The 72089-nt window shown below is 40.0% G+C and overlaps 1 protein-coding gene across 1 annotated transcript; it reads right to left on the reverse strand.

Moving 5' to 3' along the window:
- Positions 1–964: 964 nt before the first annotated feature.
- Positions 965–44632, reverse strand: sall4 (spalt like transcription factor 4). Its single transcript, XM_033041552.1, has 4 exons — positions 44464–44632; positions 16327–18948; positions 5030–5343; positions 965–3639 (listed from the first exon to the last, which is right to left on the reverse strand). The coding sequence occupies exons 1-4, from the start codon at positions 44528–44530 to the stop codon at positions 3214–3216; spliced, it is 3429 nt and encodes a 1142-aa protein (XP_032897443.1). The 5' UTR covers positions 44531–44632; the 3' UTR covers positions 965–3213.
- Positions 44633–72089: the final 27457 nt, after the last annotated feature.

The raw sequence follows: 72089 nt of genomic DNA on the forward strand, positions 1-72089 counted from the left end.
AAAACGTTAAAATTAAAATGTCCTTAGTAGCAAACATATTTACATAAAGTGAATTACATTTACTCCATACCTGCATATGTTCTATTACAATACATATGTTATTTAAAACTGTATTACTGACTTGAAGAGTAAAGGATAATATACAACATGGAAGCTAAACATTTCTGTAAATGATACAGAATTATACAGAAATGATTTGTATATATGCAATAAGGACATCTCAACCACATGTGCAGAATCCACACTTCAACCCAATAATTAATTTTACTACAAAATAGTTACGCCAACGAGATTTGGATTCTGCAAAGAGTGGCTGCAAGAAAACGTTTCTGTGCTCATGAAGATGAAGTCTGACAAAATGTATAGTTCTGATGTAATAACATATATTCAATATAATAAAATTAACAAAACCTTCAGTGATCACAATGAAAGAAACACGAAGGCTAACATGTTTCTATAAGTAGTAGTAGGTCTTATTGAATCAGAACCTACAGCTGATCTATACTCTCGACTTACACAAAAATGCTGGAGAAACTCAGCGGGTGCAGCAGCATCTATGGAGCGAAGGAAATAGGCAAGGTTTCGGGCTGAAACCCTTCTTCATGCTCTCGATTTTATGAGTGGAACATTTATCTGCATGATAACTATAAGAGACCGTGAGACCAGGCGAGCTTTTACCGTTGCCTTATGTACAGAGCTTATTAGAATGTGCAGTGTTTGTGATGAAATACAATCCTTGCTGATGATCTCCCTCTCTTATTCCACTCCTTTCAAACACACACACATACACACGCACTGGAGTGTTCCCAAAACTATTAAAAGAGATCGGCTAATATGAAGGAACAACCCTGGCATGTAGTGCTTAGAAAGTTACAATTATTTCTCAGTGGAGAATATTGATCGCAGTTTTGAATATTATAGTTGAGCTTGAAGTTATTACGAACAAAGATTCCAACACCTGTGATTGTGACAATGCTATCCTGCATTTATTCCCATATGCCAGAAAGAATCAAGTTTACATTCAGATGTACTAAAGAAAGTTGCTAAAACATTCATGAAAAGACAGCATATTCAAGACAACATAATGTAACAAAAATCCATTTTTCATGTAAACCATTTAGATTCTGTAGATTCACAGTTACCCTATGTCAGTCCTCTGCATATGAAAGCACCATGAAACTGAAATCAAAATAGGCCAAAGTGAAGCAGTCATTTCAAATCTTCCAAAGAAAACACTGCACTGAAATGGTGGCTTTACTCTTCCACGTAGGCAATTAAATTTTTCTCATTCTTCCAAGTCCCAAACTATTCCATCTGCAAGCCAAAAGGCAGTCGGTGTCCATTTTGTTCAGCACTCCAGTTGTACATTCAGTGTTAAACTATAGCACGCAGAAAAGGTCAAGAGAATTTTATTTTATTTTTTTTAAATGTTTCCAACCTGTCAACAAAAGAAAACTTGGTCCATTTACTGATGTCCAACTGCACAAGGCATCTACTTCAAGCCAGTTCATACATTACAAAAATTGGTCATATTCTACAAAAAGTAACCAATATGACCAAAACAAAACAAAACATAAAAACAAGTAAATTAGAAAGTGAGGTAGTTAACAAAATTACTTCAAGTTCTGGGGCCCACCCTCCCCACTTCCCTCGTATGCTACAAGTGGGTCTCCTTTGGCTAAAGCACAAATGGTGTACCATCCACAAATTAAACAAGTTACCTGGCTTAAACCAGGATATGTTTAAATTGATCAAGAATGCACTCTTGTTTTATCAGTATTAAACAGAAGGAAAAGGTAAGTTCAAATTTAATTGTGTTGGACATTCTTAAATTTAATTGTCACCTGTATTTTTTTTTACGTAAAAGGTCAAACACTACCCTTATTAACATGGGTAGTTGCCAAGTTCTTCAAGATCTCACAAGCCAATTGTATGAATTTCATATCAAAATGACTGGGTTTCTAAAGAGTTTCACCTCATGACATTTTCCTCACACCCATCCACTCTTCGAAACCAAATGACATGCCGATTATTAATTTATCTAAGAGCATGCATCATTTTCATAAGATTGCAGAAATAATATTAATTAGTTTTAAGTTGTGTCATGGAAAGTAAAGGATGTGTTTTTCCATAAATATTTGTTTTGCCGGCATTTAAAAAAAAATGTCTTCCCCTGATGCAACGACTCATGCCACACCTTAATTCTGTAGATGCCTGCAGACCGTAATGTGTCCCTTTGGCATTCTACACTTGTTATTATGGGTAAGATCATTTTCTGGAGGGCATCACAGCCAAGCCTCACACTTCCTCCCCAAATCACTAGGTACAAAGTTACTGAAAAAATACCAGTGGTCTGATCAAGACTATTGTGCCTCCCCAGATTAGATGCAGTGAGATGAATTATATTGCTGCACCTATGTTTTCCTTGGGGGAGAGGGGGAAAACATCTCATTTATTCCTACATTCCCATCACTGCTAACCCTACTTATATTGCCAGCTGAGCATCAGAGGAAGTAGCTAATATAATCTTGGATTGTTAATCTCAAACAATATAAACAAGGAAAAAATATTTATTGAGTACATCGTCCTATAAAGGCATCTCGTTTTCTTGAATTTTATTTAAAACAAGAGTTCATTCAAGATTTTTTTTTTTTGATGGATCAGTCCTCATCAAATTCTAGACAAATGGCACCAATTGACATTCTAGAACAGTTACCCGCATAAATGGTTAATGTATAAACAGCAAAATACAAATTACACACATTCGCAAAGACATATCTATAGTAGTTTATGGAAATGATTCATTTCAATTTCTACTAATTTCAAAACTATCACTAGTTACAGAATTTATTTCAATCTTTGGATTCATAAGGAATTTGCAGTAAAATTCATGAGAAAGGCTGTACACTTCAAATATTGTAAACTCAAGTCAATATTGTAAACGCTTCACTTTGCAAGACCCGCTTTATTTTTTTTAGATAAATCCCAGAGAGTTTTATACACTAAATTTGCAAAGCAATGATTGTACTCATAACATAAATTCAGGGAGATACCCAGCAGTTTTGTTAGAGACAGCTACAGTAAAAAAAATCTATTTTACATATTTTGGGATTATATGAAAATAGTAGCCATATTGAGGTCTGTGGTTGTTTCTTTCATAAAACCTAAGTCTAAAACCTACTCTACTCTGCACATTTGCTACAGAATGTCTTATTAATTAACAGCTATTTTGCTTTCTTCCACAAAATGGGGGAAGTGAGGTGTTGAAACATTTTCAGAGCTAGGTTTTTCCGCATTAGTAATTGCTGGGTTGATGGCAGACTGGGATGCATCCAGTTTGGAAACTGCAGTGCTGGTGCATACAACAGATCCACTTCCCACACTAACTGTGATGGGAGGGATACCACCATTCTGAATCACGGAGATCTCGTTGGTTTTCAAAGCCAATCCATTGGTAAGCACGGTGGCGTACTGGCTCCAGACACTTGGTTCAATATTCATTGATGGAACCATTAGATCCCTCTGGAACATCTCGGAAAACTTCTTTGGGTCATTGCCAATCAGTATCATTGGGCTATCTAGTGAAAGTCTTCTGCCACGTCTAGCAGAATTATTCCACATGTGAGTTCCAACGTGGACCTGCAAAACAAAAGCAAAACGCATTTTAGATACAATGGTTCAGTTATGCAACGCATGTGCAGAGTTCCAGCACTCCCCGATTAGAAACAACCAACATAAAATATCGTCTACGAGTTAACTCTGCAAAAATATACTTTTCCCTCCCTCCTAATAAGCAGGCACTCAAGATGTTTCTGTCATAATTAAATTCCATTAGTTTCAAATAGCAGTTCTCACCAATGATGCACACTTTCTCAATTCTCTGCAAAGGCTCACTACATGTTAAGTGAGGGAGGGAGGGAGGGAGGGAAGGGGTCATAACATATTTGAGCCATAACTCTTCACCCAACATTCACACATGTTCTGTGGCCAGTGCTGGAGAGCGTCAATCAACACCAAAACCTGCACTACTTCCCCCTCTCCCCAAGCACAGGAGCAATGAAGCATATTGAGTCTTCTCCTACAACTACATTGAGATCAGTTAATTCGGCACAAACCAGAGATCAAACCTGTGACTTCCATCTATATTGCCCAGCACATTAGGTAGCACATATTGAAATATTGTTAGAAATTTGACCAAAATCTTTATTAAAAATACTTGAGTACCAGATTAGCTTTGCCTGAATTTATCTGGACTTTGAGGAAATGCTGGGGCCAAGTCAAAAATCTGTCAGCAACTTCTACAATATCCACATGCACAGTTTAAAAAAAACAAAAAAAAACACAGGGATCCAGAGTTACCGCTAGAAATAACCTGCTTCTTTACAGGACAGTAACAGTCTGTGCTGAGAAGCTCAACACCGCAATTCATTGTAATGATCGAGATCACGTTGAAATCATTACAATGATATGAACCTGGGTACTTGCTCTCAAGTCGCCCACTAAATATGCACAAAAAACTGCCAATAGTCCACTCAGAAGCAAGTGAATTTTTAAAGAGCACAACTGCCAAAAGATAAAGTGGGATAATGATATTTTAAAGAGTGGACTCTCAATCCTTCAGCAGTTAATTCATTCAAGTTAAAATGTACATTTTTAAATGATGTTCAGTCTAAGCTCATGTAATTTTTACTTCCTTTACATGGTGTATAATTAACTTGTTTCCTAATTATACATCCTGGTTTAGACTCCATGCATTTCAAGTAAAAAATACTACAATCTGATTAGTCAAAGAGCTTGCTGTCTCTTACCTTGTTCAGATGGCAAAGGTTATTTTCAGAGGCTTCTGGACTGGATGTCAGATTAGCACAGATCAGCCCCAGAAACTAGAGAAATCTTTGTGGGCATCTGTCAGCCAGGTGAACGGCTAGCACCATTTCTTTGCTACTAACCATTAAAATCCAGGCCAAATACTTAGACTTTTAACATGCACTGAAGCATTTTTTTTTCTCTTTCAATCTGAACAAGTTACCTTGAGGTTTCCTTTCGTTGTAAAAGCTCTTCCACAGATGGTGCATGCAAATGGCTTTTCACCAGTGTGCGTGCGTTCGTGAATCTGGAGAGCACTTGCTGAGGAGAAGCTCTTTCCACAAGTAGGACAGTTGTGTTGTTTAGGTGTGCGACGGGGTGGAGGTGCCAAAATAGGTGGCATGACTGAAGCCATAGTTGATGGGGTAAGAAACTGTGCAGTGGTTGCTGCTGGTCGTTCTCCATGGTCGCTTACTTCCACTTTAATCAGACAAGGAGGTGCCCTGATAAAGGAACCTGCAGGAACTTGAACAGCACCTAAAAACATACAACAGTTTTTCACTGTTTAGTCTATTATGGGTTGTAAATTATACATGGTGGATCCCTTACTGTAGCCAATCCTCAGTTATCATTCTAGAATTTTCTATCTCAGGCCAGAACACTAACGCTTCAGGAAAAGCTAGGCAAAATGAAAAAAAAAACCCGGCCAATTCAAGTCAACTAAATGATATAAGAAACACACATGCAGCAACTCAAAATGTTAACTCTCATTTTTTCTCCGCTGATACTGTCAGACCAGCTGAGTGTTGATAGTCATTTTCTTTTTCATTCTAGATTTCCAGCGTCTGCATTTTTGGGGCACAAACTTCCCAACTTGTTTGGGAAACAATGTCGCTATGACAAAGATATAGACAAGTAACACCAATATACAAATTTAAGATTCAGCTCTGTTGTACAATTCAAACTGCATTATTTCCTGTTTTCACTAATACATGGGCTACTTTACAATTGCAACACATGTAGACGGAGTGGTAAAGGTGGCGTATGGTGTGCTCGTCCTCATCAGTCATCAAGTACAATGCCAGGAAGTCATGTTGCAGTTTTACAGGACTTTATGAGCGTATTTGGAGTTCTGGTCACCCCATTAATGGAAGGATGTGAAGGCTTTGGAGATGGTGCAGAAGAGGTTTACCAGAATGCTGTCTGGATTAGAGGGTATTACCTACAAGGAGAGGTTCGATAAACTTGGATTGTTTTCTCTGCAAAGTCAGAGGTTTTGGCAAGACCTTAAAGAATTATGAGAGGCATAGACACGACAGTCAGAATCTTTTTCCCCACTGCGGAAATGTCAAAGACTAAAAGAACATAGCGTTAAGGTGAGAGGTATGATAGTTGTTCTTCTGAAGTTGGTAGATAGACACATGAATATGAATAGAATGGAGAGATATGGATTATATTATTTTTAACCTGGCATCATGTTCAACATGGGTATTATGGACCGATGGGCCTGTTCCTGTACTGTTCCATGCATGTGAACCAATAAATTAGCAAGAACCCATCAAACAAACTAATTGTTCTAAGGCACTCAAACATATCCAAGTTTATTTTCATCCATCTTCCAGATAGCATCGAAAATGAGAGAAAACGGGCAATTTTTAAACTCAACCATTTTTTTCTATACTTGTTTACCACGATGAAGGAATTGCAGGCTTTAGATTTTTGTTTTATTAAAAAAATGGATCTTTTCTTTTGGGAGCCAGGTTGGATACTACTTAGGTCGCAATGTGACGGGTGGCTCACCCAGCCACAGTGTCATATACTCCTCCTCTAATGAGTCATCACTATTCTGAAAGTGCGGGTGGAGTTCCAAATAGGTGTCGGTCATCCCTGAGCTATCACAAGGCAGATGGCTGTCACCTAGTGGCACCTGGCTGAAATAGTCAGCTGTAGTACTATTTAATGGAGACTGCCCTAAACTGCAAATGGCTTAAAAAATAAGATTTTTTTTTTTTAAACATTATGCCCACAAGATATTTTAAAAAATGATTCTTATTAATGGAGATAGGTACATTGTGCCAGGAGAACTATAGTCCAGAAGCTTTGTTACCCAAAACCCTTCTTTGTCACAACAAATCTTGGTATCCTTAATAGTCAGTGAAGTTACATTGTAAATCATCGTACATTCAGTATTTTTGGACTCACAACTATGGAAAAAAAAATGGAAACACAAGAGGCTGCAGATGCTGGTATCTTGAGCCCAAAAAAAATAAAAACAAAATGTTAGAAGAACTCAGCATGCCTGGCAGCATCTGTAGAGGGAAATAAACAGAGTGTTTCTGATCAGGACTCTACATCAGGTACTTGAAGTATGAAGAAGGGTTCTGACCAGAAACATCGTCTGTCCATTTCCCTCCGCAGATGATGGAAGAATTTTGGGTTGCACTAATGCCATTCACTTTAGAATACCTTTTTTTAGAAAATTCCCATGATAAGACAATCAACTAGCCAACCAAGGTAGACATCAGATTACTTGCTTCATGTGTCATATCAATTTTAGGATTAAGGGGTTTAATTAACAATACTATTTGTTTATTGTATCCAGTAGAAGAATATAATTGCGGCATAAAAAGGGAAAGGTTGTTCAAGATGACAGTGAGTGGAGGCTTATGAGGATGATGTTTCTTTTTTTTTTTTTTTTTTTAAACACTTTCTGGATTAAAATTGAGTTCAGCAGGAGACTGATCAGTAGGAAATAAGGAACACCATGCTTAAATAACACAATTTTACTTATAATTGAATTTATAATTGAGTTTAATCATCAGGATCAATGGGTTTAAAAAAAAATTAAAGACTGTTTTCTGTTCAGTGATGCAAGTTGTGAGAAATAAATCAGTTTCTTACTTTACATAGAATAGTGCAGCTCAGCAACGGGCCCTTCAGCCCACAATACCTTGCTGAACATGCTGCCAAGTAAACTAATCTCCTCTGCTTGCACCGGACTATATATCCCTCCTTCTCCATGTGCCAATCTAAAATCCTCTTACATGCCAATATCATATGTGCCTCTACCACCACCCCATGGCAGCACAATCCAGGCACCCAACATTTAAAAATGTCCCTCACAATTCCATTAAACTTTGCCCCTTCCACCTTAACGCTGTGGCCTCTATTCTTTGACTATGCCCTCTAGTCATCAGTTTCAGAAGCTTAAGCAAATTCAAATGGCGGCATGTGCAATGTCACATAAGAGACACGACAAGAGTCACGCCGCTACCAAAGCAGTTAAACAAATGCTCTAGATTGCAATTTACTTGCAGGAATAGCTAGTGATGCAAATATCCAGCAATACCCAGACTAACATCTGGTGTAATATTTGCAAGATCTAAATGATAGCAGGTTGACTGGCACCTCAAACGATATTTAAAATTAGCGATGGTTCAATTTTTGACGTGGTTAAACTGAGCAGAATCAGCAAAAACTTGGCGATAGATTCATGAGAAGTTTTGGCAAGCAGGGAAAGAAGAGTCAGGAAGGCAGACAAGGAATGACAATGAGATTTAAAAGATGAATAATGACACTGGCCAATTTTGTGGTTAAGGTTTGAATTTTTACACTCAGTGAGAAGCAGAGGAACAATCTATTTTTTTTAAAGAATGCTCAATTTTGAAAGATGAGTTCTCTATCAAAGAAATGCAACGTGTTGTTTAAACTAACATTTATGTCAGGTTACTGGAACAGCAGTTATAAAAATATTAAAATGGCACGTGAATTACATGCACAAATCCTATGCCTTTTTCTGCCTGATTCTGCATCAGTCTATGGGCAAACCGTAGGATGTGGGTTGATAAGACATTTAATAATAATATTACATAGGACAATTCCGCATGTTAATTTAGTTACGAAAGTTATAATTAGGTTGGAATTCAGCTATAGAGCATACAAGTACAAATATTTTAGATCAATTCTGCACGTCAGCCCCTGAACAGGAAGGTAAAAACCGAGCAATTTCTACTCAGCTCAAATTAAACAATGGCTACAAGATGGTGGCCTGTCAGAATTCATTATATGAGCAGCATTAACATAACACTTTCCAAATTCACACCATGGTGGACTCAGAAGGGTGCAGGCAGAATCTGGACAAGAGGACAAAATTAAAAACTGCAAGACCACCTTTAGTGGACCGTCTATGGAACAGGTTCTCAACTTACGTAGGAAAGAACTGCAGATAGACACAAAATGCTGGAGTAACTCAGCGGGACAGACAGCATCTCTGGAGAGAAGGAATAGGTAACGTTTCGGTATGGTCTCGACCCGAAACTACACCCATTCCTTCTCTCCAGAGATGCTGCCGATCTCGCTGGGTTACTCCAGCATTTTGTGTCTAGGTTCTCAACATAACTAGTTGTATTCTTTGAGGGAATTGAGAAATATCTGGATTAAAAGGGAAAACAGTTTGTTTAAAACCCAAATTTCACAAAGATGCGTGGCACATTTTGGGTTGTTGACAAAATTAAGGCATGCAGTATTACAATACCATGGGTTAAAGCTATAGCCTAAACACTTCAGTGAAAACACTACCCTGCTAAAGACCACATCTTTTAGGTGAGACACTAAATTGGCGCTTCAGCTTCCCTCTCAGGGAAGGCAGTGGTACAAAAGATTCCATGCTACATTCTTATTTTTTTTTAAATAGATCTCAGTATCTTGTCCAATATTTACAAAGATATAACTAACTCAAACAATTTGGTTAATGGCTTGAGATCCTCGCAAATTGTATTACTGATGTGTAGGAAGGAACTGCAAATGCTAGTTTACACCGAAGATAAACACAAAAGGCTGGAGTAATTAAGTAGGTCAAGCAACATCTCTGGAGAAAAGGAAAAGGCAACGTATGGGTCTCAACCAGAAATTCCTTTTCTCCAGGCATGCTACCTGACCCGCCGAGCTGCTCCAGCATTAAGTGATTGTCTTAGATGTGTTAACAACATGGGTATGGATGAGTGGGTCAAGCAATATGTGCATGTTTTGCTGGCACGCTTCAATGGCAGTGTGAGCTTTGATAAGGATATAGAGAAATCGAGGGATATATTCAGACTAAACAAATGGCCATCACAACAATGCAAGGTCATCCATTGGAACATTGAAAAATAGTGGTATTCCTGAGGGATTGGTGTGTATTTATAGATGAACCACTGAAAGTTAGAATGCGCACACACACACAGCAAGCAATTAAGGCAGAAGGGTAGCTTGTTGTACGATGATCTGAATAGTCCCATACCCAGCCTAGCCGACCCAATGTTCTGACTTAATACACCTTTGTCATCCAATCAGTAGATTTTGCACCAGGCTCCAGTCACCAATAACACATCTCTCTCCCTCCCTCCATGCTCATTTCATTAATATCCTTATCCTTGAGATTGCATCATACATACTAAGTGAGGTACCAATGTACAAGAGTAGTGGCATCTATCTCCAAGTATTCAGAGATCTGACGTGATCACTTCTGGGGTATAATGTGTAGGTCGGGCCTCCCTACCTATTAATACTATTGAGGAAGTGAACCAAATGCTCACTAGATTAATTCCTAGATTCAGAACACAAAATGGTACTATCATATGCTGAGAGAATGGAGCGGCTGGGCTTGTATACTCTGGAATTTAGAAGGATGAGTGTGGATCTTATTGGGAACATAAGATTATTAATGGTTTGGACACACTAGAGGCAGGAAACATGTTCCCAATGTTGGGGGTGTCCAGAATCAGGGGCCAGAGTTTAAGAATAAGGGGCAAGCCATTAGACCGGAGATGAGGAAACACTTTTTCCACAGAGTTGTGAGTCTGGAATTCTCTGCCTCAGAAGGCAGTGGAGGCTGGTTCTCTGGATACTTTCAAGAGAGCTAGATAGGGCTCTTAAAGATAGCAGTCAGGGGATATGGGGAGAAGGCAGGAACGGGGTACTGATTGTGGATGATCAGCCATGATCACATTGAATGGTGGTGCTGGCTCGAAGGGCTGAATGGTCTACCCCTGCACCTATTGTCTATAATGCGCTAGCATATTTCAGCTGATTCTCTACAGGACATGGATAGATGACGTTTCAGGTTGGGTCTCTTCAAATTCCTAGGTGAGCAGGCTTGTTATACAAGGTGGCAGGTTAAGTCTACACGCTTGGTAGTTTATAAGTCTGAGGGGCAATCTCATCAAAATGAGCAAAACTCTTAGCGGTGACAGAGAAGGTGCAGAGTTAATGTTTCTCCATTTGGATTGCTTGGAACCAGAGCAACAAAATAAATAATTAGCCATTCAAAACAAAGATAGGGAGAAAAAATTTTCTCCCGGAAGGTGCAGAATACTCAAGTTCACTATCCAAGGAGGCTGTGAAGACTCAATGGCTTGTATAATATCAGGAAAGTGGTGGTGAGCTAAAAAGGCAGTCATGCTCTTATTGAATGGCACAGTGGGCACACCGGGTGGAATGACTCACCCCTACATCTAATGTTCTTATGCACAAATTAGCTGCGACTTGTCATACAATAACTACAGATTGAAACTATTTTGCTGTAAAGCTCTGGCACACCCCTGATATTGAGGGATCCCTCCAAAATGTCTTTAATAGATGGTGACAAGATGTTTAGAGTTTGAGTACACATGGAAAGCAAACGGTGATAAAGGAGAGATTTTTTAAATTGTCATGGTGGAGGATTGCCATTGCCTTCAGGAACAATTAGTTGATGGAACTTAAAAGAAATAAGAGATCACATTAACAGGGAAAGATATAGCTCTGAAATTACATGCATCCATTCCAAAGTTTAAATTATTATTTTTCAGGGAAATGGTTGGCTAAGTGAAATTTATTTTTAAAAAAGGTTGGGTGATTTTCATAGACAGACACAAACAGCTGGTGTAACTCAGCGGGTCTGGTATCATCTCTGGATAAAAGGAATAGGTGACGTTTTTGCTATTGAGGGAGTGCAGCGTAGGTTCACGAGGTTAATTCCCGGGATGGCGGAACTGTCATGTGTTGATAAAATGGAGCGGCTGGACTTGTATACTATGGAATTTAGAAGGATGAAAGGGATTTTTATTGAAACATATAAGATTATCAAAGGTTTGGACACGCTAGAGGAACATGTTCCTGATGTTGGGGGAGTCCAGAACCAGGGACCACAGTTTAAGAATAAGAAGTAAGCCATTTAGAACGGAGATGAAGAAAAACTTCTTCACAGACGGTTGTGAATCTGTGGAATTCACTGCCTCAGAAGGTAATGGAGGCCAATTCTCTGGATGCTTTCAAGAGAGAGTTAGACAGAGCTCTTAAAGATAGCAGAGTTAGGGGATATGGGGAGAAGGCAGGAACGGGGTACGGATTGTGGATGTTCGGCCATGATAGTGAATGGCGGTGCTGGCTCAAAGGACCGAATGGCCTACTCCTGCACCTATTGTCTATTGTTGAGACCCTTCTTCAGATAGGTGGCATTCATTATAGACTTATTCCTGTGCATCATGTTCGAATGAGCAGAAAGCAGCACACAATTTGCTGTAGTGGAAAGTAAACTTGGCGAAAGGAAGGCATGTACTCAAAGAATCAATGGTTAGATTATTGCTCCACGAGTAACTGTATACTTGATGTTATTCAAACAGGAAGGATCCCAAGGTTCCAAAATACAAATGCTTGATGCTTAAAACTAGGGATAGTAATTAAAATAGCATTTAGTATGTACCTTTCAAGAACATGGGATATCTAACCTGTTTAATAGATATTGAAATTTTTTTTGTTGCGATGATAAATATGTAGAAATTTTAGTTAAGCTACATAATTTTTTTACCCTTTTAGGAATTTTACTTAAGTGTAGGGTCAAGGGCTGGGTGGAGGTGTGGAAAAGTTCAGATACCAACCTTTAGTTATGGAAACAATAGAAAAACAAACAGTGCCACCTGTTGAAAAATGACCTCATGGAGAAGTTTAAGGTACAATTAAGTGTTTTATTCAAGACAGAATGAAAGCAGGAAGAAGAGTTGCCAGTCCCATTTCTATGCTGTCTGTGCCATTCAATGATTTTTAGATTTCAAGAACTGATTCGTGAAAGATTGGAGGAGTTAGTTGTAAGCGGCTTTCAATTGGAAGCATCAGTCTTTAATAGAGCTTTATTTCCTACTCGTCAAACATTATCAATATTTATCAGCTAAGGTGAAGCATATGGCTTAAAAAGGGACATCGATAGCAAGGATAGAAGTTAGCTAAGTTACAGAGGGTCATAATGAATAATTTTTCACCTCAAATGAGGTGGACCCCAGGGATCAGCATTAGGAATTCTTTTTTTAAATGATCTGCATTAATGACCGAGACTTGTAGATGGAAGCCACAATTTCCAAACTGGTGGATGACAAACAAAAAACTGCAGACAGAATAAATTGCAACAGATAATACACTGCAGCAGGTGATGTGGACAAACGCAGGCAGATGAAGTTTAATGTGGGGAAATGTGAGATGCGGAATTTCAGAAAGGTGAAGGGGCAATATGAAAGGGTAGTATTCTGGAAGAACATAGAATAGAGCACAGAATAAACCCATGGGCCAATGATATCAATGCCGACCACAATGCCAATTTAAACTGCACAACTGCCTGCACTTAGTCAGTTCCCCTACATTTCCAGCCTGCTCACATCTGCCCAAAGGCATCAAACATTGCTGACGTATTAGTTTCCACCACTTCCACTGATAGCACATTCCAGGAATCTACCACTTTAAAAACTTGTAAATCTCCGTTAAATATTCCCCCACTCACCTCAAAGCTATGCTCTCTACTTAAAAGGGAACCGAGCAGCAGGATACAGGTTCACAAGTCTTTGAATATAGGACACATTGAGAAAGCAATTTTTTTAAAAAGCACACACACAATTCTGCATTTTATCAATAGAATCATTGAAAAATATAAGCCTGGCTGCTCTGCACAATCGGTGAAGTGGTAGTTTGGCTTCAAATTCAGTACTCTGTTTAATTCTGGTCACATAGAAAGATGTGAAGCCACAGAAAGAGTGAGAAAAAGATGTAAGAGAATGGGGTGAGGGATTACATCCTGGGATGAGGGACTACAATGTTAAGAATAGATTGGGGAGGCTGCAATTATTTTACTACAAGATGGCTGACTGGGGATTGAGCAGAACTACATAAAATGAGATGGTTCAAGGTTTTTTATTGTTACGTATACCCATTGACGGACAGTGATATTCGATTTACCATACAGCCATACTAAAAACAAAATCAACAAGACACACAACTATATAAAAGCTAACATAAACATCCACCACAGCGGATTCTCCACATTCCTCACTGTGATGGAAGGCAATAAAGTCCAATCTTCTCTCTTTATTCTGTGCTTGGATGGTGTGGATACTGGGTGACCATTTTAATTGATGCAGGGATTGAGGACAAGAAATCATTGGTATAAAAGTCAATTAATAGTGACCCAAGTAACGTTTTAAAACAACGATTGGAATCTAGGATGCATTACTTGCAGATGAGATATTACCACTTAAGAGAGAGATGGATAAGAATGTGGCAAGGAAAATTTTGCAAGGCTATGGGTAGAGGGTGGGGTCATGGTGGAACCAGTGAATTGCCCTAGTATCGGGCAGATATGTGCTGAATGTTGCAACCATTCTATGAGTTTTGCACAAGCAGTACATTGTCCAAGATACGAATGTTGTTATACTATACTCCCTAAGCCATCTTTGATGTGTAGAACTGCCAAATACTACTGCACCAAATGAAAAGACAGTGCTGTGTAGAACTAGCTGGACACGAGTGAATTTAGATTGAGGACAGTGTTGTTTATAAGGCGAATATTGGAGACACCAAAAATCAGCCTTGGAGATCTGCAAAAACAAGCAACAAGCTTCGAAGCATGATGTCTTAAAACCAACTCAGATTATGTTGTCAAAATTCAAAATAAATTCCCTTCAGCAAAATTCACAAGATATTCAGGTTGGATTACCAATCAATGTCTTCTAAAGAAGGGACGCAGAGACAATTGTAAAACACTTGCATCTAATGAGTGAAGAACAACTGGACAAACGTATCTATTGTTCAATTACTGTTGCTTTTCAATGCACCTTTCTGGTTCCCAAAACGTCCTGTTATTTTAATTGTTTTTACTAATATTCCAACAGTAATTACATTCCAAGTTCTGCTACAGGAGCTCAGGGTACCATAACATACAACCATAAATCAACAATTAACAACCCAACTAAAAGCTACATATTGTATTGGGTCCTTCCATTGTATCAATAAGTGAATGTGGCAATGTTCTTTACTAACTACAGGCCACAGCACTCAAATATGACAGTTTCAACTAGTTTTAGATCATAAATTAGAATAAAGCAAGATCAATTATTAAACTCATTGGGAATAGAGGCTTAAATAATGAACACATGTAGTTCTCCTTAATGATGGAACAAAACAAATTAAAGATTTTTAAAAAAATGTTAATTTGGACAGAGTACTTAATTGATATCCTATTTTTGAAACTTTTACCACCCCAAGTGGAGATGATGGGCAATTTCCAACAATCAAACCCAAAGGCCATATTGTTGTGGACCTTATTTGTTTTATGCCTCGATCAGAAATTTGCTATAATCTTTCATTCACTGAACCTACCTACGATAATGATGCTGGTTTTACTAGGTAGTCTTTTACTGGTGTTTCTGTTACAAGTCCTGTTTCACCATACCACCACCACACCCCTACCCAGTTTCTCAATATGTTTTTTCAGGTTGCTTGCAGTACAATAGATTGAGAGCGCATTCATATGCCTCACGCTATCTCGCTGACAAAGTGATGTTAATAGGCATTTGATTTTGAAAATTTCTCAGGTTCAATCTCTGGTCCAAAGTCCACTGATCTGAGCCTGACCAGTGGTAAAGAGAGTTTTAGATTGCTCCAAAGCCCCTAGATATTTGTAGTTATTGGAGAATTAAAATAAATCCGTTTCATCCTCATCAATATTGCAGAGGTACAGAAAAAAATCCAGGACTAGTTTAGGACACTTACGTCACACGTACTGACATTAATTAGTTACCGAACAACAATTAATGCCCACATTCTAGCAAGAAACAGATAGCTGCCAGAGGAAGTAGAACAATAGATTTCTCTTTCCTCTTTATTCCCAATCACGGTTTGTCTTACACCACTTTACTCATCTGTTCATATCTCAACATAAAGTCTCAGAATACTTTAAAAATACAGAGATCTGCTTACACAAGTTTGATTTCTTTTTATAAAAGGTCCTTACTTCAATTACATGGGTACGAGCACCTAATCATAGATTATAACTTTCATAATTAATGGAGCAGAGTCCGATATAAGAGACTGGAACCTATTAAATTATTAAAGCTTAATAGACAACAGACAATAGGTGCAGGAGTCGGCCTTTCGGCCCTTTGAGCCAGTAATGCCATTCACTGTGATCATGACTAAGATGATAGCAAAGATTAAACTACATATATTTCTTTCTATACTTACTGCAGTCTCCGTTAGTAAATGGAACACTAGTCACTTCTTCCTTAACTTTTCGATGAACATTGGCTGATGTTAAATCTAACGCAGCATCATTTGTCAGTTCAGATGTCTCGACAGGCTCAATTTTTGTTGCTGGATTTTCACTCGTAAATCCTGGCGACTTGGACTTGTGACTACCATTAAAGCTGTTAGCAGGAGATGAAGCTCGAAACAATGCTGATTCTGCAGCACCTGGGCTTCGATTGTTCTGGTATTCTTGATCCCCTGTCGCTGATAAAGAATCATTAGCCATACCTTCACTTTCAGGGGAGCCGTTCTCACTGGATTTTAAACTGCTCTGTCGTTGCAAGTTCACATTAGAATTAGAGTTAACCATTTTCATCTGACTTTCCAAAGCAGCTATATTGGAGAATACCAGCAGGGGAGAGTTGGCCGGTAAGTCACTGTAAGGCAAAACTGGTTTTGAATACTCAGTTGTTGTAGGCAGCTTTGTACCTTTCTCCCCTTCCAACTCGGATTCATCCATATTTTCATCTGTAAAACTGCTGTCTAGCTCAGCATTTTCATCAGCTAGTGCTGGCTCTGGATCAGAACTATCGTAATAGCCTTCAGGCAGAGGGGTGTTTGAGATCTGACCTCCCATATGCATTCTGATGTGCTGCTGAAGGACAACAGCGTTAGTGAATCTCTTGTGGCAAATTGGGCATGAATGCTGTACTCGCAAAGGAGGCTTTGCCCTATGGACCCCATAGTGAGTCTTGAGGTTGCCTTTTGTGGAAAAAGCCCTGCCACACACTTTACATTTGAATGGCCTTTCACCAGTGTGGGTACGATAATGCATTTTTAGTGAACTTTGGCAACTTAGTATACGATGGCACACAGCACATTCGTTTGGGTCAGTCAATGTTTTGTCTATATTTTCTACTAACTGTTGAAGCTTGGATGTCTCAGATGCTTGGCTGTTATCAAGTATGTTACCAAAAGGTAGCTTAGGCTTGGAGGTGTCAGACATGATGGAAGTAGCCAGAATAGGTGCATTGCCATTCTCATTTGTACACTTAACTTCTATGTTCGATTCGTAGCTGCTGATATTTGATGACAAAGACGCAGTTTCACTTACTGCGGGAGATCGTCTTTGCAGAAAATCACTCGCAGGTACTTTATCCGAAGTATCATCAAAAGTATTTGATAGATTCATCCCAACCGAGTTGGACAACGTTTGCAAGACAGGCTTGGTGTCTGACCAATTTGCAGAAGTATCAACAGGTATAGACATGCCGTACGGAATCCCACTGCTGGTTGGAACATTGTCCAAATGTTCAGGAACTGGATATGGATTCATCCTGATGTGCGGGTACTTCTCCTTATGTCGCTGAAAATGGACCTTCAGGTTGCCCTTGGTTGTAAATCGATTACCGCAAATGTTACATTTGTATGGTCGTTCACCAGTGTGGGAACGGATATGAATCTGCAGGGCACTGTCATTTCCAAATACTTTCCCGCAAAATTTGCACTTGTGTTTGAAGAAGGACTCCTCCGAACTGGACTTTGTTTCAAACACCGCAACGTTTGGGGGCTTGCCTTTCTGATTTCGCGCAGCTGAAGCAGCAGATAGTCCGATCAGTGGGCTGTGGATGGCCACTGTATTTGGGGAGCGTGGTAGCAAGGGATTTGGAAATCTTGCAGCCGAGCTGGTGAGGCTCCCATGTTTAAGCCTGGCTGAGTTTTCGGAGCATAAAATGGAATCGGATTTGGAGGATAGCGAAGTTAGAGTACCAGCGGTTTGTAGAGATGCAGAGTCAGAGTGGTGCAAGCCTTTGTTGAAATGAGTTGAACCAACAGAAGAATGAGGTATCTGTATTGGTTTAAAACCTTCTATGGAGTAGCTCTGGCTACCCACTTTCTGCCCGATTAAAGCAGCAGCAGCAGAAAGCTGCTGAGAAAGGTGTGCCCCCAGAGCTTTGAGGGGGTCTGCAGCTGCAACAATGGATGGGTGCAGAGAATGAGGAGCCATCATTGCCACCTGGATGCGGATTTGCTCAGTTAACTGAATCTGTTGAAGTTGTTGCTGTTGCAAGCAGACCAACTGCTCGAGCAAGATTGGAATAACATTAATGTTTGCAGTTGCATTGGAGTTGCTGGCAGGCACATTGTCAGGAACGTGCTGAGTCACAGCGACCTTAGTGTTGTGAATCATCTCCAATGTGACATTAGTGTTTGGTATTTTAGACTGGGTTACATAGCTCACACCAGAGGCTGGATGTAAACTTGGAGCAGCTTTAGAGGCACATGGTTTATGAGATTCTACATTATCAACATTCATTTCAGCAGTATCATTCTCTTCATCTTTTTCTTCAGAGCTATTATTGTTGTTAGATTGATTGTTCATTTGGCCATTTGTGACGTTATCCGGACAAGGTTCTGGGCAGTCTTTTGGAGGCATTTCCCTCTCACCTTCATTCATAATCAAAACTGGTGGGTTTTTAGTGCAATTTTTCCTGTGTTCAAGGAACTTGGAAAGATCAAAGAACTCGGCACAGCATTTCTTACAGATGTTGGTTTCTTCGGTCCTACATTTCTTTGCGCTTATTTCCCCAACTCCATCATTTTGGCATACTTGAGAACCTGCAAGGCAATAACAAAAGCACAAGACTGCTTAGTACAAACCAACACACATCATAATTCAAAATGATGGTAATAGACTATCAATCTTTACAATACATACTTTTAGTAAACAATTTCCCCCCCTTAAGAAATAGTGAACCCACTAGACGCAAACAACCATTAAAATTAATCTTTAAGAAAGAACTGCAGGTGCTGGAAAAATCGAAGATAGACAAAAATGCTGGAGAAATTCGGCAGGTGAGGCAGCATCTACGGAGAAAAGGAATAGGTGACGTTTCGGGTTGAGACCCTTCTTCAGCCTTAAAATCAATCTAATAAATGTATTCATACACTATTTCCACCACTGCCCCTTTGACAAAAGAAAACAATTAGAGAATTCAGTTTCCTCGCTATTGTTGAAGTTGATAGAAAATGTGCAACAATCAAAACACAAAACATAATGAGTTGGTATTTCTTTCAATCTCTAGGTTTCCTTCCAGTCCTGATAATAAACCATTCACACATTTACAAGAATAGTAAAGTCAATTAGTCAACATACACACCCCCCCCCCCCCCCCCCCCCCCACGAACAACAATCCCCCACTGCCCAGCCAGATCACAATGTGCTTATTGTCATATTTCCACAAAATGTTCAACAAATTGGAAGCACTGATCAGAGTTCTTAGAATACAGTCTCAGCCAATAGGACAAGTAGGGTCAGGCAAATTCTGTTCACAAATGACAATTTTGGCAGCAAAATCATTGGGAGAAATGCTGAAGTTCACATTTCATCAACCAGAATGGGCGGTGGGAGGGGATGGTGGAATCTATGGGTAGTTCCAATTTCCAACAGTAATTTCTTTAAATCTACTGCAAACCAACATTCCTTCAATGTCCTTCTATTCCTCTCATCACAATAGATAAAATAGTCAAATGTATCCAAGCTAAAACAATTGACTATTTGGAACCCATATTTCGTTTAAAACTATTTTTTAAATTCATGTTGTTGCTCAGGAATTCGCTTCACCAGGAATCTCATGTAGAAGTCCTTTTTAGCCCCAACAAGGCAAGCAAGTCCAAACTCAAGAGTACAGCTAAAGATAGGCAGCGCTGGAGTAACTCCGCAGGTCAGGCAGCATCTCTGGAGATAAGATCTTGGGTCAGGACCCTTCATCAGACAGCAACCCAATTAAATGATCGGTAATGTCCATCTGGATTTCCTATTATGTTTCACAAACTATGCTCTAAACTGCCTTCTTAAAGCAGAATCAAAACGTTAAACTCTGGAATTGCATTGAAACATTTAGAGAGAAGCTGTTTATGGAAAAATTAAGAAACATGACCCGATGTAACTCATACACTGCAATTCCAATCTTTTCACTCCTCTAGTATACACTCTTCCACACTTCAAACTGTTCAACATTACACACCCTCTCAATTCACCCAAGGCATTAGGAGTGTGGCAAGAGAGGTCTGATCCCAGCGAGAAAGGGCCCCACCAAGACAAAAAAAAAACACAAACAAAAACAAAAACAAAAAAAATTGTAAAAGTTCCAAAGATCCCTCAAAATTATCACAACTGTGCACATCTACATAGGATGTGTTACATGTGTTGGAGAAAAATAGTTTCGACCACCATTGTACTCCAAGAGTACAAATGCATTGATGGTTTGCGCTTTTAAAATCTAGCTTGCAAAATGCTTTTTTAAAAATAGATAACTAGTACTATATACAACATTTAACCACTTGCCTGGAATTTCATCCCAGAGAAAACATGACTTTAAAAGGAATAAACTAAAAATTAAACGACAAACAGATCAGTTTAATTACTACCAGTTAAGTCCATTAGGAAATGCCTGAAGGGATTGTCAGCAACACTAAATCACCATGCTAAATAATCACTAAACATCTGTGCATTTGAGATTAGGGACAGGATAATCAAAATGCCTATAGCTTTGTGCTTCTTCTCACCTTCCATCCCCCTCTAAGCATAAAAGTAACCCCTTTATTTTAAAATCTGTTTGACAATGTTACCTTAACATAAGAATGAATAGCTAGTCACAGAACTAACATGTACAGTCCTTCATCTGATAAATATGCAAAATACCTTTTAAAAAATTGTTAATTCACTATTTTGCATTTAAGAAAGACCAATTGTCAGAATTAATCTTTGGTCAAATCTCATGAATAAAAAAAAAACATAAGGAAAGCAGAGTGGTTGATAGAGAAGAAAACATAATTAGACACAAATTAGAATGAATATGAGAGTTTGGTGGCAATGAAAGAACTGGACACACAACAAAAAAGTAGAAAACGTAACCCAACCCAGGGTGAAGAAACTTTAAACCATAATGCCATTTCCTCATTTTATACAGCATGGCGGTGCAGCAGGCGAGTTGTTGCATGACAGCGCGAGAAACATGGATTCGACCCTGACTATGGGTGTTGTCTGTATGGAGTTTGAATGTTCTCCCGCGCAAGTGGCCGCGCGAGTTTTCCCCGGGTGTTCCGGTTTCCTCCCACCCTCCAACTAGGTTAATTGGCTTTGGTTAAAAAATTTAAAAAAAGTATTGTGTGTAGGATGGCGCTAATGTACGGGGATCGCTGGTCGTGAGGACTCGGTGGGCTAAAGGGCCTGTCTCCACACTGTATCATCCAAATGCATTCTAATGATAAATTGGTGCACGTATGTTTCATTACTTATTTTAACTCTAGAGGGAGCTACAATACATTGTAGGTCATTCCTAAAATGCTTCCATGACAACATGGCAAAATCAATTAATAGGTTGAACAAAAAGGGGACATTCTTGAATGTAATTTCGCATCAGTGTTAACTGATAAGAACTGTAATCCTGCAGCAGCACCAACACCCAAAAATAAAGAAAATTAACAGCAAAAGAAAGCCACATTCCTGATTTTAAGAAAACTATGAGTAGTTAGAACATTTTTTAGAGGGGAGGGGGAGGAGGATGAGGATGATTAAAGATACCTATTGTTTGTAGCTATTTAAGAGTTTGTCTCGGGTTACTAACAAATATGTACAATTACTCCAACATTCCACACTATCAAAACATCAATGCAAGCAAACACCCTTTGACACCCATATTCTAATTTCCACCAATTATCAGTTCACCAACACCCCATATTAACTGGTCTGCACTGCCTACAGGTGCTGCCATGCCACAAATTTAAAATCTTAATTCTCAATAATACCCTGATTCTCATTTTCCTTGGCCACTTCCAGTCTTAATAACCTGTCAGCCTGACAACACACTATGATCTCCGCACGACTCCTGTTCTTGTTGGCTGCACAACATAATCATACTTTATTAGCCAAGTATGTTTGCCGCATACAAGGAATTTGATTTGCCATACAATAAAATGCAACAAAACACACAAAATGCATTTTAACATAAACATCCACCACAGTGACTCTTCCGCATTCCTTATTGTGATGGAAGGTGAAAAAAAAGTTCAATCTCTTCCCTTCTTTGTTCTCCCGCAGTCGAGGGCCTCGAGCCTTCCGTTGACGGGACGACCTTGGCTCGCATAACTGGCGGTCGAGCCTTCTGTGTCGGGGCGATCAGTTCCCGCATGGGGGGGGGGGGGGGGGGGGGAGAAAGAATCTCAGCTCCCCGCTCCGGATGATCAGACTTCGTGTCAGGCTGGTCGAATCTCTTGCGACTTGAGCGTCCTGACATCAATCTCTAACCGAGACTGGGAGCTCCTTGATGTTGAAAACGGCAGGCCGCAGTTGGAACGTCGATCCCAGGCGCCGATGGCAAGTCCATGGCCCTGCGGTGGGGCTCAAAGTCAGTCTCGAGCAAGGCCTCCAGCTCCATGATGTTAGGCTGCAGAGCGTCTCCACGGTCCCTTCACTGAATGAACAGGCCCTCAAGTTATGCAATTAATTCCCCAAACCTGCACACTGGTGGTCTTCCTTTAAAATGTGCTCCTTAAAACACTCTTCCACCAAGTTTTAAAACAAAACTATCTGTACCAAGTATTACATTTTATTTGATAATAAACCTGAAGGATGTTTCAAGTGTTATCATATGTAATAAGGTACAGTGTAAGCTTTGTTTGGCATGTTATGCAATTAGATCAAATAATACTAATCATAACTAGAGTACAATAGACAGCAAAAATATACAGAATACAGTTCAGTATTATAGAGCATAATTTTACTGTATTAAAATGCACCATAAATGTTAAACTTACTCATTAAATAAAGTAACAGAATCCCTCACCCCACCACCCTCATCCTAATCCCAACCCAACCCATATTTAAGTGCAAATCTGCTCGAGGTAGGCTGATTGAAAGGAAAGGGATCCAAAGGGTTAGCCAAATCAGATCACCACCAACTAGAAACAAGCAGACACAATCAAATCTTTGCCAACACCCCATTTAGAGCCGTACAAAGACTACATCTTATTGAAGTGCATCCCTGACACAATGTAACTACAACTCTGGAATGAGAACAAAGTGAGCGAAGAGGTGAAAAAAGTATTTGAAATAAAATGCCTTTTCACATATCACAAGAGGAATAAAACAATACAAAAGTATTTAAATAAATAAGGAAAACTAAACACGTTTATCATCTCAAATGTATTTTATCATTATTTGTTTTTAACATCAAAGAACACCCAAAGATAGACCTCATGACAACAAATGTTAATTGCCAATGCTTTATTGTACCAATGGTTTTGTACAATGAACATATTGGTATGAATCAGAGTGCATGGTCATCAGATTCCAAAATTATCAGTGATGCAAAATTGATATAAAAGCCCTTTTCTAAATCCATACAGAGGGTGTAGAATGCTATCATATTACAGCTTCAATATTCTGGAATTCTACAGGGCAATCTAAATCAATCAATGCATGCCTAAACCTAATTAGCTTTCATCAAAATGTAATCAAAATTTAAGTAGGAATAAACATGGGTGAATTAGTATTTGCATAAATGAATCAGAATAGAAGAGTTCAATGTTTCTCAATGGAGAAATTATCAAAAAAAAGCTTTTACTGTTTTTATTTAAATAAAAGTGCTACATGCTTTCAGGGCTGCTGCTTAGTCCTTTACTCGACACTCTTTATACCCATAACTGTGTGGATAAGCTCCATCTACAAATTTGCCAATGCTGCCGCTGCTGTTGGCCAAAGCATGGGTGTTAATGAGTTAAGTGTACATGAGCAATAGAAACACCTGGTTGAGTGCTTGAAGTTGCTCAAAGTCAATAAAAACAAAAAAATAATTGTTGAATTCAGAAAGAAGAATTCTGGAGCAAGTTTTCAGTGGTGGGACAGCAGTGGAGAGATAGCAGCTTCAAATTCCAGGGTGTTAAAATATTGAGTGAGCTGCTCCAAATCCAGCACATAGATGTAATCACTTCAAACCAACGTCTCTAATTTCTTAGAAGTAGAAAGAGAATACTCTACCAAACCTCTATTGGACCAATATGACAATTTGGATGCAGAGAATATGATTTGGCTACAAAGAATGAGAGATTCAGTCTGATCCATCATGGGCACAGCTCTCCCCATTATTAATAGCATCCACACGAGGTGCCTCCTTAAGGTGGCAGCATCAATCATCCCCCACAAACTGGGCAATGTCCTTTTCTCACGGCTTGCATCAGCTAGAGGCCTAAAGTCCCACACCACCAGATTAGGAAACAGCTACTTATCTCCTACGTTGTGTCCTTGGGCAAGACACTTCACCCACCTTTGCCTGTGTGTGAATGTGTGTGAATGTGTGTGAGTGATTGGTGGTGGTCGGAGGGGCCGTAGGTGCAGATTGGCAGCCACGCTTCCGTCAGTCTGCCCCAGGGCAGCTGTGGCTATAGAAGTAGCTTACCACCACCGAGTGTCACTGAGGAGTGAATGAATAATGCGATGTAAAGCACCTTGAGTATTAGAAAGGCGCTATATAAATCCCATCCATTATTATTATTATTATTACCCATCAGATTCTTGAATGAACTGCACAACTCTAATTCTTCTCCAGCGATGGAATACTGTCAACTCCTCTTGCATCACTACAGACTAGTTTTCTACATGTTTTGCACCATTTTTTTTTTTGCATTGTTTTGCATAATTTATCTATAACTTACGTATGTTTCTGTGCGGTGTTGGAGTTTGTGATACTGCTACAAGATTTTCATTCTACCTGTACTGCACTTTACTTGTGCATACAAGAAACTCAAACTCTTTAGACAATGGGCTTTTCGTGCTTAGTTTACAGTTAACAAAAACAACAAACAGGAACTTGTCACTAGATCTGCAGAAAATTTCCATACACATTGATAAGGCTTATTGTGCAATATTGACGAGCAAAAGCAAGTTGAAGCAATCGGACCCATTTAGTCACTAATTGGCAACCATCACCATGTAGCAGGCCACTTCCTAAAGCAAACATTGAACAATAACTGTAGGGAAGTGAGCAGAAGGGGGGAAAAAAACAAGCATGAAGCCATTCAAATCTCTGGAGCCTACTCTACCATTGCACGTCTGAAGAAGGGTCTCGACCTGAAACGTCATACATTCCTTCTCTCCAGAGATGCTGCCTGTCCTGCTGAGTTACTCCAGCATTTTGTGTCTATCTACCATTGCATACATGGTTGCTCCATCTCACCCCTCGCTATAGTCTCTCCACAACACTTTGTATCCAGCAGCATCTATTGCATGTAGACACAAAAAGCTGGAGTAACTCAGAGGGTGAGACAGCATCTATGGAGAGAAGGAATGGGTGACGTTTTGACCCCAAAACATCACCCATTCCTTCTCTCCATAGATGCTGCCTCACCTGCTGAGTTACTCCAGCTTTTTGTGTCTACCTTCGATTTTATCCAGCATCTGCAATTCTTTCTCACACAGCATCTATTGCATGTCTTCTACATCCACAGATGTCTATATTGAAGTAGACATTGTCGATAAGAACTTCAGGTTCTAGGCATAAATATCACCAACAATTTGTCCAGGACCAAGCACAATGAACGTAGCCCAAGAAAGAAGTACACTAATGCTTCTACTTCCTTAAAAGACCAAGAAAATCCAGCTTGTCTCCAGCAACTCCTACCAATGTATACAGATACACTGCAGAAAACATCCTATCATGACGAATCACAGCTTGGTTTAGCAACAGCTCTGCCAGCAAGAAAATAGTGGAGTTGTGGATTTAGCCCAGTTCATCACACTGACCAGTTCCCCCCTCCCCCACCAACCTCTAATCACTTCCGTCTACACTTCACGCTACCTTGGAAAATAATCAAGGAAATATACACCTCGCCCACTTCATCCCTTCTCCCCTCTCTCGTCAGACAGAAGACAGAAAAGCTCAAACAAACAGATTTTAAAAAAAACTATTGTGGCCATGTGCACGAGGCTTTTGATTCAATAAATAAATTTAAAAAATAGTATTTCTTAATTACACAATCCCAAAACCTAATCTTAAAAACCTCTAGGAAGGCAGGATTCCATGGCGTTTGCAACAAGATACAAAAGCTAAATGTTGTTTCTCTAAACCTGCTCTTTCAGAGAGCAGCCATTGCCACTCCCCCAGAGTAAGCAACTAAATGCACTTCCTCTCTATCCACCCTGAAAAACTATTGTCCTTTGGAATCCCTTATGTTTACATATTAAGGCTTTTTTTCTATCAAATGTACTATTTAGGAGGGAAGCTCAGGCAGGTCTGGAAATTCAAAGAATCTTACTGCAAATCCTGTTGGCACCAACTCCTTAAAATAACTTTGAAAAATGGCAGTGATGGTCAATGAGACTTAACCACCAAGGTTGGCCCCCTGGTGCCACAAACTGGCATCTGGTGGATTCAGGAACCACACAGCTCCTCTGCTTTCAGAGGAAGGGAAAATCTTGAAAAAATATGAAATATGTGCATGTGATTAATCTCTGTTCGCTTGTTTGGGAACAGGATCCACACGTCCTTAAAGAGCTGAAGTAGGTAGATGACGATAGACACAAAAATCTAGACTAACATCAGGTCAGACAGCATCTCTGGAGAAAAGGAATAGGTGACGTTTCGGATCAAGACCCGAAACGTCACCCAATCATTTCCACCAGAGATGCTGTCTGACCCGCTGAGTTACTCCTTTTTCTGTCTATCTTCGTTTTAAACAAGCATCTGCAGTTCCTTCCTACACAGTTGGCGGCCGATACCGTATCTAACCTGTGGGGCATAATTGCTTCTTGGTCTAAAATTCTAGGTTCATTTTATTTAAAAACAAGAACAATTGCTCGTTTAGAATCACCCAGCATCATACTGACATGGCGCCAATTTCTTTCCCCTACAATTTTCCCTATGAGTCTCACTGCCAATCAATCACAATAGCCATATTCTCTTCCATTTCACACAAGTGCAGACCCCATCCAGTTCAGGACTTGCAGGCAATAAAACATAGGCAACAGGTTTATTACCATTGTTAAATGTAAACCTGTAATTTATAATTTGTACTGAAGTGCCCTTAAATCACAAAAGCTGTTTATTTATTTGCTTAACAATGCATTCTTCTACAACATAGTCCAGACTACAAGAACCAGGAATTTGCTCAAAATTGCTTACATAAGCAGTCGTCCACCCATCTACACTATTAGAAAATGCTTTTGTTTAAAGTCTAAGAGATGTCCATGTTTGTTAACAATACAAAAACCCAATTAGATTACAATTCTGCAAAGTACAATAGAAATAACTTTTGCCAACTGTACTGGATTCTACTTATTTACTGAACTTGCAGTTTATTCCAACGAACCATCTAAATGGAATTAATTCTTTAAGGAATTTGACAACCCCTTACAACAGGAGACACACAGTACATTTTGTGATTAAGTATACCTGCCGACAGCTCATTTGCAAATGCCACATTAGCACTGGTGATTCCAAACAGGAAGACCATTCCAGGGCATTGAGCTTTGAAGCTTTCATGCCCCATTGACTAAGCAATGCTCATTCCTTCTACCCAAAGAATCACCCTTGAGCAGCAAGAAATGTTGGATAAATCCCACTCATACTAGAATAGAGATCCAGCACATTTCCCCAACAGAAAATGAATCATGGTAGATACCTTGTCAGGGCCATTTCTAGAATGCCATGGCTGGCGTGTGTAGGAATTCCACCTATTTAATGTTTAGAGGCAGTGACATGGGGGTTTTCTCATTTCTCCCCTGCAATATCTGCAGAGGTACCATCACAGAAGAGTCCGGGGGGAAAAAAACCCTACACGTTTCAATGAAAAAGTGCTCCATCAATTTTCAAGTAATGGGCCTGTCCCCAAGGCTATTTTTAGGCGACAGTCATAGTCGTAGCAGGTCGCTGAAAAAACGGCGACTGGACCCCCTTCGATATAAAATTTGATATTGAATCATACCTTAACAAAAAAAAGAACACCGCCGACAATCTGTCATCCTGGCGACAACCTACGACAGCACCTACGTCAGGAGAAGTTATGCTATGCTCATTGGCGTCAAGGCAACTGTCGCTGAAACGTTTTTAACATTTCAAAATCCAGCGGCGATCAGAAAAACACAACGATTCTTTGGGCGATTGAGGAGACTACTCTCAACCATACAGGCGACACCCTGGAGACCATGTGGCGATAGCCTAGTCGCCGGAAAAAAAAAATTTGCCCAAGTGGGACAGGGGCATTACTACCACAACCTGCCATTGGCACCTGCAATTTTACAAGTGCTCTCCTGGAGCAAGACTTATTGACCAAATTAGACTGCCCAGTTGCAACCTTGTAGTCTCCTCATATTTATACATTCCTCAGAAATAGCTTCCTTTACTTCCTCACATTTGCCATGCTCTTTCAGTCAAACAATCACCTGATCTTGCTATCCTACTTTATTTTTATTGAAGATCGAATCTGGTGAAGAGTGTTGGTGTCCTCAACAAGCTTTGCCGAGGGTTCAGCAAACAATTAGGAAGTCAAATGACACATTGGCCTTTATTACAAGAGTAGAGACTTATTGCTCTAATTATATACAGCCTGAGTAAGACCACATCTGGAAGGACTGCCCAGCAAAGGGACATACACAGTGAGCAAAGGTTCATTAGATTGAGTCGTTATGGGTTTGTTTTATGACCAGAGACTAAACAGGCTGGGCCCATAAACTCCAAGTTAAGAATGAGCACTAATCTCATGGAGACAAAATTCTTAACAAATAAAAGCAAAAAAGAACATTCAGAAGGTAGTCAGTTGGCATCTGTGAAAAGAGAAACAGAATTAAGTTGCAAGTCTGAGACCCTTCATCAGAAGTGTGGTCCTCATTATTAAGGGACTTGACAGTGTAGATGCAGAGTTCATGTTTCCCACTTCAGGCTGGAATGTCTAGAACCAACGGCTCAAATGTTCCAAAATAAGGAGATGGGCCATTCAGAGCGAAGTTGAGAATTGCTTCCTTCATGTAGAATGCAGCAATGGAGGCAACGTTGGTCAGTATATTCACACCAGCAAAGAAGAGATTTTTTTTGGAAGTTAAGAGAAACCGAGGGATATGGAGATGGTGATATGAGCAACAAAGATAAATGGTGCTGCAGGCAAAAAGAGCTCAACGGCCTGTCCCAGCTTCTACTTTTCATATTCAATATACCACATCTCAGATCTTCCTCTTTAACCTCTGAAGCCTTCACCACTTCCCTGCCTTTGAAAATATTCAAACATTTTCCCAACCCCGATGCCTAGAATTTCCACTTTGTGTTTTATTTTAGATTTTCAGCATTTTGTTTTTGATTGGCTTCTTGTTTTTGTTCACATCTTTTCTAAATTCTAGTGTTTGTGACATCACCTGGTCCAAAAAAAAAAAGCAATGCTCTTAAAAGTGATCAGGATCGGCAATCTGACCCTCCTTAAATAAAAAGTCATATATTGCTGAAGAAATAGAGAGATTTCTCAGTCCAAGGTAAGGGCCAAGCCATTCAAGCCATCCATCATGTAAAATTTCCAATCACACGGCAAAGCACATTTAAAAAGGAGAAACATCTGCATTTTTGTTTGAAGAACTCCATTCACATCACCGTCAGCCCTGTACAGCCAAAGTAGTACTTCAGAGCGTATATAAAGCACAGAACACTATAATTTTACACAAAGCAAGATCACAAGCGAAGCAAGTACCCTGGTAAATCAGGACTGGAAGAATGTTTTGCTAAAGTAAACCAATAAGCAAGATATCCCTCGGATCTGTTGGGAATGTCAAAGTAACCCCCTCCCGGATGCCATACTAATTCTGAGTCTATGCCAGCTTGTAGTGCAGTAATCATATTAGTCCTGTTGCCCTACACTTTCCCCACAGCCCAGCATATTCTTCTAGCAGGAGCCCATCAGTCACCCTCACCAGCAGTGAAGTCCAGATCATAAATATTGGAAAAGTGAAGATTTTGTCACATTGCCATTTGTACCATTTACCCCAAATTTTTATAATCACTCTCTCGTGATGCTTGAACCACATAATCTTTCATTTCAAATTCCTTCACAATATTGCGTACGAATGAACTGCAGATGCTGGTTTATACCGAAGATAGACACAAAGTGCTAGAGTAACTCAGTGGGTCAGGCAACATCTGTGGAGTAAAATGTTCCGGATTCCTCTTCATATCTTTAGTTTCTCTCTCTCTCCCGATTCTCAGACCGAAGGAGGTTTGGGTTTTGAACCTAAACATCACCCGTCCTTTTTCTCCAGAGATGCTGCCTGACTCCAGCATTTTGTCTATCCTTCTCAATAGTCTTTGCTCCAAAATCACTCATTTTTCCAGGTTAACTTTTTAACCTGCAGAACCCCATAGCTCTGCTATTGCAAGTTGCATATCAGCAAACACATTCAATTACACCTGGTCTTGAATCAGATCTAAACAGACCACAATACAATTCGGTGGGCTGCGCGACTCTCGTCAGCAGCAGCCTCTGCAGTCCGTCTGTGTTTTATTATTTTGTATCTCGTTTTTATGTAGTTTTTGTTATTTTTTTTGTTGGGGTATGTGTGTGGGGGGGTGGGGGTGAGGGGGTAACTTTAAAATCTTTCCCCTGCACGGGAGACCCGACCTTTTCTTTGTCGGGTCTCCGTTGTCGTTGGGGCTGCAACGTGGAGCGGCCTCCAACAGGAACGACCTGGGGTTCCAGCTGCGGAGCTGCCGACTACTCACCGTCACGGGGCTGGCCGAGTCCGGAGCGGGTGGAGCTGTGGTGGAGCGCTGCTGCCACCCGACCTCTGGAGTTCCGGAGGCTGCAACTGCGGGTTTGGCGGACGGCGGCACCGGGAGCCCGCGGGTCCCTGCTGGGTGACCACTTTTCGGGGCTTCCGCAACGGCGACTTCTCCCGCCCGAGTTGCGGGGTTGAAGAGCACCTGAGCGGGGCTTTACACCATCGCCCCGCGCGGTTTGGAATGGCCGCGGGACTTTGCGAGCGCACGCCGGGGGCTCCAACACCAAGACCCGGTGCGCGACCTTGCATCACCCGGCGTGGCTTTAATGGCCGCGGGACAATCGCCATCGCCAGCCGGGGGCTTTGACTTTGACTCTGACATCGGGGGGGAGAGCGCAGTGGAGAGATAAGTTTTTTTTTGCCTTCCATCACAACGATGTGATGGATGTTTGTGTAAACTGTGTTGTGTCTCGGGTCTTTTTGTTTTGTAATGTATGGCTGCAGAAACGACATTTCGTTTGGACCTCAAGGGGTCCAAATGACAATAAATTGAATTGTATTGTAATAGTGGACTCTATTTCAAAACTATCCTTGGGACATCAAGATTGTGAAAGGCACAATATAATGCAACTTATTTCTTGGAACTGATGACATTGTGTCATCATTGAACTGGACAAAGGCTATCATTACATATCAGAGCTATTCAAAGTTAAATTTCCTTGCTTAAAACTTTATTGCTTCCATTTCTCATTAGACAGAGGCTGGTTGTTAGCTGGATGTTCAAGCCACCAGAGAACATAGTCAAGGCTGGTAGTATAACGACATTTAAAATATGTTTGGACAGGTACATGGATTGGAAAGGTCTTTACAGGGATGTGGGCCAAACACATACAGCTGAAGTGGCACAGCTGGTAGGGCTACTGCCTCACAGCACCACATACCAGGCGTCCATCCTGACCGTGGGAGCTGAGCTGTCTGTGTGGAGTTTGATCGTTCTCCCTGTGATCGTCCTCCGGGTGCTCCAGTTTCCTCCCATATCCCAAAGACATGCGGGTTTGTAGGTTAACTGGCCTCTGTAAATTGCCCCTCACATGCAGGGAGGGGGAAAGTGAAATAACATAGTAGAGTGAAGGGATGATCGGCGGTCAGTGTAGGATCAGTGGGCCAAATGGCCTGTTTCCATGCTGTAACTTTAAACTAACAAAACCATTTACAGGTGGCTTGAAGTTATCCACTACCTTTTGTCAAGTAGATGATGTTCAAGAGAGAGTTAGATATAGCTCTTAGTTCTAAAGGAATCAAGGGATATGGGGAAAAAAAGTTAACGGGGTACTCATTTTGGATGATCAGCCATGATCATATTGAATGGCGGTGCTGACTCGAAGGGCCAAGCGGCCTACCCCTGCATCTATTTTCTATGTTAACATTAGCTTTCATTTCTATGCCTTACCCTTGTGAAAAGGGGGAGGAAAACCATAGCCAAGCATTATCACTCCTGATCACTGGGCAATAAGTTGACCTGGATATGCACATATATTGACAAGGCAAGAACTGAAATAAATCAATCTCCTATCAACATGCCATTTGCAGCAATTTTACAATACTTGCAAACTTGACTAACAATTTAAAAAAAATGCATATCTGAGAGTCAAGAACCAGAGGACACAAGGAACTGAATCCAGCAAAGTCGTCAATGGTGGGAAGAAAATTTAACATCAACCCGGGAAACAGAACCATTTTACAAGATTTCCCCAAAATGGAATCACAGACATTATGCAGATTTAATGATTGGTGTATTAATCATATAGTTTTTAAGAAGGAACTGCAGATGCTGGAAAATCGAAGGTAGACAAAAGTGCTGGAGAAACTCAGCGGGTACGACAGCATCCATGGAGCGAAGGAAATAGGAAAATAGAGCAAAGAACCTGAAGAAGGGTTTCGGCCCGAAACGTTGCCCATTTCCTTTGCTCCATAGATGCTGCTGTACCGGCTGAGTTTCTCCAGCACTTTTGCCTACCTTAATCATATAGTTGCCAGAATATGATCAAATGTGTTAAACAAATTGTCCAATTATACGTAAATTAAAAGCAGGCCGTTTAGACATGCAAGAGATATTCCAGCCACGGCATTAACAGCACTCCCGTCTTCCTCTTCTCCCACCCCCCACCCTAAATAAGTGCCTCCCCACTCTGACAAAACTTTACCATTCACTAACAGTTAGTACATCACTGTTCATTTCACTCATGCACAACACTAAAGCTGACCAGTAAAACATACTTCCTGTTAACCTCTTGTAACAAGATACCACATTCAAGTCCTTAGTTCCCCAATATATACTTACAAACAGAGCTGAGAAGAAAGCAGCTGAACTCCGTAAGCAAGTTAAAAGCCTGAGAAGAAACAGTTGTCTTTGTCTCATTAGTGAGGCTCTCCGAATTTCCTGTACAGATTGTAATCAGTGTTCTTACGCTCGCTAGAAGCTGCCTTTCAGGTCCTTGTTAGCTCTGATTTCTCAGATAAGGTCAAATAAATTAAAGCAATTCATTGATTTAGAAACAGTCAAGTAGAACGGACATGCCATATTGTGGTCTTTTACAGTACACATCAATCCAGTGCAGAGCAGAACAGCAGCAGGTCTCACAATGGAAAGCTCATTCTTAAGATGCATTAAACCTTGAAGCAATTAAAACCTGGAGTTTAAAAGTAGTAGTCTTTTCCTGAGAGGGAGGCTGTATATTGTCATTGGCAGATTATAGAAGTACAGTAGAAAAGAGAACTCACCCATTTCACCAAGATCTTTGCATTGTAAACAGCTCAAATATTGCAAGTTCATGTTCAAATATTTTAAGCATGATTTTTTTACCGCCAAGTTTTTGATATGCTGCTTGATAACTATGCCCCCAATGATATTACTTCAACAAGTTACCAAGCAAGAATACGTTACAGTCACCTCAAACTTGCAAGTCACTTGCAAGGCAACCATTCAAAAACAGCCAAATGGATTGAAGTAAACCAAAAGCAAAGAACACTTGCTGCCATCATAAATAAGTTTTGATTTTTATGGATGAGAGTAGCAGACACAGCGTAGCACTGACCAGTGTTTCACGCTCCACTTCACACAGAGGTCAAACACTCTCTAATAATACAGGTTGCTTTCCGAAATGTGAGCATGCCTGGCTTTAACCAATTAACCAATAGTGCACTTTTCCAATAACAAGCAAAATGCTCATTCTACAGTTTAACAATTAAGTCTAAAATGTATTACCTCTAGCCAATGTCAATGTTTAATTAGACCACTGAGGGCATAGAAGAAAAAATCAAAAAGAAAATTCAAAAGAAGAAAACATCATTGTCCCCCTTCCATTCTATCTAGATCCTAGAATTTCAAGAATGTAATCTCCAAGCATCCTGTAATCCAATAAATGTTGGGAATGCACCAAACTCAGCAGGGATTTGAGATCCAACTGTTGCCAAATGGTATTAAGACAAAAAGCATTAAGTGATTTCAACAGAGCCGATGTGAAGATAAGGGCAGCATTATATTTAGTCAACCCATGGAACAATTAAAAAGTTGTTCAAACTAACAGTTTAAATAGCATACACTGCACTTACAGCGCGAACACAACACTCCAAGGAAAAATAGTTTGCCGGGGTGGGGGGGGAAAACACTCGAAACATAACTGGACAACTTTCAAGTTTTTAAAACAAGCTCAATTATTAAAAGAAACATCAACTCCTCAGGTAATTTGAGTTGCTAAATTAGTAGCGAGAAACATTTCTGAAAGAACTAGGATTTAAAATTTATACTCCGAATTCTGAAATGACTCAGGAATGAAAATAGTGCGACAATCCAGGGGGGGGGGGGGGGGGGGGGGGGGGGGGAAGAAGGGAGGAAAGAGTAGCAAGGACAATTCCAAGTGGAATTGCTCTAATTTCCCCATTTGAGACCTTGTCAACACCTCGCCCAGCCTCAGGCAACTTGCATTTATGATAACTGTCACTTATGATTCAGATGATTTAATAAATCAGGCCAACAATGCTTTTCGATTTCTGTCACCCAATTTAGCAGTATTGAATTCAACTCCCCTTCCTATTGTGCCCCTGCCCCCTTTTAGCTTTAAGTGCTCAATTTTGTTTTGTTTTTTTAAATGCAAAATTAATACAGAAAGCACATTACTGCAGTTAGCAAAGCCAGGACCAATGACTAAATGGCACTTCAGAATACAAGAAGTGCTAAACATATCGCGGTACTGCCTGAACTACATGCTTGCATTTTCCATCTTGATGTTTCATACTGATACATTGCCTGCACCCAAAATCAACCGTACTTAAATGGCACAAAAGTAAATTGGCACTTGCATCCCATTTGTTCATCCAGCAGAGGTATTCTAAATGTTAGCACGTTCTATCAACTTAGAAAGTGAAATTAAAAGATTAACAGTCACCATAATATACTGTCAAAAACTAAACTTAAATCTCAAATGGAGACTGAATCACCTATTGGGGGCAGAGTACTGAAAGCTCTCTGGTAAACATCTGCTTTACTTGCACACCAGTTGCACAATAACTGCAACTATTAGGATTAACACAGGAGGGCACCCAAGTCAAGCAAATAGTACAAAAGCATCCAGAAATATGAATATAATCATGAAGTTAAGAAACATACAATTAGATTCAATTATGAAATTATTGGAGGAACTCAGTAGGTCCAGTAGCATCTGGGGAGGGAATGGACAACAGCCATTTCGGGTTGTGATCCTTCTTCCGTCTGATTAAGTCGACCGGAAATGTGGCCTGTCCATTCCCTCCCTAGATGCTACCTGGCCCATTGAGTTCCTCCAGCATTTTCCATTTTGCTCAAGATTCCAGCATCTGCAGTCTCTCATGTCAACACTTTTGATATTGCAGCCTGAAAGAACATTCACAGCTCCTTTTCTCAACTGGGAAATGCAGGGTGCAACGATGTACTGTACAGGTTGTCAGTATCAATTTAGTTTCTAGCTGTATTAATGCTGCAGTATAAAATTATTCCACATGAAATAATCTCATGCATAGCTGGTGTAGAAACCAAAAGCACATCATTAAAACATTGCAGCAAACCTGGAGAGTTTACTCTCCTGCTTTCCTGGCAGTGTTGGGAGCACTTGGTACCAAAATGAGAATTACTTGATATCCTTTACTTTAATCACAAAAATTAGAATTGGGGAATGCGGGAAAACATGAAAATGTTATGGCAATCAGCTTTTGTGCAATGCCTTTGTGATGCTAAAATGTTCCAAAGTACTTTGCAGGACCATAAAAATGTTGATATTGAGGCAGGAAAGAAAGTAAGACAGGTAGCCAAATGCATGGGCAAAGAGGTTTTAAGGATCCCCCTTACAAGGAGGTAGAGATACTATGGATTCCACTGCAGAAGACACAGTTGTCGATGGTGGTGAAAGGTGGTCTAATAGGTTGGAATCTGGAAGATATCAGGGGGTTGAAGAAGATTAGAGAGATAGCAATTGGGTTTAAAAACAAAGCCGAAAATTAAAAACAAACAATCTCCTTGCTGGCAATGGCCAGATGGAGATCAGTGATGGGCGAACGTGACTGACGAGCCTAGGTTGAGGCAGCAGAGGGATTACTGAACTTTTTGAAACTTTAGAAACTCCAAGTTTAAATTATTTATTTTGTTGATTCGCTTACCTCCCCCTCTCCTTGGTGGAGTGACTCCAGCTGAGATGTACTTCCACAGCTGCTGGCAGGCTCTAGTGCCTCACTTGATTCAAATGTAATCATTCTTCATACTAGTGCAACAGTAGGGGGGCTCCAGGCGACTCTTCACCAGTACAGTACAAAACAAAAAAACGGCCCCAAGCCCAATCAGTCAGCTACATCCTATTTATAGCAAAATTCATTCAAAACCAGAGGGGAAAAAAAATCAAAGCCCTATAATTTTTTTCCTCTACCTTGCCCAGCTGTGATATAGCAAATGGTACCATCTTTAGTTATAGCAGCACTGGCCAAGAATCAAGCTTGAGACTTTCTGGCCTGTATGATGCAGCTGATATAATGTGGTATGTTTGTGCAAAAGTGTGTGTTTAAAAAAAAATATATTGTTAGTCAACGGGTTGATAGACACAAAATGCTGGAGTAACTCAAGGGGCAGACAGCATCTCTGGAGAAAAGAAATAGGTGACGATTCGGGGTTGAGACCCTTCTTCAGACTGTCAGCTTCTGATGTATCAGCCTCACAGTTAAGGGCAAACACAAAGTGGAATTTATCATGGCTATGACTGCCAGGAGAGAAACAGCATTGCCACCAGTCAGGTTTGGTGCATCTAGTCTAATCTAGGGTGGCTACTCTTGTCCAAGCATAACACTAAACCCAATATAAAAGCAGTTCAATTTATTAAGAGTGGTATGATACAATTTGGATAAAACCAATAACAAGCTGTAGTTTTGTTTTACTGCTATGGAAGCTTGCAAAACAATTTCTACAATAAGCACAAAAATATTAATGACTCAAAAAAAAGATTACAGTCATAAAAGTGCAAGAAAATCACAAGCATTTCTGAAGATGTTCGTAATTTTGGATAAACCATTACTAAATATTCACATTTTTCATGATTTACCTAGGATATTTTAAGTTGCAGTAAAGTTACTGAAGAATTGAAGGTTAAATGTTGCTTGCTGTTACTCAACACGAGCCATTTAGTTCTTTAATCCAAAGCTCTTTCATCCTCACTTGGTGGACACTTACATCAGTGAGGCTCAAGACAAAAACTTTATTTTTAAAGACTGATGAGAACTTATTTTTCAAAAAAGCTTCCAACAGATGCTGAATGACTTGATGAAATACCTTCGAAAAAAGAGAATTGGAAACAATGAAGACCCTGTGTATTTCCAACTCGTGTTCGTACTAAGGAAAATGTACTACCCACACAAGATTAACCAATTCACACTAAAATTGGATGCTTCTGGTAACCACTTCCAATATACATGTATATCCACCAATAAGCTTTAGTTGGTAAACAGGCTATTCAAAGTCATGCTTAACACTACTGTGGTGTTAACAGTAAACTAAACAACGCAAAACCCTGCTGCCAAGGTCAATTGCTTGGAAGCCCTAATTGTTAGCTTGACATCAACTTGCCACCCAGTGGGCCCAAGAAGGCAAAGGTTACATCAGCAGTTTCATGAAGATGTTGGTGCTCTTGTAGAAATCTCCTGTACTGTATGTCACGGAAAGGAAAACTAAGACATGCACAAGCTTTGCCTACTATTTACCCACAGCCGAAAACAGGCCCATCAAATTACAACTACTAGCACCTGTGGTTAGAACTGAACACTAACATCCCTTTCATACTTAGACTAAATGTTAAAATACAAACCATACCTATTCTTTGAAAGAAAATCTCCCACATACTCTTCTGGGAATTGCCAGTTGTAACAATTTATAGGCTCTGCATAAACCAATTAGTTTTATAGACCATTTGGTGTACATCTCCATGGCAATTTTGGGTTGGATTAATATGGACAGGAAACTATTGGGATTGGTTTGAGAGTTATAGACAGTTCTGTGCTAACATTAAAACAACATAAACATGCATTTCTACAGGCAATTAAAAAATGGCATCATTCCATGAAACTTTTTTCCACCACTAGATCCATAACCTGACTAACACAAATATTTCAAACTGATTGCTGACATCACTTTTCATCCTTAAAAATAATTTAAAAGTACATTAACAAATCTTTTCTATGGTCTTTGGATCCATTGCAAGTGGTCAGAATTATACCCTATATTTAAGAAAAGTTTTCTGTTGGTCCACCACAAGCTGCAACATTTCATGCAGAATTACAAATTCAGCATATCAATTTAAAAGGAAAAAAAAAGGTTTCCCCAAGCTTTAAAACTTTCCCAAGCTTTAAATTTCCAGAATAAGATAAAAATTGAGAAAATATATCCATTCTTGGTCAGGTCAGCCTCCAACGAAAGCAGAGAAGGATCAGAATGATGTCAACACGTCTTCCAATAATCATTTGTGTCAATTAGTTTTTAAAAGAAAGACTGAAATGAAGCCTTACGGCAACTTATTTTCCTTTCCCCAGGCTCAAGGGTGATCCACTTCATCAAATGAAGAGACAATGAACAAACAAGAAATGTTTTCAGTGCACTTTGGATATAATTCTATTGAGATTCAGGACAATCTCAAACCTTTAATAAAAACACACAACTTTTAGATGGTGGAAGTCCCACAGCCTAATAATCTTTTAGAAAAACATTTACATTTCACATTTCCAATAATCTATTTACTTCAACATGGTTGGTTAGATAGAAAACAATGGAAGAGTGATGCAGGATATACACTCTACAATCACTGAGTTTTATAACAAATCTGCTCAGACAATTTACGTGGAACAATTTTAACAATAGAGACAACTGAATATTTAACATCCAAACCAACATTCCATTTCTCATCTGATGGAGAAAGATAAAACAGCATAAGGAATAGTCTGGAAGTTGCATTGATAGGTGCAGAACAAGAAATACAAGTAGTCTCAAAATGTAATCTACAAGGACAAATTTCTGGGCTCTTTGCATTTCCCAATCAATTAATGTCGCCGAGAGAGAACTCAGAAGTATTTCCCCATTTACATTTGCTCAGTAAAATGGAAATTATTACTTTGCATTTTTCAAGTCTACAAGCAATCTTAACCCTGGCAGTTTACCCCTTTTTCACTCAACTCTTCAAAGTCATATACTTCCCATGCACATAATTTTGAACACGTTTAAAACTAGTTATTTTCCTTTTCTCCCCAGCTTTGAGTAAAGCTCCTGCATCAAAACACCCGCTTTATTTTGATAGAACCATGTTAAATTGTACACAATCAAATTACAAATTAAATTATATTATGACAAATTTTGTGCTGCATCCTGGTAACTGACATTCCAAGTGAAAGATGGGATATATTGCACCACTGGTTTTCCGGGATGGGCTGTTTATGTGCAATCTGGAGAAGTACATAAATTAATTTCAAAGAAACAAAAACAAAACAAAGACACACCAATAAATATTCCTGAGAGTACTGCAAAGTTTCAAGTAAGATAGAGAACGCTAAAGATCAATTTTTGGCATTTCCCTCGCTGGAAAGGAGAGGAAGCAAAAATATGCCACACTTACTACTCCATGCACCCAAAAGGTAGCAAAGAAATGGCTCAAGGTCACAAATTTTTATGGCCATTTTTGAAATATTCCCCCAAAACATACCCAGCACCCCAACCACAAGGATCATACATTAAATTGATCACAAAAATAGTAATGAATTGTGCAACAATGAGCTAACATTTCCTTTAAGCTGCGAGGTAAAGAAGCTCTTTTTTTAAGTGGCTTTTTAAAAAAATTACTGAGAGCTGATTTGCAAGTACTGAATAACAATCAGCAAGGCATTTTGTTATAAGCAAGCATAGGGCAATGTTTCCGTTTCCTATTGCGAGCAACATATTGGTCTCAATTACATTAAAAACCATTCTCATATAGTCTCGCAAATATTAGTATTTCCATTCAAATCCATTTATTCCAGTCTTGACCCTTTCAACTGTAAAAAAATGACCCAACAACATTTCTGGGAGACATGTTTGATGACAACTGAGGATTTGTGCATAGTTGAAAAACATGATCGTAAAGGAGTTAAATAAAGCAAACATCTTTCATGGTAAATTACTATTGTAAAAGCTATATGGAGCCGAAATGTTTGATCCTCACTGTGGCATCTCAAAGTCCCAATATTCTTAGTAATCATTGGGTGTTGTAAATGTATTTATCCACATATTACATCAAACTTTTGAAAAAATTCCAATAAATACACATTTTTAAAGAAATAAATCATTTGCGAATCACTGAATATAGTTCATCCAAACTTCCTCCCCTCCACTCTGAATGTCCATTCTTCTCACTCACCACCTCCACTCCACCCCCCTCCTGCTTTTCACTGGACGGACCAGGGATACTTAATTAAAATGCAAGAACAAAATTTACACACACACACTCTTCAAATTCCCCAAGATGATTATTGATCAAAATTAAAAAGCCGTTTGTCCCTTTAATCACATCTTCACACTGCGCAGCTCATGCATTCACCTTAATTGAAGCACTTTCTTCCAGGAAAGAATGACGATGAAAGATTAATCAAAAAAGTGATCGCAATGGAAATTAACATACTGTAAATTGGAAAACTGTTCACAAACGCGCAACATTACTGTAAATATGGTCAATATTCATATTTCTGGCTGGAAATGTATTTGTGCAATGGTGCATTTTAGCTCAATCCAACATTCACTTTATTTACACTTCAATCTTCCAAGTAAAATAATGAATTCCATGTGTGGTGAAAACCAAGCACAGAAGAGGGGAAAATGTTGTTTAAGTCTTAAAAAGTGGTCAAAGTAATTTAGCACAATTGCAGAAAAATTAGCACTTATAAAAGCAGATAATCTATTACAGAACTGGGACACTGTCAAAACTGACAAAAGATGCATTATATTTTATATCATGCTGCCAATCTCAATATATACATCTGCACTGCTACCTAGATTGTTGGCTTCAATCGAAATATTTTGTTACTTTGTATTTTCATCTTTGCCAATTACCAAATAACGATTAGCACATAAATCAAGTTAGTAATAAAACTTTCTCAGTGCTTGCCCCGTTTGTAATGTTTTCAGTTTATTGAACCAATTAATCAAATTTGGCAAGAATGTAAACACAACAGCATTATTTTCTATCGATGTACTGAAATGTGACAGTTTACATCATTAGAATTGGGAGGAAATACAAATGTATTCTCCCAAAGATATTTTGTTATGTACAAAATCCTATTTAAATTTTAATCTTCAAATAAAGTTAAAATAATAGATTTAAAAAGAAACAAATCAAATAAATAAACCCCATGAATAGATGGGCTGGGGTGGTGGGGCTAAGTTGAGTACACAAATTGGAAGATTAAAGGAATGACCACTTAAACCACAACTCACAAGCCCCCTTCTTCCTTAACAATATCAATCTCCCTCAAAGCATTCTGTACGCCAATACTGCCCATTGCATATAGTGGGAGAAAGAGCATTGCTCCTGCTTTTAAAGCCAGTGCGCAGTTAAGCTTCTTTGTGACAGGGAGGTACCCAGGGGTTTTGCAAGCTTTTGTGCCATGTGTTAGTACATATTTACCAGCACCACCATTCCATCCCCCCACCTGAACACAAGATGTAAAGCACCAGAGGAGAAGTTACAGAATGGTTCTTCAGAACAAATTAACATTCAAAATGCTTCTTTAAGGATTTGCCACTGCAAACAATGGGTGGGCCACAGGATAGTTAAGCATTTGGACAATAACAAATGGGTTTTTTTGGGGAGGGGGGAGAGAGAGAGAGAGGAGGAGAAAGAGAAGAAAGAGTTCTACCACCAACATAACCCTTGTGCAAGTCTTTTACAAGCAAAATGATTAAAAAGTGTGTTGGTGAGTCTGGCCATCCTTGGTTCTTGCACACACCAGCAATTAACTGCAATACTAATGGGCCACAGCTGTATTACATTACAGAGATATAAATAAACCCCCTTACAGAGGGAAAATGGGGGCAAATGTGGCAATGTTTTACCAGCTGATAAATTTGCCAGCAAAATATATTCCCTGCGCATATGGGCTTTGGGGGAAAAAATATGCAAAATGCGCACACCACATCGTCGCAAGAATCCTGCCATTGAGATAATTACCATTAAACGTAGTTCGGACGTTTTAACGCTCAGATATGTACCAATGCAAAAGTGCTCCACGTGCTCCGAATTAGACCCCCATCAATCATTTAAGATCAACGCATTTTAAAACAATCTGCAGTTACATTTAAAAAAAATACCAATTTAGAAAGATTTAATCATGCATTGTTGATGAACGGCCCAAAGAATACCCACCCACCTTTAAGCATGGGAACTATTTACAATAAGGTAGTGCGTGCGTGCGCGCTTTTTGGAAAGAATCATTGATATATTAACTCAGACTGATCTCACACCGATCCACTAGAATTGATCACACTATGTTGCAACCGGTTTAAAACGGGATATCACTGTGTTACGAGTTAAAGTTCGAATATCGCATCATGCAAATCCAGATTGGTCTCCAGGCTAGAGGTATCGCAGGTCTCGTTTTTAACGGTTAGCCTTTAACCTGAACATCCACTGCATTTCAACTGCAACTTCTGTGACATTTAAAAAAAATAGAACAAATGCGTCCATTGAGTGGCTGTAGGAAGTCGGAAATCAAAGATGGCTGTAGGTCATGGCTCGGAGTCCAGGGTGATCACGATCTTGCCCTATTCCTCAACACACACACACACACTCACATATACACACACAAAGCTACAGCCACCTTCGCTAGGAAAACCAGCTAAATGCTGAAGAGTACCAGAATGAATCGGGGAGACAATAAAGTTTTTATTTCCCCAAAAAAAGTTTTCAAAGCGTTATTTCTCCCTTTAAAAAAACCAAAACAAAAGCTACATGGAACTTTTATTACACATTTGAATAGTGCCTTGCGAAGCACAAGCGTCAACCTTTCAAACCAAGTTGTAACATCAACTGGTAGCCAGCAGCGGAAAGACTAAAATGACTACAAAATAAGAAAGGGGCAGGTAACAGAGAGAGAAAAATAAAATTTGAAATAAAATTGTGACAAGATAAGATAGTATCTTCTTTGTGTTACATGTTGTAACTATTTATACCTACCTCGATCAATAGGAGTGAGTCACGCTAAGCGTGCGCACCAGACCCGTCCCATAATTGGGTCAAATATCCCCCCAAAATAATCCTTTTGCAGTAAAACTAAACCCCAATCATTACACACGGGGGAACGGGGGTCAATTTAATGCAAGGACAAGGGCAGAGGGATGTGCTGCTCGGGTTTTATTCGAGGTGTTTTCAGCCGGTCAGTGGTCAGAGCCCGGGTCTTGCTCCCTCCGGCCATGGCAAGGGCACAAGCAATGGTCATTCACTCCCCTCTCCCTCTCAACCCTTCGAAACAGTACTGATCAACTTTTTTCCCCCTCCCACCCCACTCAATTCCATCCCAGGTTCGCTCCTGAGTGATAAACTGAAGAAACAATCCCGATTTTTCGGGGGATATTTGCTGATATTCGCATCTGATAACCAGTTCAAAGGGATGTGAGCAGCGGTGCGCCACTCAATCCCTTCCAAGAGGGAAAAAAACTCTCTCTCTCTCACACACACACATATTCTCTTTCCCCCAATAATCTGTTGATCAATCAAATAAACTATCAAACATGAATTGGAAACTCTGTTATTTTTTTTCATTTTCACCTTAAAAAACAAATATAAATAGAACGCACTCACCGTTTGCAACTATTAGCTGTTCGTCCGAGTTGATGTGCTGGGGTTTCGCCTGCTTGCGACGCGACATGGTAGATGCATCAGTAACAAATACAAAAAAAATCAAACAAATTCTTGGAGTTGCCAAATTACTCCATCAAGTGGAGTGCGCATGTGTCATGGTAATTATGATTATCAATAATGCATTGCGATTTATCATCGCCTCCTGACGGCGGATTGGCTCCGCTCCAAGCGCCCCCACATTAGGCTAATGTATGTAGGCTGCGGGAGCGAGCAATCGTGCCCGCTGGACGGTGCAGTCTGGGGACTGTAGTACTGCACCAGCCCAGCTGCACACCTCTCACTGCCCTCCTCTCCCTCTCTCCACCCTCCTCTCTCTTCCCCCTCCTCCTCCTCTCTCTTCCCCCCCTCCTCCTCTCTCTTCCCCCCCTCCTCCTCTCTCTTCTCCCCCCTCCTCCTCTCTCTTCCCCCCCCTCCTCCTCCTCTCTCTTCCCCCCTCCTCCTCCTCTCTCTTCCCCCTCCTCCTCTCTCTTCCCCCCTCCTCCTCTCTCCCCCCCTCCTCCTCTCCCCCCCCCCTCCTCCTCTCTCCCCCTACCCTCCTCCTCTCTCTCTCTCTCCCCCCCTCCTCTCTCTCATCTCTCTCTCCCCCCCTCCTCTTCTCCCTCTCCCCCTCTCTCCCTCTCTCCCTTTCTCTCTCTCTCCCATTCTTCCCCACCTCTCTCCCTCTCCCCCTCCTCCTCTTCTCCCTCTCCCCCTCTCTCCCTCCCTTTCTCTCTCTCTCCCCAAAATTTGTTGAGGGTATTCAATGGATATTTATTGTCACGTATGCAATTAAACATTACACGGCAACATTCATTTTTGCATGTTATGCAATAATTGTACATTTTATATAACAGCCAGATTTACATGTGGCAGAGCAAAGCACTCCTTTACTTTGAGTTTCAATTTTATTGCAGATTACCTGTGTGTATTGATATAAACACACACACACACACGTATGTATATATACACACAATATACACACACAGTATACACACACACACACACACATATATATATATATATATATATATATATATATATATATATATATATAATAATCTTGAATATATATGCATATTTACATACATAATTGCACATAATATATATACATACACACACAAAAATATATAATATATATCAACCGAGCATATAATATATATATATTAGGGAAGGGCTCTCGCATAACTATTTTTCCCTGTTGCCAGCCGGGCAACCTAGGCAGCTTTTTAGGTTGCCAAATGACAGTTTAGGTGGTCATTTAAGACGGCTTGCATGATACGTGCAATAATGTGTTCGGACGAAGTGCGTAGTTACCAGTAAGAATTATGGTCAATGAAAGCATTCACATATTATTTCTGCTTCAAATAAAGTCACAAACTAAACATATTCACTAATCAAGACATGATATATACATACAAGCAATGACATGCAGCAAAATTACAATACAGTATCTCATCTCTTTTTACACGTTGCAATGAATGCAATTTCTATTATTTCTTTCCACTTCCAAACAAAATTCTGGTTGGGTTATTCAGCGTATGATCAAACTCACTCTACACTCAGTTCGCAATAACCAACCTGATCTCCCAGCAGCTCTGCACTTCAACTCCCCCTCCCATTTCGAATCCGACCTTTCTGTCCTGGGCCTCCTCCATGGCCAGAGTGAGGCCCACCGCAAATAGGAGGAACAGCACCTCATATTTCGCTTGGATAGTTTACACCTCAGCGATAAGAACATTGGCTTCTCCAATTTCAGGTAGTCCTCGCTTTTTCCCTCCTTCCTCCCCCATTCCCAGCTCTCCCACAGCCTACTGTCTCCGCCTCTTCCTTTCTTTTTACCGACCCCCCCCCCCCATCAGTCTGAAGAAGGGTCTCGACCCGAAACGTCGCCTATCCTTCACTCCATAGATGCTGCCTTCCCCGCTGATTTTCTCCAGCTTTGTCTACCAACAGGATCCCACCATAGGCTACAATTTCCCATCTCCTCCCCTGTCGGCTTTCCACAGAGACTGCTCCCTCCGTAAGTCCCTGGTCAATTCATCCCTTCCCACCCAAACCACCCCCTCTCCTGGCACTTTCCCTTGCAACCGCAGGAAATGTTGCACTTGTCGCCTTACCTCCCCCCTTGACTCCATTCAAAGACCCAAGCCATCTTTCCAGGTGCGGCAGAGGTTCACCTGCACCTCCTCCAACTTCATCTATTGCATCCGCTGCTCTAGGTGTCAGCTGCTCTACATCGGTGAGACCAAGCGCAGGCTTGGCGATCACTTTGCCCAACACCTTCGCTCGGTTCGCAATGATCAACCTGATCTCCCGGTGGCTCAGCACTTCAACTCCCCCTCCCATTCCGAATCCGACCTTTCTATCCTGGGCCTCCCCATGGCCAGAGTGAGGCCCACCATAAATTGGAGGAGCAGCACCTTATATTTTGCTTGGGCAGTTTACATCCCAGCGGTATGAAAATTGACTTCTACAATTTCAGGTAGTCCCTGCTTTCTCCTCCGCTTCCCAGCTCTCCCTCAGCCCACTGTCTCCGCCTCTTCCTTTCTTCTTCCCACTCCCCCACACCCTCACATCTGTCTGAAGAAGGGTCTCGACCCGAAACGTCACCTATTTCCTTTGCTCCATAGATGTTGCCTCACCCGCTGAGTTTATCCAGCATTTTTGTCTACCCATTCACACAAGTTCTGTTATCTCACTTTCCTCACCCACTCCCTACACATTAGGGGCAATTTTACAGAGACAAGTTAACTTACAAAGCCAATGCGTCTTTGGGATGTGGGAGGAAACCTACACGCTTGCAGGGAGAATGTGGAAATTCAACACAGACAGTGCCCGAGAACAGTATCGAACACAGATCTCTGGCGTGTGAGGCAGAAAGTCCACCAGCTGTGCCAATATATTTTATTTTCCAACACACAAAAAATTATACGTTGATAACTTTGGTTACTAAAAAAAAAGAAACTATCCATTTTCAGTCTTAAATCTCTTAGTGACGCTATGATCCCCTTTACAGCTACTGTATGTTTTAATTCAGTTCTAGACTATGGGGCAGTACATTGACCATAATGTTGCTGCCTAAAATTGCCGGAGACCCGGAATTGATCCTGAATATGGGTCTGTCTGTATGGAGTTTGCTCCTTTTCCCTTTGAGCGCATGGGTTTTCTCCGGGTGCTCTTGTTTCCTTCCACATTCCAAAGGTGGGTGTGCAGGAACCTTTTTCAGACCCAACCCAAAACGTAATATTTTCCTTTTGTCCAGAGATTGTGTCTGACCTGTTGAGTTACTCCAGCTTTTTGTGTCTATCTTCAGTTTAAACCAGCATCTGCAGTTCCTTCCTACACACACGATACTATACGATAGAACTTTATTAATCCATGGAGGACAATTGTGTGTGTGTGTATAGTTATATATTCATATGTAAATATACACTGTTTTGTTTTCTCGTTCGTAACATTGTTTACAGAGTACTATGTTTACATATTCTGTTGTGCTGCTGCAAGTAAGGATTTCATTGTTGTAACGGGGACGTGAGAGAATAAAACACTCTTGACTCTTGACTTACGTCGCTAATGTGTGGGATAGAACTAGTGTACGGGTGGTCGGAGTGGACTTGGTGGGCCGAAGGGCCTGTTTCCATGCTGTATCTTTAAATTAAACTAAAAACACTAAAACCAGAGGAAATCTAAAGATGGGTCTCTACCCGAAATGTCACCCAATTTCTTCTATCCAGAGATGCTTGCTGCTCCATGGAGTTCCCCCGCACAATTAAAGCATGGAGTAGTCTTCACCCTACTATAGGTACCCAACCAGATGCAATTAAATTTAAGGTAGCTCTTTTTTTCCCCAAGAACCCTTTTTTACTTCAGACCAAGTCAAGAGTCAAGAGAGTTTTATTGTCATGTGTCCCAGATAGGACAATGAAATTCTTGCTTGCTGCAGCACAACAGAATATGTAAACATAATACAGAACAGGAGATAAAAGTTCATTGTGTCTATATACCATAGATCATATATATATACACACAATAAATAAACAGATAAAATGCAATAGGCTGTTATTTTTCAGAGTTTGGAGTTTGGTGGCAGTGGGTCCACTTCTGTTTAGATTCCATTTCGAATATTTTTGGAGGACCAGGAAACCAAGAAGCAAGAGTTAATCCAGGGAGTTATTCCAGCTCCAGCGAGTGATTCTGCGTTGGTTTTCAGTGGGCGCGGCGAGGCAGCGACCGGACAGCAATGGCGGCCAGATCTCCCTCAATGCAAAGGGAGGGAGAAAGTGGCCGATGCCGACTGGTGGCAGTGGCAGTGCGCATGTGCAGGGCGGCCGGTGATGAACTGGTCAAAGTTCCTCGCTATAGGATCTTTGGTGCTGGCCTTGGCAGTGCGCATGTGTAAGGCGGCCGGCCATGCTGGTGGATGAGGAGCGGGTGGAGAGTGGGACACGGACACGGACACGGACACGGACACGGACACGGACACGGACACGGACACGGACACGGACACGGACACGGACACGGACACGGACACGGATGGCGGGCGGAGACGGAGAGTGACAGACAGAGAGAGATAGAGAGGGCCCCGCTCAGAATTAAACGATAGGTGTCCCGGGAGCTTGCCCGTGGCATGGCTTTCAGGTTGCCCGGTGGGACTGTAGGTTGCCATTGTCAACTGGGCAACCTCTAATTTCGAGCCCTGTATTAGTGGCAGAGTAAAGCACTGCTTCACTTTGAGTTTCAATTTTATTGCAGATTATTTATTGCAGATTATCTATATTACTAAAAGTCTGATCTTAACAGCTTTTGGCTCGCTGTGGTGTGATTTCCGAGAGAACGGCGCCACCTACGGCCGTCATTTTTGTCCACCTCGCTCAGAGCCCCCCTCCGCCTTCCGGGACCGGAGGATTTTTCCTATCAATAAAAAATCAGAGATATATTAATTTTTTTTTAAAATTCCCCATTCTCTGTGCTGCCCCCGCTGGCGGCAGGGGGCGAGGGACTATGAAACCCAGAAGTGTAATCCCTCACTCAGTCTCTGCCAGACACAGGAAGCGAGAGGGTCACGGCTCTCTGAGCTGCGAATAACACTGAACGCATGTAAACTCCACGGTGAGCCCCTTCGATGTGGCTGTAAGATGGCTGCTGCCCAATTGTTTGCCTTGCCTTTTTAACAAGATTGTGTTCACAAAATGAATTTTGTTTGTCGGATGGCTGCTGCCCAATTGTTTGCCTTGCCTTTTTAACAAGTTTGTGTTCTCAAAATAAATTTTGGTTATCGGGTGTCTGCTGCCCAATTGTTTGCCTCACCTTTTAAAAAGGTTTGTGTTCACAAAATGAATTTTGGTTGTCGGGTGGCTGCAACCAAATTGTTTGCCTTGGCTTGGCTTTTTAAATCGTTGCAACAGTTGGCTGCCAGCCCAAGAATCCATTCGGCCCACAATGTCTATACTAGCCCTCTGGAAACCAGTACCTTCGGCCCGCAACACCCATACTAGCGCAACAGAAAGCCCCCCCCCCCCCCCCCACTGGCGAGCAATATTGGAATTGGTGGAGAGGTGGAATATTGCGTTGGTGACCAGCCCTCCCGTGTGATGCTGGGACCCAACGGGTCCCACTTAGTCTAGTGTGTATATATATATATATATATATATATATAATATATATATATATATATATAATATATATATATATATATATATATATATATATATATATATATATATAATATAATATATGCTATATATATGCAATATATATATATGTGTGTGTATACAGTGCATTCAGAAAGTATTCAGACCCCTTCACTTTTTCCACATTTTGTTACGTTACAGCCTTATTTTTAAATGGATTAAATTCATTTTTTATCATAAATTTACACACAATACCCCAGAATTAAGAAGTGAAAACAGGTGTTTAGAAATTTTTGCCAAGTAATTAAAAATAAATAACTGAAATATCACATATACATAATTATTCAGACCCTTTGCTATGACCCTCAAAATTGAGCTTAGGTGCATCCTGTTTCCATTGATTATCCTTGAGATGTTTCCACAACTTGATTGGAGTTCACCAGTGGTAAATTGAATTGATTGGACATGATTTGGAAAGGCACACACTTCTCTATATAAGGTCCCTCAGTTGACAGTGCATGTTAGAGCAAAGACCAAGCCATGAAGACGAAATAATTGTCCGTAGACCTCGGAGACAGGATTGTGTTGAGACCTGGGGAAGGGTATAAAACAATTTCTGCAGCATAGTAGGTCCCGAAGAGCATTGCATCTTATTCTTCTGCTACATCTTTAGCTTCTGAAGGGTTTGATGATTGGCAAAACCCCTGTCTTATCCAAACTCATGAAAACTCAGTTTACAAAGTTCGGTTATAGCAAAAGATTTTCACAGTTAATTTTAACATTTATGCTTTTTTTTTTTTCAATCACTACGGTATTTAACAATAACATTTTATGTCCTTTAGAGAAGGAATTGCGAATTGCGGAACACCCGTCATCATCCTTGGCTTTACTCAAATTATTTAAAACACTCTTCCATCTTCCTCTAGTCCTGGGGTGGGGGATTGGGAGGGGCCTCACAAGTGGAATAGCCTAGGGCCTCTCTTCATCTAAATCTGGCACTGTCTGCAGCACTCCACCAATCGGACCTTTATGGTAGAGTGGCCAGACGGAAGCCACTCCTCAGTAAAAGGCACATGACAGCCCGCTTGGAGTTTGCCAAAAGGCACCTAAAGGACTCTCAGACCATGAGAAACAAGATTCTCTGGAGGAAACCACATCTGGAGGAAACCAGGTACTGCTCATCACGGTGGCAGCATCATGCTGTGGGGACGTTTTTCAGTGGCAGGAACTGGGAGACTAGACAGGATCAGGGGAAAGATAAACGGAGCAAAGTACAGAGAGATCCTTGATGAAAACCTGCTCCTGAGCGTTCTGGACCTCAGACTGGGGTGGAGGTTCACCATCCAACAGGACAACGACCCTAAGCACACAGCCAAGACAACGCAGGAGTGGCTTTGTGACAAGTCTGTGAGTTCCTTGAGTGGCCCAGCCAGAGCCTGGACTTGAACCCGATCGAACATCTCTGGAGGGACCTGAAATTAACTGTGCATGGACAGAATTTAATCCATTTTAGAATAAGGCTGTAACGTAACAAAAGGTGGAAAAAGTGAAGGGGTCTGAATACTTTCTGATTGCACTGTATTTACATAAGTAATTGCACATGAAATATACACACACACAAATATAGTATATATATATATTGGATTAGCGAATAATATATTAGTAGCAAATCAAAACATTTCTTTACCTTGAGTTTCAATTTATTGCAGAATATTTGTGTGTGTGTATATACATAGATTTATGTAAATAATTGCATATAAAATATATACACAAAAAGTAATCTGCAATTTTATATATAAATAATCTCTGTATAATCTATATATATTATGCAGATTATCTATATATATATATATATAGTTGCATATTATTTTGTGTGTATATATATATATTTTATATGAAATTATTTATGTAAATATATATTGTGTGTGTATATCTACACACACACACACACACACACACATACTGTGTGTGCAATTATTTTGCATAAATATTTTCACGGGATTAAATTAGCTTTAATTGACATGCAAAAATTAAAATAATTTGCTCTGATTAGTGCTTAAGTCATCCAAACCCTGAGAGCTGTGATTGCAACCCTGTTTCTGCTTCTTCTTGTTGCAGTTCAAGTGGCAAATGCATATATACTCACACAAACATAATCTTCAATTAAATATATATATTAGCATAAATAATCTGCATATAACATATACACAAGATAATGTATTTATATTTTTGTTAAAAATAATATATTTAAGATGTTTTTAAAATAATATAAATATATTATTTGTGTGTGTGTATATATTATTCAGATTATTTATGCTAATATATGTTTTTATTGCAGACTTTCTGTACATATATAATATTCAGATTAGATATGTGTATATATATATTATTGCAGATTATTTTTGTGTGTTTATATATAGTATATGCAGATTATTTATGCAAATATATATATTTTATTAAAGATTGTTTTTGTGTACACCTACATATATTTGCAAGATTGTATCTGCTACTTCTGAAACAAGGAAAAAGCAGAAACAATGTTGCAATCATAGCTCTTGGGGGCTGGATCACTTAAACATTAATTAGAGAAACATATTTTAATTTTTGCAAGTCAATAAAAGCTAATTCAATCTGAATTGAAAATACAATTAAAGTGCCAGCAAAGATGTTACAAATTTTTTGCTGAGGTTGAAATGTATAGTGAACAGGAGGGGAAATGGAAATGGAAAAGGTGGGATGTGACCAAAGAACAGGACGTCAAAAATATTTTAGGATCATGCAAGTGTTTCTGCATAGGACAACATTTTTCTGCAACGGGAATGGAGGCCATCAAATAGATGAGTGCCCAGAGGCAGTGAATATGCATTGATGGAGGGGACAAAGCCATGGCGTAATTTGAAAGCAAGGCTTTCAGAAGCAGATCCAGTCAGTGAAGATGGAATGGTCAGAATTTTGAACGATTTCTAGATGCCTGAACATTATCTTGCATTTGTAGGGATACAAAAGTTGAACATTGTAAAGGATCAAGAAGTGGGAGAGGATTCAGAGTCAACAGTTGGTGCAGAGTTTGGTCTGGGGGACAGATACAGCTATATGTTGGATGTGCAGATGTTCAGGGTTTAGAAGTTATGGGACTAGCAAATACATTTTTGAAATGGTTGAGCCTGAAGAGAACAAATTAGAAATATTGGGAAAACGGGGTTGAAGTGCAAAAGAGGTAAATTGATGAAATGGAGAATATTGAATTTTGAAGTCATCTCAGTTCTCATCCGATTTTTGTGTTCAATTGGGGCAGAACTTTAAAAAGGATGTCATTGGGATTGAAGGCACTGCAAAGGATACTTTCAATATTAACTTGAATTGCAGTAGCATTAATGTAGTAAATCAACCCAGGCCACTTCACTGAACAAATACAGATTGAAACTGGTTTGTATCATGAGTTATCAGAGAAGATGATTTTAAAAAAAAGGTCAAGAGAGTAGATTTTAAGGGGCATCTTAAAGAGAGAAGAGAAATTTAGGATGGACATTCAAGGGCTGAACATCTTGGCATCTGATGGAAAGACAGAAAAATTATACTCAGTTTTGAGAAGTAAACTACAAAGATAAGGATAGTGTGGGCTATGAAGAATTTGAATGAAAGTTGTACACAACAGAAATGGTGTTGCTTAATTGGAAGCCATTGTTTTTTCACAAGCAGTGGGGTGATAGGCTATTGAAATTTGGTTTAGGTTCCTACATGGGGAAACTGGGTAACTTAACTCTGATTTAGGTAACATAGGAGTTTGGCCAAAAAACACATTGAAATGGTTAAGTCTAGCATCAACAAAGGCATGGAAAAGAATATCAAAACTATTAAGCTATAGTTACCTTGGCAGACTGTGGAAGCTGGACACAAAATGCTGGAGTAACTCAACGGGTCAGGCAATTTCTCTACAGGCAGCATGGCAGCGTTTCCTTTCCTCCAAAGATGCTGCCTGACCCGCTGAGTTACTCCAGCATTTTGTGTCTATCTTTGGAATAAACCAGCATCTGCAGTTCCTTCCTGCACATTGAAGGAGCTGTGTTCAGCAGAATAAAAACAATTAAAAAGAGATGAGTAAGAATCAAAATTACTTGGGTGATTTTAGTAAATGCAAAAAATTAATTCTGTGGGGGAAAATGATTGCTACTTTTAAGATAATTGGCAAAACTTTCCAGGTGAGCAGAGAGCATTTTTTATTGCCTGAAAGAATGGTGGAATCAAATTCAAAAAAATATTTCAAACGAAAGTTGAACATATAATTGATAAGGACAACATTTCAGAGTTATGGAGAAAGTTCAGGGAATAATTGGATTGCCTCTTGAAGGTGCATAGTTACAGTTGCAATTTAGTTTATTGTCACGTGTACCAAGGAACTGCGAAAAGCTTTTGTTGCATGCTATCCACTCAGCAGAAAGACGATACATTATTACACTCGAGCCATTTACAGTGTATTGAAACACGATAAGGGAATAATGTTTAGTGCAAGTTAAAGCCAGCAAAGTCAATCAAGAATAGTCCGAGGGTTCACCAAGAGGTAGATAGTAATTCAGCATTGCCCTTTGGTTGGTTAAGCCAACAAATAGCTCAGCCAAGAACCTTTTTTCTGTGCTTTAGAAGTCTATGATTTTTATAACTTGTGGAAACTATACTTCTCTGTTAGCAGAGGGAGAGGTGCTTTGAAAACACGTGAGAATTCAAGCATTCCTGTTTTACTCTTTACTGAGTTTCTTTGCTGAGGAGCTCCAGCTTTCTGTGTCTACTCTTTTTAAACTTTGTTAATGCTGTGTTTTGCTTGATAAAGTACAGGACCCAATGTTTATTTTCCCAATAAAGGGGAACCATAAATGAACTACTGTGCAGAGATTATTCCTCAATGGAGTTGTGTCTTATCTATGCCTTTTGTTTTCCTTTGGGAAAAGAGCATGGAACCCTGCAAATGGGTCAAATCCATTCGGAAACAAGTCAGAATGCTTTAATGCAAAGATCCTGGATGCTGAAATCTCAATGCCTCTCTACATTGATGACAATATTTTAATAATTAAATCATTTTTTCATCCCCAGTGGTCAAGATGCAAGCAAAGCCTGCTTCAACCCTACATCAAAAATGAATGTAAAATACATCAAAAATTATATTAAAAGTGTAGTATAATGCACAATTAATTAAAAAATAAACAGCTTCAGAAAATGTCTGATGGCCAATCAGATCGTTCTTTTTTTCTTAGTTATTTATCATATCTCGTCGATGCTAATCATTTGCTGAAAGTGTTTATGTGATACAATGTCATCATTAATGAATATAATTTTAGTTTAAACCTGTTGGAGACAAATTAAGCCCCAGCGCACGTCACAAGATATCATCAGAATTATATCTGAGTTAAATATAACCAATGGAAAAAACTGTGCTGCTTAGCACCGATATACTTCATATGTGGTAAAAGTTGTGGTTATGACTTTGGAACAGCAATTATAGATTAAAATGCAGGTTCTCAACAATGATAAAATAACTGAATTATGTGCAGCCCTAATAAGGGAAGACAGCCCAGCAACAGTCATGATTTGGCTTCATAGATTCTGGAGGCAGTGTTTTGCTGAGGCACTGTGAAATTTAAAGCCAAATTTCCATTATTTTTAATGAATAGAAAAGCTCCTCTCTATTAAGGTTAACAAATCCATAATAGAACTATGTGACCTGAGAAGATACCAACCATAATGGCTTTAATCAGCAATATCACATCAGCATAAATACCATACAAAACTATTGTTGCAGAAATTGTGCAACTTGCCATTTTTATTATTTAGCAAACGACATCAGATGGCAATATATTTTGCATTGGCTCTGATTCGCATTGCTCCCAAACAGGCAACACGTGAAAAGATGGATTTGTCATGGAATTCCTAAACAATGATCGTTATTCAAAGCCATGGAATTCTTCAGGAATTCTTAAACAATTATCGTTCTTCAAAATGGGTATTTTGTTCAAACTGCAAACCTCCTTTATATATTAAAGAAATCCAGGAAACACTGTAGACACTCAGCAGGTTAAGCAGCACCTGTGGGGAAAGTAATAGAGTTAACATTACAAGTCAATGACCTTTCATCAGACCTACTTATCTGCTGTAATAAAGCCAAGAAATTCTCAAAATATTGTGAACAAATGTTGAAAAATTACCAAAGTAGAATGCATGGTGTGCATCCCAATACGTTTATTTTATTATTGTGCTCAGTATTTTATTTGACAGGTTTATAATGCTAAAAGTTAAAATCTGTATGCAGTTATATCGGTCTTCAAAAATGAGGTTACTGCAATTCTCCCCTGGAGCTCAGTTTGATGGTGTCATTGCAGATAGATTATTAACCATTTCTGAAGCAAAACAGGAAACTATTTGGGTTTATTTTATAAATAAATACAAAGAGAGTTTGTTTGTTTCATTTTCATAATTAATAGGTTCATTGCCTTTAGGAGAGGTGTATCTGATGGACATTCCATGATTTCAGTTCCATTGTGCTATTTAATAAGAATTAAAAAATGATAATAGACTAGTTTAAGAGGTTGGGCTTTTGTTAACAGCTAGTAGTTGGCAAACATTGCCAAACTCTGGTTGCTTCTAGCTAGTAACAAAATGGCAATTTGAAGATTAACAGAACTCCCTTTTTTTTCATGCACATCTTCTTTGTTGTCCTGTTGCTTCTCTTATTTTTCCAGAAAATTTGTAAAATAGCCATTAGTCACGTGTAAGGCTTGATGATATGTGCCAACTTGCTATTTAATTGTGCAGTTCTGATTACAACAGTGTCTACAATTCATTGACAGTTATGGCTTTATGTGGCGGAGCTGTGGCAGCGGCAGCGACCACCCGCGGAGTTTGAACCGTCGCTTCAGCGCAGAGGGAGAACAAAGAGGGAAGAGACAGTGACTTTAAGATTTTGCCTTCCACCACAGTGAGGAGGTGTTTGGTGAACTCACTGAGGTGGATGTTAAATTTGTGTTGATTGTGTGTTTTTGTCATTTTTTAATTATATGTATGACTGCAGGGAAACGAAATTTCGTTCAGACCGAAATGTCTGAATGACAATAAACTAATCTAATCTAATCTAATCTAATTATTGAAGCTGCTTTAGAACTGAGTCTTTATATGAGTTGTCACAGCCCAACCCAATCTGATTACCAAAAATCAGAACATGGGAAATCTGGCTGATTATCTCTGCGACCAGGGTACTGACACCAATTCATGCACCTGGCTGGCTTCAATTTAACCAAGAAAACTGGACAATAAACCTCAGATTAAAAAAATCAAAAAACTATAGTTGATGGAAATCTAAAACAAAAAAAAACCCCAAATGCTTGAGATTCTCAGCAAATCAAGCAACATCTATGGAAAAAATTAGACTTAATGTTTCAAGGCAAACACCCTTCATCAGGTAGACACTAAAGGCTGGAGTAACTCAGTACAGTCACCCTTCCATGGGATTCTGACCTGAAACATCACCTATTCCTTTATCCCTGAAGCTGCCTGACCTGCTGTTATTCCAGTATTTTGTGTCTATCTTCGGTATAAACCAACATCCGCAGTTTCTTCCTACATTCTACATCAGGTCTTTGACATGAAGCATTAGCCCTACTTCTCCTTCCACAGATGCTAACTGCCTTGCATAGCTGTTTATAAGGAATGCAACAAGCCACTAGGAGTGTCTCAATAGGCATGAATATAATCTTCAGAAAAAGATTATAAATTAATAGTAATACAAATACACTTCTGTCGATTCTATTGCTTTTATCACAGGAAATTTGATGTTTATAGTTGAAGCCATAATGTATCAAATAATAATATTCTAGTTATTATGGACTCTGATAAACATACCCAAAAATAAAATGTTTCACAACAGAGGTACAAGCACTAAAACGTCATACTCTATGAAACTATGTTTGAACATTGTGTAAGCTAAAAATCTGTGTGAGAATTGGAACAGTGGACCAGAGATTTGGATGCAGTGGTGGAAAAAAATGAATGATTTACAGGTAAAAAATGACAACTTTTAGTTAGAAATGTACAAATGATATTTCCATCATCCGGCATTATTCTATCCTATATATTCATTCAAGTACCAACAATGAAAACATCTGAATTCCTGTATTTAATTTTTTTACATGATTTAAAACACTTGTTATTTTCAACTTGATTAGATTATGAACCACTACGACTGAAGATGATCATAATATTACCCACAGACCATGTAGGTATTATGAACATTTCCAAGAAAAATTTCAATGCTTCTCTTTAATCAGTCTCTTGTAATAGTTTTCTCAATTTATACTTCACGCTGCCTCAGCAAGGCCAGCAGCATAATCAAGGACGAGTCGCACCCTGGCCACTTCCTCTTCTCCCCTCTCCCAACATGCAGGAGGTACAGAAATGTGAAAATGTACACCTCCAGATTCAGGGACAGTTTCTTCCCAGCTGTTATTAAGCAACTGAATCATCCTACCACAACCAGAACGTAGTGCTGAACTACTATCTTTCTCTTTGATGACCCTCGGACTATCTTTGATCGGACTTTGCTGGCTTGACCTCGCACTAAACGTTATTCCCTTATCATGTAACTATACACTGTAAATGGATTGATTGTAATCATGTATTGTCTTTCTGCTGACTGGTTAGCATGCAAGAAAAAGCTTTTTGGTACACGTGACAATAAACTGAACTGAACTGGTAGAGTTAAATATTTTAATTGTGTAGAATTTACATGACAACTATATGGAAATTCAGAAAAAATTGAGATCTATTTTCGTCCTGGGTCATTAAACCGAGGTTGTTCGTACTGTTTGAGGAAGAACTGCAGATGCTGGATAAAATCGAAGGTAGACACCAAATGCTGGAGTAACTCAGCGGGTGAGGCAGCATCTATGGAGAGAAGGAATGGGTGACGTTTCATGTCGAGAAGTCTGAAGAAGGGTCTCGACGCGAAACGTCACTCATTCCTTCTCTCCATAGATGTTGCCTCACCTGCTGAGTTAGTCCTGTTTATACTGTGGAGTTTTGCACCAACTAACAAGAGCAACAAAGTCTAGGTTGTTAATGTCTAAACAGTTTCTATGCACCTGAAAGTTCCTTGGCAAGTTGCTTTTCTGTTTATTATTAACTACATTAGAACTGGCAAATGAAACATATTACAAATACAAAATAAGTAAATATCACGATGGTAGATCTATAACTTTTAGTAATCATTAAAATTCTAGGCTAATTTTTTTCCATGGAACTCACACTAAGTATGAATGAATGAATGAATAAGCTTATTGGCCAAGTATTCACATTGATTCAGCTTTGATACAATGTACAAGTGCCCATAGGTTAACAGTGGCAGGCAGTTTAGTCATAAAGGCCAACACACACAGCATGAATGGATTTTGGAAGAATTACACAGTTCCAACCTTGGAGCCACCAAGAATCACAGATTAAATTAGATGAAAAATGACTGCCCCTGACATCAATGAGGCATCTTCAACAATTATCTGTGTGACTCATCAAACCATTCCAGTGCTAGAGTTACACCAGCATTTTGTGTCTATCTTCGGTTTAAACCAGCATCTGCAGTTCCTTCCTACACATTCCAGTACAGTTACAGATTGGATCTGTCCAACAATGTACAAATTCGCCCAAGTATGTTCTCTTCACATAAAGCAGAACAAGTTAAATGCAGCTAATTACTGCCAACCAGTCTACTGTCAGTCATTAGCAAAGCGATGGAAGGCATCACCAATATTACTATCTAGTGACATTTACCAACAACCTGCTTTTTGATATCCAGTTTGGGTTCACCAGGATCACTCGACTCCACACCTCACCACAGATTTCTTCCGAACAGACTAAAGAGGTGAATTCCAGAGGTGAGGTTGACATCAAACCAACATTTGATTGTGTGTAGCATGAAAGGAGAAATCACTCCTTTTGGACTCATAGCCTGCATACAAGAAAATGGTTGTGGTTGGTGGAAGACAATTGTTTCCACCCATGACATCATTGAAGGAGTTCCTCAGGGTGATGTCACGGGCTCAACCATCATTAACAGCTTCCTTCATGATCGATGATTGCACAATGTTCAATTTCATTCATAACTCAGTAAATAAAACAATAAATAAAATAAAACAGGAAGTTTTGACATACAGCATGAATGGATTTTGGAAGAATTAGTTCCGGCCTCAGAGCAAGCAAGAATCACAGACGAAATGAATGTGTAAAAAGGCACTTCAGATGCTGGTTTATATTGAAGCAAATAAAACAATCCATGCCTGCAATCTGCAAGACCCTGTCAACATTTAGGCATGGCTGACATGTGGCAAATATACTTTGGCTATGGAGGCCAAGTCAATGGATATTTCTAAGGCAGAGATTGACAGATTATTGATTAGTAAGAGTGTCAGGGGTTATTGGGAGAAGGCAGGAGAATGGGGTTGAGAGGGAAAGATAGATCAGGCATAATTGAATGGTGGAGTAGACTTGGTGGGCGGAATGGTGTAAATTCTGCTCCTAAAATTTATGATCTTATGAGCTAGGTGACATTTGTGGCACAAAAGTACCAGGTAATAATAATAATGATAATGATGGATGGGATTTATATAGCGCCTTTCTAGATACTCAAGGCGCTTTACATCGCATTATTCATTCACTCCTCAGTCACACTCGGTGGTGGTAAGCTACTTCTGTAGCCACAGCTGCCCTGGGGCAGACTGACGGAAGCGTGGCTGCTAATCTGCGCCTACGGCCCCTCCGACCACCACCAATCACTCACACACATTCACACACATTCACACACAGGCAAAGGTGGGTGAAGTGTCTTGCCCAAGGACACAACGACAGTATGCACTCCAAGCGGGATTCGAACCGGCTACCTTCCGGTTGCCAGCCGAACACTTAGCCCACTGCGCCATCTGTCGTCCCTAATGACCGTTGCCAACAAGAGTAAGCCTTATCCTTGACATTCAATAGCAATAGCCATATTCAAACTACCCACCTTCAACACCCTGGGGTCACCATTGATCAGAAACTCACTGACAACAGCCACGTAAATCCATGCCTACAAAAGCACGTCAGACACTTGGTATCTGATTAACCCCAGAAACCTCTGCAAGGCACAGACTTGGAGAATAATGAAGTAGTCTTCAACTGCCTCGATGAATATAGTTCCAACAGTTCACAACTGATTAATGTGCTGATGGTCCATATGCGCAGATATGAAAATAGACACAGAATACTGGAGTAACTCACGGGTCAGGCAGCAACTGTGGAGAAAATGGACGTGTGATGTTTTTGGGTCGAAACCCTTATTCAGACTGAATATTAATATTGGTGCATGCCGGCCAAGCCACCATGTTGGAAAGGTTTAACAAGATGCTGTGGAGCTGTCCGCTGAAGAATAAACTTATTTGAAAGAAGGTAGTCACCTGTGTGTCTTGTCAATCCAGATGACCTTCTGCTGAACCTATGAATAATCATAGCAGGAAGCAGGAGGAAGCAGTGATAATCACAATCCATAACCAAGCGATTTTTCATGCCTGTTATTTGGAATTTTAACCCAGTATAAAGGAAGAAATGTGACATTCATACACATAATATTCAGCTACATCATTTGTGCAATTCATATTTCACATTTCTTCTTAGGATACTCATTTAAGTGTGAAATATATGCGATTAACAGCAACAATGCATTGTCACCAGTGCTGCATCCACTGCATTATGGAGCCTTTTTAAGCTAGCAGACAATTGCATGATATGAACAAGCTAATCCTAATAAAATGTCTGTGTCATCAAGATAATACCCTATGAATAATTATTCTATTTTACAACAGCAACTGCTCTTCCAAATTACTTTGTTGGCTATAACAGGATTCCAACATGCTGAGGTCAAGAAAGTTACCATATTTATATAAATGCAAGTTATTTCACTTACTATTTATACTGGTTACTATAATTATTAACTATGACATATTGGCTTTGATTTATTATAATTTCCTTCACAAGTTCACAGGTTATAGGAGTAGAATTAGGCCATTTGGCCCATCAAGTCTACTCCGCCATTGAGCCATGAATTTGTCTATCTTGCCCTTAAAAATATCCACTGACTTGGCCTCAACAGCCCTCTGTGGCAATGGGTTCCACATTAACTACCCTCTGACTAAAGCTCAACTAAAGCTTCATAGCTCAACTAAATTAGTTTGAGTATAGCTGAGCCAAACAAATATGTGGGAAGCAAAATATAAACTCGGTGAGTCAGGCAGCATCTGTGGAGGGAAATGGCCAGTTGTCGTTTTGGGTCAACACCCTTCCTCCAGTCTATTTCCCTCCACAGATACTGCCATTTTATTGCAGATACTGCAGTAAAATAATTGAATTGAATTGAATTCATTTGTCATTCAGACCTTTCGGTCTGAACGAAATTTTGTTGCCTTGCAGTCATACATATAATAAAAATGACAAAAACACACAATAAACACAAATTTAACATCCACCACAGTGAGTTCACCAGGCACCTCCTCACTGTGATGGAAGGCAAAAGTCTTAAGTCTTTATCTCTTCCCTCCTTGTTCTCCCTCTGCGCCGAGGCGATCCAGGTTGTGACCCCGCCGGGCGATGGTAAGTAATGTCAGTCCGCGGCTGAATCTAAGCGCCGCGAACGGGCCGGTTCAAACTCCGCGGCCCGGGGCGGTCGAAGCTGCCGACATGTTAAAACAGCAAAAAAGATTAATAATGCTCTGACTATTGCTCAGGACCAAGTTTGCTCCTCACAATTCTGCATCTCAGTGTTCTCATGGTTCCTGTGCCCAAAAATCTGGACAATGACTAAAATCTGGAGTTAAAACATGTTTCTTAATGCCAATACCATGATGTTGGCCATAGCTGCTGATGACTTTGATCTATATCAAACAATTGGGTGGACGAACATGCACAAGAGGCTGGTTTCCTTCCACTGATGCTACCTGACCCACTTAGCTCCTCCAGCAATTTGTTTATCTCGCAGTGAGAAAGAATAGTAACTGGAAGTAGTTTGCAAGGAATATGGAGGAAGACAAAGTGCTGTAGAGACGAAATGTAGATCATTGGGATGATGGTAGTTGAAGTGTCATGGAGCAGGATCTAGTTTGGTGGGAGCAGTGGGAGAGCTGTTGCAAGGTAAGGGATGTTAGAAGATTGTTTTGCACTTGAGAACGTTGAATGAGATGTTGAGATGAGATGAAATCTGCTAGTGACCACCTGGAATGCATTCCTGGGGACTGAGCTGAAAATGGGATCTCAGATATGGGCCAGCAATGATATTGGGATGAAAAGTGGAATGAAATAGCCTTTGCTTATTTTGGGCCAGTGTTTCTAAGGTGGGTAGTTTGTGGATCTACCACAATGATATCTAGCAATTAGAAAATAGACTACTGAGAGAGTTGGGTGGTCATCAACATGTCAAGAGACTTATTAATATAAATTCAACTTGAGATTATGTCAGGAAACCTAATATCTGAAGTTGAGTTACAATTGACCACACGAATGCCAGCCACCTTTCTCTTTATTTCTTCTTTTTCTTTTTGTCTGTGATTAATATTAACATTATCTTGATTGGGAGGATTAAATACCAGAGGTTAAAAATTAAAGATGAGAACTGCATTCCTAACCCTTGTGTGTAATGAACCAGATTTGATTGAACTGGATTTATGTCGAGTGACAGGTTCTTGATTAGAAAGAATGTTACAGGTAACTGGGAGAAGGCTGGAGAATGGGGTTGAAAGAGAAAGATAGTTCAGTCATGATTGAATAACTCGATGGGCTGAATGGCCTAATTCTGCTGCTATGATGTATGAACTTATGAACCCACCATTTATGTGCCTGGCATTGTTTTTACAATGATGCATATGAGTTGTGAACATGTCTTATCTTGGAACATGGAACACTTCCAAATTGCTACTTGTGCCTGGTTTTATTTAGCAATTTCCGGTTGTGTTTGCCAATGTGTCATTGAGTCAATGAGACAGCACAGAAACAAATCCTTCAGCCCAACTCATCCATGTCAACTAAAATGCCCCGTCTAAGCTAGTCCAATTTACCACCATTTGAACAATATCCCTCTAAATCTTTCTTTCCAACCAAATGTTGTTTAAATGTTGTTAATATACCGGCCTCACCTAGCTGCTCTGGCAGCTCATTGCATATACACGCTATCCTCTGTGATTAAAAAGTTGCCCCTCAGGTTCTTATTAAATATTTCCTCTCCAATCTTAAGTCAAGTCAAGTCAAGTCAAGTTTATTCGTCACATACACATACGAGATGTGCAGTGAAATGAAAAGTGGCAATGCTCGCGGACTTTGTGCAAAAAGACAAACAAACAAACAACCAAACAAACTACAAACAGAATGTAACAGAATCACATGTTCTTTTTCATCTTAAAGGTATGTCCTGTCGTTCTTGATTCCTCTATCCTTGGACAACCTCTCTCCATAGCTTAGGTAATTATCATGAATCTTCCCGACAGTCTTTCCAGCTTCATGGTATATTTTTTCCAGCTTAATGGTATATTTGTAAAATGCTGGCAAATCTTGGTCTGGCCGAAAACCACGCAGTATCATATCAATTAGAGTATTCCTTGTAGCAGTGTGCACCTCTTCTCAAACAATGTTCCTGTCACCTTCTTGCTGATTATAACCTCCACTCAACACCTAATCGGGAACACCATAATCATATTATCTGGTTTGTCCTGATCAGAACAACCCATTTTTGAAGGTAGACAAAAATGCTGGAGAAACTCAGTGGGTGAAGCAGCATCTATGGAGAGAAGGAATAGGTGACGTTTCGGGTCGAGACCCATTTTTGAATGTGGGTGAGGCTGAAATCATTACTCATTTCTAATCACTCTTGAAAACTTGGAGGTGATTGACCTTTAGAACCACTGTAGTCTAGTGCTGTCACTCCTATTAGAATGCTATCGTTTTTGCAAATAAAGGATATGATGTTTTTAAAAAAGCTGAATTTTCCATTGATTTGGCAAGTCTTCAATGGAAAATCCTCATTTGATCTTTCCCTTCATTTCTCACTATTACAGAACTGATATTCCCAGAGCTTCTGCTATCTGCTACACATCAACACCACTCCCAAGCCCTGTCTTTTCCTTCCTCACTTTTGCAGCCTGATCTCTGATAAATGCCAGTACCAACCCCACCCCGAATTACTCTTTGGCTTCTGGGTAGAACATTGAAGTTCTAGTTAAATATGGGAAATCCCTATATCCTGGGAATATCCATGTTTTCTCAAATGCACATTACTCCAGCACATTGTGTCTGTTTTTACCATAATGCCTCACTGTGCCATAATACTCTAAGTTTGGTGAAACTTGACTGTGTGGCGTAAAGTTACTGTAAGTCCCAGTGTAACAGGCATGGAAAAGGCAGCAAGCTAAAAGAAAAGTTGTGCTGTGTGTGAAAACTGCTTAAGAAGTAAATATTACACCAACAGAACATGAATGCACTACACAAGACCGGTACAGATTGTATGCGAAACTGCAAATAGTGAATTGGGGTTTTTATTAAAAAATCTATATATAATGCCAAATATTTTTTCTTAAAGAAGAGTAATTTTTAGCAAGTGAAGAATGCTAGGAATTAGAAGGCTATGGTGTTGAGGTCATGGTCAACAGTAATGGAAGGATGGCTAAAGTCCAACGGTACTTTATGGAAAATGTTCCAGAATCCCGGAGAAAGATAACTTCATTTGGAAGGGGAAAGATAACTTCCTTTGGAAGGAGAAAGATCACTTCCTTTGGTGAAACTGGGTTCTGGCAAAGTGCACTGAATTATTATTTAATTGAATGCATTGGTGGTTTTAAGGTATTATGAACACTGGGTAGAGTTCATGAGATCCAAGTTATGGTAGACATCATGGAGGTATGTGGTCAATCTAGCTGATATGGGACTAAGTGACCACCTTGTGTTCTCTTCGCCAGGACTATCTGGAGCTACTGGCTGCTGCCACTTCCGTTTCTTTCCAGTTCCCCAATTACCTGTCTGTCCTCGAACCCCTTCCACTGCCAGAGTGAGGCTACATGCAAACTGGAAGAACAACACCTCACATTCTGCTTGGGTAGTCTGCAAACCCAATGGCTGGTGCATTGAATTCTCCAACTTCAAGTAAACCCACTCCTCCCCTTATTATCCAACCAGCCTCCATTTCCCCTCGCTCTGTGCACAACCTTCCTTAACTCCTCTTACCCCTGTCACCATGTTCCTTCTCGCTCCACCACCTCCTGCATCTGCTCATCACCCACCCCACCCTACTCCAGCTCCTGCATTTGTCTCAGAGACACTGCCTGAACTGCTGAGTTACCTCAGCACTCTGCGTCTATACAAGCATCTGCAGTTCTTTTCTACACATTAGGGTTGAGAATCGTGTGTAGACACAAGTAACTGCAGGAGTTGGTTTACAAAAACACGACACAAAGCGTTTGTGTATCTCAGTGGTGTGTCTCAGCAGCTCATAGGAGTCTGTAGAAGGGTCCAGACCCAAAATTTTGCCTGTCCATATTTTTCCGAGATGCTGCCTGACCCGCTGAGGCACTCCAGAACTGTGTACCTTTTGTTGAGGATGGGATGATATGCAGTGGGGGTGAAGTAGGTGATGCGTAGTCAGTGGCATGAGATTTGCTGGGAAGGAGTAACAACAATAAGTGGGATGGAGATTCCTTGACCTGAAGCGTTTACTCTCTTTCTTTCCACACAGATGCATCCTGCACACCTGAGTGTATCCAGCATTTTCTGTTGTTATTTTAGATTTTCCAGCATCTGCAGCTTTTTTTTCCTTTCCATAATAGGTAGGGTTGTGTAAACTTGCAGTTGGTGAGGAAGGCGATTGTAATTGTTGGAATCTTATGTAATAAGCGAGTTTGTATGATTTGGCATAATTCAGTGGTTAGTTGTTAGGAGCTGGCAGTAGCAATGAGGGCTTGTCACTGGCATGTGTGCATATTGTTGTGGAGAGGCTGAGGGTTTTAGTAGGATTAGGCAGTAATAGGGGAATGTTGCTAACTGTTAGTAACGGGATGTTGGGATTCGTTTTTTTAGTTTTAGAGATAGAGCGCGGAAACAGGCCCTTCGACCCACCAAGTCCGCACCAACCAGCGACCCCCGCACACTGCCACTACCCCACACACACACGGGACAATTTTACATTTATACCAAGCCAACTAACCTACAAACCTGTGTGTCTTTGCAGTGTAGGAGGATCTTGGAGAAAACCCATGCATGTCATGGGGAGAACGTACAATCTCCATACAGACAGCACCAATAGTTAGGATCGAACCCGGGTCTCTGGCGCTGTAAGGTAGCAACTCTACCGCTGCCATATACCTATGTAATTGGAGGAAGAGGTACTAGAATCTGGAGAGAGAAGATTTGCTGAGATGTGGTAGCAGTGGGCAGAAAAGCATGTAGAAACCTAGAGTACGTTACTCTGGTAAATAGATCCAAAGGGCCTGTTTTAGGCATTCGATTAGAAACACTCTCACCACTAGTTGCCTGATTATTAAGCTGCTTCCTCAACTAATCCACTGGCCCTTTTAAACTGTCAGGTTCCCTCCACCTAAGAGCTTTACCAAAGTTATCTGGTTCCTGTTTTAAAGTATTTATGCACTATTTACTGAGAGTGCCAACTGATAAAATCTTAAATAAATATAAACATCCATAAAGGAACAAAGATGACCTCATAATATACCGAGAACGTGCACTGTTTATAGTCACTCAGTTTATAAATGTACAAAAAGTCTTAAAAATGATACACAAGGGATGGATTTTTAATTAATTTTCCATTAAAAAAGCCAACGTTGTTGAGGGAAAATGAAAGTCTCCCTGGTGAACATAGTGCACACATATAATGGAAATCCATATCATCAGGCAGGCAACAAAATACTCCAGGGTTACTTGCATCTGTAATAGGGACGACTGTTTACAGCTGAACCATATCTCCACTCCATTGAAGATGCCCCCAAAACTATAAAGTCTGGAGATGCAGCTATTGTCACCTTGACTCCATCTAAGCCCATGTGTGTGGAGAGCTTTTCTGAATATCCACCTCTTGGTCGCTTTGATGTCCGTGACATGAGACAGACGGTGGCTGTAGGTGTGATCAAGGCAGTTACTAAGAAAGAACTTACTGTAAAAGCCACCAAGGTTGCCAGTAAAATAATAAACAAGAAGTGAATATCACCACCAGCCACCAAGATCCAGCAAACCGTGAGACCGACACCACCAAAATGTTTTGCATCTTATTTGAGGTGATAGGTAGTGACCAAAGGGCCACTGCAGAGATCAATACTTTGGTCTCTGCTATTCACAATATAAGTCGTTGACTTGGGTGAGGAATATATTTTTGTACATTTATAAATCGAGCGACTTTATAGAGAGTGCACGCTCTGAGTATCTCATGTTTGCTGATGATACGAGCCTCGGTGGGGTTGTGATCTGTGAGGAAGATGCTTAGATGCTTCAATGTAATTGAGACAAATTGGATTTTTGGGCAAACATATGGACCATGCTGTATAATGTCGATAAGAGTGAAGTTTTGGTAGGGTAACAGAAAGGCAGAGTATGAATTAAATGGTTATAGCCTGGGAAGTATTAATATACAAAGGGATTTTGATAACATTGTGCACCAGTGACTGAACACAACCACATAGCAAGAAATGTAGGAAGGAACTGCAGATGCTGGTTTACACCGAAGATAGACGTAATATGCTGGAGTAACTCAGTAAGTCAGGCACCCTCTCTGGACAAAAGGAATAGGTGACGTTTCGGGTCGACATCCTTCTTCAGATGTGAAGAAGGGTCTCAACCCGAAACGTCACCTATTCCTTTTCTCCAGAGATGCTGCCTGACTCGCTGAGTTGCTCCAGCATGTTGTGTCTATTATAAGAGCAAGAATAACTTATTAGAATTATACCAGGCGTTAGTGGTGTCACATCTAGAGTATTGTGTGCAATTTATTGTAAGAAGAGAAGATAGGATACTCTTGCCAGGAAGGAGGGCATGAAAAGTTCTCAAGATTTATTTTTGGGGATAAACGGACTGGCAAAAAAAGAGAGATTGTGTCTACCAGGCCTGGACCAGGAATGAAATGAGAGCTCATTGAAATGCATCAAATTCTGACAAGAAAGATGATTCCTTGGCTGGGAGGATTTAGAATGAGGGCTCAAAGTCTTGAGATATTGGGTGTGACATTTGGTCCTGAGGAGATGTTTCTTCACTCAGAGAGTGGTGAACTTGTGGAAATCCTTACTCCCAAGGTCTGTGGAGGCCAATGACAATGGATCGCTGACAATTGTCTCAATCTCTTTATTTCTCAACATTATGTAAAAACATGATCCAACATTCTTTCTTCCTCTTTAGAATGTAGGTTCCAAAATAGAGCAGCCTCCTCCACATTTCCAAAGTTTATTTTTTTTTGAAAGGGTCTATATGGTGCAACCCTCAGCCAGTACTCGCACATGAACATTTTTCAAGGGGAGGTCATTTGCCAAAAGCTGGAACAAGAAGCTGGGAAAACACAAAGTGCAAGGTTTTCCCTACCTTACCTAAGAATCATCATAGTCAGTGATGGTACTCCAAAGATATAGGTCAGATCATATTAAATGTGGGACATGGAACCCTCTTCATTTGCATGAGTTTAGGATTACCATATGAACGACTAGTATCCAGTATCCCAGTGAAATTGATGGTACAAATTACCTAAGAAACTCCAGTAACTGGAGCCAACTGTGTAGAATCAGGATGTTTAATTTAAACCCCTTGTGTTGATTTCCATGCCACATGTTTAGGTACCAGGTTACCCTGAAAGGCTCAGAGTTAGGGATGAAGTCTACCTTCTTCAGACTGAGAGTCAGTACTTCTCTGCTGGGGCTACTCCAGCATTTTGTGTCTATCTTTGGTGTAAACCAGCATCTGCAGTTCCTTCCTACACAAAGATAGAAGGATGGGTCAGATCACATTAAAGTTATACTGTAAGTTTCAGCAGATGCTTGGGGGAAATGAGAATGCATGGATCAGGAAAGGACAGAGAGATTAACAATATTTAGTAGAGCATTTAGTGGAGTATAGCACAATGGGAAAAAGTTGTGTAAGGTTAAAATTAATGAGATTAGAATTGAATATAAGATGCATATGTAACAAGATTGATTAATTAACGGCACGTATTAAAATGCGGGTTTGAACTACCAGCCGTTTCTGTCACAGAGTTGTCCAGTGACTAGGTTGGGAACTAACTATTCAAGGGAATTTGACTTTGTTGGGATAGGTAAGCAAAAAGATAAAGGATGGTGTGGAAGCACCAACAGTTAACCATAACCATATAACAATTACAGCACGGAAACAGGCCATCTCGGCCCTACAAGTCCGTGCCGAACAACTTTTTTCCCTTAGTCCCACCTGCCTGCACTCATACCATAACCTTCCATTCCCTTCTCATCCATATGCCAATCCAATTTATTTTAAAATGATACCAACGAACCTGCCGCCACCACTTCCACTGGAAGCTCATTCCACACCGCTACCACTCTCTGAGTAAAGAAGTTCCCCCTCATGTTACCCCTAAACTTCTGTCCCTTAATTCTGAAGTCATGTCCTCTTGTTTGAATCTTCCCTATTCTCACAGGGAAAAGCTTGATCACATCAACTGTCTATCCCTCTCATCATTTTAAAGACCTCTATCAAGTCCCCCCAGTTGAGAGGAAAGTAGAGATAAGAGGGAGACATAGTCCAGGACGTTCCAGGGCTGGAGCAAAAGAATAATAAAAAATCATGAAGTGCTGTGACAGTAATTTATGGGATGCATAAAGAGAACGTAATGTTGAACAGAATACAAACATCAAAAAACTGGAAGAGCAAGTAATAGGGATAATGCAAAAATCCTGCAAATTTTTAATCTTCCCATCAGCTGGGCAAACTAAAATAGCAAAAGTGGAGCGTAGGTCAAGCTTGTTGAATGCATTTTACACAAACACATGGAGAGAATAGTATTCTTTAAAGTCATACAGTCACAACATGGAAATAGTCCCTTCCGCCCACTGAGTCTGTGCCAAAATGTAACCACCTAATTTTACACTAATTCCTCCCGAATCCATTTTATTTTCCCCACAATTTCCATCAACGCCCCATCCCACAGATTCTACCACTCAGCTGTACTTTGGTGGAAATTTCCAGCATCCAATTTACTTACCAACTTGCAGATTTTTGGAGTGTGGTTGAGAAAATCTGAGCACCCAAAGGAAAGCAAGTGGTCACAGGGAGAGCATGAAAACTCCACACGGGTAGCACTGGAGGTCAGGATTGTATCTGGAATGCCAGAGTTGTGGTGGAACAGCTCTACCAGCTGTGCCACTGTGCTGCCCTTAAGAAACTTCAGAACTGCTATAAAACAAGGTAATATTAATAAAATACAAATCCTCTTTGGTCAAATTATGACAGAATATTATAATATTTGAGAGCAATATCTAAAACTAAAAGCTTAGTCTGAAGTGAGTTGGCTGAATGAGATTGGGAAATCAGCTGTCAATGTATAATGGTAGGTAAACAAGGTCAAGTTGTGAAAGACTAATAATAATAACAATAATATTATTAATCATCATCATCATCATAATCATGCTTTATTAGCCAAGTATGTTTTGCAACATACGAGCAATTTAAGGAGCTATTAAAGATTATGCATAATTTCTACTGAATATATATTTTCTTAAGGAATAACAACTCACTCTAATAATAATAATAATGGATGGGATTTATATAGCGCCTTTCTAATACTCAAGGCGCTTTACATCGCATTATTCATTCACTCCTCAGTCACACTCGGTGGTGGTAAGCTACTTCTGTAGCCACAGCTGCCCTGGGGCAGACTGACGGAAGCGTGGCTGCCATTCTGCG

This window comes from Amblyraja radiata, chromosome 23 (assembly GCF_010909765.2).
Source record: "Amblyraja radiata isolate CabotCenter1 chromosome 23, sAmbRad1.1.pri, whole genome shotgun sequence".
Classification (NCBI taxonomy): Eukaryota; Metazoa; Chordata; class Chondrichthyes; order Rajiformes; family Rajidae; genus Amblyraja; species Amblyraja radiata.

Coding starts and splice junctions, on each gene's coding strand:
- sall4 (XM_033041552.1), bottom strand. CDS start 44,530: ATGTCGCGTCGCAAGCAGGCGAAACCCCAGCACATCAACTCGGACGAA. Junction 18,949..44,463: donor ACAGCTAATAGTTGCAAACG/GTGAGTGCGTTC, acceptor ATTGCCTTGCAG/GTTCTCAAGTATGCCAAAAT. Junction 3,640..5,029: donor CAACGAAAGGAAACCTCAAG/GTAACTTGTTCA, acceptor TTTGTTTTGCAG/GTCCACGTTGGAACTCACAT.